Source organism: Phascolarctos cinereus, unplaced genomic scaffold (assembly GCF_003287225.1).
Source record: "Phascolarctos cinereus isolate Bilbo 61053 unplaced genomic scaffold, phaCin_HiC Scaffold_4;HRSCAF=312, whole genome shotgun sequence".
Classification (NCBI taxonomy): domain Eukaryota; kingdom Metazoa; phylum Chordata; class Mammalia; order Diprotodontia; family Phascolarctidae; genus Phascolarctos; species Phascolarctos cinereus.
The window spans coordinates 447,737,813-447,793,524 of NW_027555847.1; the positions used below are offsets into that span (position 1 = coordinate 447,737,813).

The 55,712-nt window shown below is 37.5% G+C and overlaps 1 protein-coding gene across 1 annotated transcript; it reads right to left on the bottom strand.

The window, feature by feature from the left end:
- Positions 1-9,576: 9,576 nt before the first annotated feature.
- Positions 9,577-53,926, bottom strand: CHMP4C (charged multivesicular body protein 4C). Its single transcript, XM_020995822.1, has 5 exons — positions 53,528-53,926; positions 16,377-16,554; positions 14,303-14,417; positions 10,701-10,854; positions 9,577-10,464 (listed from the first exon to the last, which is right to left on the bottom strand). The coding sequence occupies exons 1-5, from the start codon at positions 53,715-53,717 to the stop codon at positions 10,403-10,405; spliced, it is 699 nt and encodes a 232-aa protein (XP_020851481.1). The 5' UTR covers positions 53,718-53,926; the 3' UTR covers positions 9,577-10,402.
- Between the last annotated feature and the right edge of the window lie 1,786 nt (positions 53,927-55,712).

Below are 55,712 nucleotides of genomic sequence, written 5' to 3' on the forward strand. Positions count from 1 at the left end.
TGCACTGATGGCACAAGGGAGCAGTGCTCACCAAGGCTTCTGTGCTCTCAATCCTTCTGAGCTTGATTGGGTGTGTTAGTAGAAGAAACAAGAAGAGAAAATTCCCTTAAAAAGTCCTAAATATAATACAAATGCCCAAAAGAAGGTTGTTGAGGCTGCCAACAGCCCAGCCAGCCAAGAGCAATCTTTAGCTTTCCTGCTCGCCTAACCTCACTTTGATCACCTCTTTCTTTACCCTCTAACTTTCACACTATCCACATTCTAAATTAAGTTCCAGTCCATTGCAGTGGCATGGCCATACACACACACACACACACACACACACACACACACACTCACACACACTCACTCACTCCTTCGATCCCTCAAAGGTGGGTAGCCTAAGGAGAGACTCACTGTTTGGAAAGATGCTGTATCTGGGGGAGGGTTGTGGGGTGAGGCAAGGGGTTACTTTCCTCCTCTTCTTCCTGATTGGTTTTGTCAAAACCTTATTTGCTCAACCTGTCTGTATTGTATCTGTGACTCCATATCTTTGTTATTTGTAATCTCAATTATTTGGATTCCCCTCCAAGGATGCAGATTGTAACCCATCTATGCCTGGCCATCCTATGCAATTCTTGACCCAATTTCCCATAACTTTGCCACATAAAGCGCTAGATGCTTTCCTTGCTTTCTCCTGACACCAGTAAGGTAATAGTGGATCTCTTAGACTGTCCACTTTTCATCCCTTGCTCCCACCATGTGAACATTCCACCTTCTTTTCTGATCAAAATTTATTTGATGTAATCCTTTATTGTAGTTCTGTAAAGTCCCTTATTTGTTAGATGTTAGAGTCTACTCACACCCACCATGTGTTGCTCCATTGCTTTTTCTGTGATACTAATTTTTAATTCTTCAGATATTGTAGTGTTCCTTGATTTTCAACCTTCTAACAACACAAGTGGATACTGATAATTTTTTTTTTAAAAGATCCTTTTTTTTCTGGAAGAAAGTTGGGACCATTAGAGGAGCTTTGCCGTTTTCTGAAGGCAATTCTCCTCCCATTTGATTCTGGATCCAACTCATTGGCCACGTATACTGTATCTCTCTAAGATATACTGGGTATCCCAAAAGTCCTAACTAAGACTTTTAGAATACCCTATATAAACTGGTGGGCAAACTCTATAAATGGCCCATCTAATTGCCTGTCACAATCTGGACCACAGACAATCTTTATCCACTTGGTTTTTTCTGCATAGATTGCTATGCAAAATTATTTTTTATTTATTTATTTTTTGCTTTCAATGCTCACTTTTATAAGATTTTGAGTTATAAATCTCCCCCTTCCTTCCCGTCTTCCCTCCCCAAGACAGCATGTATTCTGATATAGGTCATACATGTGTGATCATATTAAACATGTTTCCACATTAGTCATGTTGTGAAAGAAGAATCGAAACAAAAGGAAAAAACGATGAGAAAGAAAAGAAAACAACAACAAAAGAAAGAGAAAATAGTATGCTTTGATCTGCATTCAGACTCAATAGTCTTTGTCTGGATGTGGACCGCATTTTCCATCATGGGTCTTTTGGACCTGTCTTAAATCATTGCATTGCTCAGAAGAGCTAAGTCTAACAGTCAGTCAGTGCACAATGTTGCTCTTACTGTGTACGGTGCTCTCCAGTTCTGTTTACTTCATTCAGCATCAGCTTATGGTATGAAAAATTCTTTTGAGAAGTTATTGATCACTGTGCAATGTTCCAGGGCTTTATTCAACCTAGATAATATCACCTACAATCAAGAGCACAGGAAGACCCTCTTGGATTCTGCAATGACTCTCCTCTATCAAAACCAATTAATGCCTTTGGCTCCAGTTTTATACCCCACCTCATATTTAAGATCATGAGGTTGGCAAACAAATTTCTCTCTGTGGTTAAATCTTTCAAGGAATCTTAAATGTTTTTGACATACAGATGGGAAGCACCACAATGTAGCATTTTCCTATCAAATAAAATACTTTAAAAAAATAATCAACAAACAATGAGTATAGTGGGATTGTGTATTCTCTACATCAGCAGTATCAAACTCCAATAGAAACAGGTACATAAGGATCCCTGTTGGCTGTACATTGACTTAGAAAATCACATATAAACATTAGCTTTGTTTTATTGTATTTTTATTTATTAGGTTAAATATTTCCCAATTACATCATAATCTAGTTTCTGAGGCCCTCAAGGGGCTGTGTTGATGGTAGCACATTTGACATCTCTCTTCTATATCTTTATTTTTTTTAATTTATTTATTTATTTATTTTTAGTTTTTTCGACATTCACTTCCATAAGATTTTGAGTTCCAAATTTTGTCCCCATGTGTTCCCTCCCCCCACCCCAAGATGGCATGCAATTTGATATAGGCTCTACATATACATTCATATTGAACCTATTTTCACATTAGTCATGTTGTAAAGAAGAATTAGAACCAATAGGAGAAACCATGAGAAAGAAGAAACAAACCAAAGAGAGAGAGAGAGAAAGAGAGAGAGAGAGAGAAGAGAGAGAGAGAGAGAGAGAGAGAGAGCAAATAATACGCTTTGATCTGCATTCATACTCCATAGTTCTTTTTCTGGATGTGGACAGCATTTTGCATTATGAGTCCTTTTGAGTTGTCTTGGATCCTTGCATTGCTAAGAAGAGATGAGTCTATCAAAGTTTAAACATTGCACATTGTGGCTGTTACTGTGTACAATGTTCTCCTGGTCCTGCTCACTTCACTCGGCATCAGTTCACATAAGTCTTTCCAAGTTTTTCTGAAGTCTGCCTGTTCATCATTTCTTATAACACGATAGTATTCCATTACATTCATATACCACAACTTGTTCAGCCATTCCTCAAGTGATATGTATCTCCTCAATTTCTAATTCTTTGCCACCACAAAAAGAGCTGCTATAAATATTTTTGTATATGTGGGTCATTTTCTCATTTATATGATCTCTTTGGGATACAGAGCTAGAAGTGGTATTGCTGAGTCAATAGGTATGCACATTTTTATAGCCCTTTGGGCATAGTTCCAAATTGCTCTCCAGAATAATTGGATCAGTTCACAATTCCACCAACAATGCATTAGTGTTCCAATTTTCCCACATCTTCTTCAGCATTCATCATTTTCCTGTTTTGTCATGTTAACCAATCTGATAGGTTTGATATGGTACCTCAGAGTTATTTTGATTTGTATTTCTCTAATCAATAGTGATTTAGATCATTTTTATATGATTATAGATAGCTTTAATTTCTTTATCTGAAAACTGTTCATATCGTTTGACCATTTATTAATTGGAGAATGACTTGTATTCTTATAAATTTGATTCAGTTCTCTATGTATTTTAGAAATGAGGTGTTCTATGTCTTTAGTTAATAGTGAAATGGTAAAGATATGGTCCACTGTTATACCACTTGCAAAAAGCCTACTGATTATATAATAATATCCTCTTCAAGTACAAGTGTGTAGATTATTCTCATTAAAATGTCACATAAATGGGAAAGTAGGCATATATTCTGTAATTGCCAATGTTCTTTACAAGAAATAAACTTTTTCAGTATGGTACAAGATTTTTTTTCTATACTTTAGGTAAGTCCCTATCCTTCAGATATCTTTCAAATTGCCCTCAATTTCACCTCCAGCACAGACTTCTTCTATATATACTTTGCCTAATTCAGCCTTTTTTCCCATCTCTATTTTCTTTTGTGGCATTTTTCCTGCTTCTATAAACACAAGTGGAACAGTGTAGTGACTCTACTGTCCTTGAAGGTGAAAAAGAGTTGTAAAAACCTTTGCAGATATCTTCGATTTTTCTTCTGTTTGCTTTCTCTTTTTTTTTTTAAGGCATTTGGGGTTAAGTGACTTGCCCAGGGTCACACAGCTAGCAATTGTCTGAGCCCAAATTTGAACCCAGGTCTTCCTAACTCCAGACTCAAAGCTCTACCCACTCCACCACCTAGCTACTTCATAAATACACATATATGTATGTATATGTGTGCAGATCTGTATATGTATGCACAAATAGCAGGAAGATTAATTGTTAGTTTAAGAGGAGAAAAGGGAGTTAGAAGAATCTATAGAGCAATGAATGGGGTAATAGCCCTCAAAATCCATGATTATTAAAAAATATATATTATTCAGTACTCCAGGCTATGAATGCACAAATAATACATGGTAGAACAGATGGCTTTCGTGTGTCACACCTTAAAAGCCTTGTCTAGTATGCTGGCAGAGATGGAGAAAATCCCCCTGCTTTTTACAAGGAATTAATATTCTCCTAGTGACACAAAACATTGCAGGGTACATACAGAGTCCTTTAGTAGGCTGTAAGTGCTTGGTTGAGAAGAGTTTGGGAAAATCACTCTATTACTCTACCAATGGATTTCCTCCCTTCACAGAATGGAAGCTGCTTGAGGGAAAAGACATTGATTTTTATCTTTATATATCTAGTACTTGGCCCATAATTGAAGCTTAATTAATGCCTGTTGATTGATTATCTGATTAGTGTGAACTCAGTCCTTTTCTCCTGAAAAGAGAGTCCCAAAGTGATTACTCTGCAGCATTAGAAAACTGTTCCCAAGCCAGAGTCAAATGATGGACAAGTGAGTGCAAAGTTGGAGGAATTGACATCATTTTCAAAAGCATTGCTCAGTAGAACAAAGTTGCTCTCTGTGCTAAATAAAGGAAGAGAGAGTGATGTCAGGAGAGAAAATACTGACACTTCATCAGACACTGAATCAATTTCTTCCCCAGGGCTATGATGTACTGAAATGATGGGAGCCTGATTAAGCACAGCTTTCTATGAGCTATTTTTTAAATGGCAGCCTTCTTGCAAGGACGGCTAGCTCTAACACATTCATCCAATTTGCTTTAATGGAGCACATACCCTTGTCCAGTCTAAAACATTTGCCACTTTAATTTCCCATAATTAAGAGCCAAACTGTCTCAGCTCCAGCTCTTATCAGGATTAAAGAACTTGTATCTGAATGTCACCCTGACTATCACTAGTCAGCATGTCACATTGGAAAGCACCTATTTTAAAATAAACTGACCGACAAACCACAGACTTCTTTTATCTAGTGTCATCTGGGAGTTTTCCATCTATGAAATGTAACTTTAAGGTAATTATACCAATACCATTTTTTAAACAAACATCAGGATCTATACCTAAAAATGAGCTTTTTTTCTCCTTCAGAATAAATACACTTATTCCAGTGGTGCTTCCTTTGCTCAAAGCATTTTCAGGATCCTTTATGAAGGCTCTGGTGCTGAATCTTAGGAAAATAGTATCATAGATTTAGAGCTCGAAGGGACCTGAAAAGCTGTCAAGTCTGAACCCACTTTACAAATGAGGAAAGTGAGGCCTAGAAGCCTAGACTTGCCCAGGGTCACACAGTCAGTATTTTGCTTGTTTGGATCAGCTTCCCAGTGCACCAGTTTCTCCTCAGGACCAGCCTAGGAACTTTGCCTTCAGCCCCAGGACTTCCACTTTTCACATTAATTTTGAAACTTTCTTTATCATTAAACTTTATTCAAGGCACCAAGCCTCTGAACATTAAGGGTCCTAAAGTCCTCTAAGCATCTTGGGCTCAGAGATCTACCCCCACTCAATTCCTAATTAGCTTTTCCATTTGCCTGCCACTGTTGCTATATCCAAAACAGGATGACCAGTCCTGATGTCTGTTCTTTTTTTACCCCTTCTATTCCCTTCCACACATTATCCAGACCACAAAAGTTTTTTTTTAATCAAGCAATAAACATTTATTAAGCACCTACTATGTTCTAGGCAATGTGCTAAGCATTGTGGATACAAATATGAAAAAAAAAGACAATCCCTGCCCTCAAGGGGCCTACAATCTAATGGGGGAAAGATGACACACAAAAGGGATGCTTGAGTCCCCCTCATGACCCCTGAGAACTTTCTAGCATTGGGGAGAGGGACAAATGTGCCAAATGTACACAACTGATTTGATGAGGATAGCAAAGATTTAGCGGGGGGGAGGGGGGTAAGAAAAGCTATAGAGCATTTACAGAGCTGCTCCTGGTCAATGCTGAAGGACTCAAGCACCTTAGGGATGATGAAACAATCCCCTTATTGGCCACTGAGCTGATTCACTGGATCTTTATTTTCTTTTTCCTCTTTCTAGTTTTTCATTTAAGTGTGTACAGAAGAGTATGTTGTGTTGTAGTACCTGAAAGAAAAATTATAAGACACAGTCGCTAGTCAACAGATTTTTTTTTTACTTTCAGTGCAAAGGAACTACATAGAGAGATGGTTTCTTTGAGTATTCAATCAACTTGATTTTCCTAGGGGACTTCTATGCAGAAAAGCAGCAAAATCAATGGAAATGCCGACTGTATTCTGATCAGCTAAACTAATAAGGTACAAGAATACATAAAAACAAATTCACAGTTAAGAAACATCTTCTTTGAAAGAAATAGGTGATATGCGGTGCTCACAATTTGAACAGGATATAGATCACATATAGCATAGGCAATCAACTATAAAAGAAAACATTTGTTCTGTAACCAGGGTTAAGCCTGGTACATTTGTCTAAGGTTCTCTTCATTGGTGAAGAGAATAATTACCCCATGCTGCATCAGTGCAGGCAGAGTTGATGAAAGCCTGAGAGAAAAAAGGTCTTTTTGCTTCTAACTTTGGGAGAGAACTTACTTGGTTCCAGGCTCTCTTCAAAAACAGTGCCCTAGAGGGAAAGAAAGCCTTTGGGAGAACGCCAACAAGCTTTCAACGCTTCAATATGTCCTGATTTCCAGCTTGCCTCCCTAGAGTCTTTGGGGAATTTCCCATTGGATGAGGTCAGGAACTCTTAATTTGAGCTGTACATCTTGCTCCAAAGGAAGACCTCATTTGCTCTGTGTGTTATCTGGTATTTTCTAATCCATATAACATTTTTGATTTCTGTTTGCTATTGCTTTGTATATATGGGCATATTCTCTATTAATTACTCTTGAAGGTCTTAGTGTAAATGGCATTTGGTGAGAAGGAAGTCAAGCCTTCAGATCTTCCCTGACAGTAACCAAGAAAGTGACTTGAACCTAAAAATCATTTCTCCTGGACTAGAAATATTTCATGGAACAGTTATATATAATTCTAGCTCTAGCTTCCTATCCCCTCTCTAAGGTACAACATTATGGCTCCAATCTCCTGCTACTCTAGTTAGGAGTCAAAGACTTCCTTGGAGTGGGATAAGTGAAAATATCTCTACACATATCCCTACAAGTCACACTTAAACAAACCTATGTGGACATATGCATAACCCATGTGGGCAAAGCACATGTACAGTTCAAAAAGTATATATAATATAGGGAAGTTTTTTGGTTTAGTTTTTTTATATACTATTATACTTTTTCTTCTGCTTTCTTATCAAACTCCAGGAATCTTGTGATTTCTTAAAACCAAAACGGAATTCCTTAGGTTACAATTTAGCTAAACTCTATTTCAGTTTCTAGAGACCATGAATGATGGAAATGAGAATATGCAAATTCAGAAATAATACATTATAAGATAATTAGAAGTATAAAAAACTACTCAGGTCCAGACAAGATTATATGGGTCTCACTTCATCCATGATCCCCGATAGTCATGGTGGGGTGTGATTTTCTTATGGCCTCAAAATAAGGTTTTGTTTCTACCTCAATGTCCCTTTAATTTCAGGTTTTCCTGTTTCATTTACTCATTCTACAAATCCAGATTCATTATCCACCAAAAAGGAATGCTCTTGATGCATGGGGTGCCACTCATATTATTGCTCAGATAACTAGAAATGTGTTTGTCCCTCCACCTCAAAGAAGAGGAGCTAAAAAAAAAATCTATCACATACACTTAGTTCTCATCCCCTCAAAAATAGAATATATCACCACTACAAAAGTGCACAAGGATGAATCTTTCAGGATATTAGAATTTCCATCAGAGCCTGTGACAATTTCTGAGTTTCCTCACTGATAGGAAACTTTCATTTTTTAAGGGAAGATTTTATTGTTGTGATTTTTCTTCTGAAACCTTTGTTATTAGACATAACTTTTTGTCACTGTCAATGTGCTTGCTTTGATCAATGGCCCCTCCTCCATAATTTCTAATATTCCGTGAACTGAAAAGACATATTACCAGACTTGTTAGAATTGTGCATCAAGTAAGAGTAAACAAATGTTGAGTAAATGCCTGAGGGATTCCTACAACTAAAGTTTAAGAACCTCACGAGCTCTATGTCAGCAGCCAAAACGTCTTCATTTCTAGGTGGCTGTATTCCAGTTCATTGAGGTTGTTTGATTCAAGTGATAGACAGAGATGGAGATATGCACGCATGTATACATATCTATTTTTTAATCAGTTACAGTTTATATCCCCATGTTTGCATTCCACAATATTACTTTTTCCTGACTTTTAAGTGAAAAATATTTGAAAGTATTTCCTTTTATTTTCAAAATATTCTCTAATGCCCCCACTCCAAATACCCACCCCTGCCATAACTACAGAGCCAGAAGAGCAGCTGGCCTGGAAGGACCTTAAAGAGACTTACTCTACCTCTTGGCTACATTTCCCAGAAATGGGAACTGAAGGTCTCAGGAACAGCAAAACACTTGAAGTAGAAAGGCAAATGGGCTTCCTTGCCTGGGCCTCTCTCTCTTGGGGTGCATTTGCCTGCTCCATGAGCAACAAGCCAGCAACAGCAACATACAGAGGTCCATTTTCTCCATGGATTTCCTTGATCTCTTTGGTCAGTCAGCAACTTTCTTCTCTTTCAGGAGTTGGACAGAACTTTGCTTTTATCCCCCTGTATGTATTTAATGCATTTACTCATGCAATATTCTGGCCTACAATTATTCCTCTCTGTGTCATCTCCACTTTGTTGTTCAGTTGTTTCAGTCATGTCCAACTCTTCATGACCCCATTTGGGGTTTTCTTGTCAGAGATACTGGAGTGGTTTGCCATTTCCTTCTCCAGCTCATTTTACAGATGAGGAAACTGAGGCAAATGGGGTTAAGTGACTCGGCCAGACACAGCTAGTGTCTGAGGCTGGATTTGAACTCAGGAAAACAAGTCTACCTAACTTCAGGCCTGGAACTCTATCCACTGTACCACCTAGCCCCCTCATCTCTACTTACTAGACTATAAATTCCATGAGATCAGGAGCCACATTTTATTTAGATTTTGTACATCCCCAGCTCCTAACACAGTATTCTGTATACAGTGTTCACTAAATATTTTTTAACTGAACTTTAGTTGAAGGTTTCTAACAAGTATGCCAAAAAGATCTTGGTGTATTGTGAATTTTTTGTGAATGAGACTATGATTTAGACTGCAGACTATCTGCTTATGTGCTAATAGGGGCAAAAGGGAGGAGAAGGGGGATGTAGCTTTCATTTTTCAATTTTTAAATATTTGTAAGTACAAATAAACTCATTAGTATTGCACAAATATGAGGGAATACTTCTAGACAAATTATATTATTGATACAACCACATCTAGAATGACATTTGTCACTTATTATGTTGTCTGTAACACACTGATAATTTTTATGAATAAAAAATATAAAGTCTAATATATTCTTTTCAAAAGTCATTTTTATTTCTATAGATTTTACCCTTCACATATTTACAAGGATTAGTCTATAAACCTGAAGTAAATTTACAAGCATGAACTAAATAGGAAAGAATGAGCATCACTAAACTGAGTACACTGAAACTTTAATGGTGCACAAATGGACTACAAGTGTTAATGCAGCTTCCCAGGTACCTAAACCACACTCATGAGAACTTGGCCCAGTAGTATTCACTATTAATGATCTCAGCCACTGCAAATGTATCTGTTGCTAATTTCAAACCTAAATGACATATTAAAAGTCAATTTAAAGAAGCTTTTAAATTTCTTAACTGAAAAAATCAAGCATAATTAGTGTGTGTACTATAATATATACTATATATATACTATATTGGAATTATATCTAGGATGTACACACTAATGCTTTTAATGATTACCATGCTCCAGACCACTTTTAATAGGCACCTCAAATACACACATATGTGTGTGTTGACAGGAGTCACACACATATGCTCATGCACATACACAAACAGAATAGTGGGAAATGTAATAATTTACCTAAACAGTCCTGATCACATTACTCTTAAGCCACTTGCAAACTGTTAAATGACTTATGACATTTCTACTCCTCGATTGAAGTATGCGGATTTTTGCATGTCAGAGATTCACAAAGAGAATTATAATCAAGTATGGACTAAAACAACGAAAAGTAATCTACCTAATTTTTTTTTCCCAAATGGGGCCTCAGCAAGTTTTTTTTATATTAATGAACTCTATTCAAAACATTTTATACATGTCCTGTAGTTTTAGGCTTATAATTGTAGTTTGGTCTTAAGAAGCCCAAGCTGCCAGGTGTTTTATGTCATCTTCATCTTCTTTCCTCCTGGAAGATGCTGTAGTTTAAAAAACAAACAAACAAAAAAAACATGTAAATCAGTGATTGAGGAACTGCTGCATGGATCAAAAATCGTATATGTTCAAAAAAATCTCATTAGATATTTAGGTACTTGTCAACATTTAGGTAATCTCTAAGTCCTTTATATTGGAATGTTTCATATAGGTTGGATATGGAAAGTTGGGTATTTCTTAGAGAACCAATTAATTCCCAAGAGTTTAGCTGGAAGCATACCTGCTCGGGATCGATGTGAGGTGGATGGTACACTTGGCAGCCTACTAGGGTGGGCTGGCAGCGAGGTAGAGGGTACATTTGGAAGTCTGATATTTCTCATCTTCTTATTTAATTCCTCCTGCTCCAATTCTTCAAGTTCTGCCATCAACTCATCCTGAGCACAAGTGAAACAAAGAATAGCAGATTTAATGTCTGAAGACGTGGGTTGGCTCATACACAATAACAGGAACATCTGCTTTCTAAATTGATATGTGAAAATTCAATGAAATGGAATTTTTATTTTAAAGCTAAACTCTTCTTACAACATTGAGCAATAATTAAAAATGAATATTTTGGGGTTTTGCAAATTTGATGTGGTTAATCTTATGATACTTCAGTAAACAGCCATTCAAATCATTCATGCTAAGGGAACACATAACCTCACTAGTTTCTGGAAAGAGTTTGCACCTGCCAGTTAATTTGTTCAACGGACCACTTCTATCCTCCTATTTAGAAGAAATAATTTTAGCAAGAACAGTCTTAGAGGCCTGCTATGGCAGAATGGAAAAGTCAAGTAAAATCCACAAGAATTTATTAAGCACCTACTATGTGCCAGGCCCTATGCTAAGTACTAGGGACATAAAGAAAGGAAAAAGACAGTGTCTGCTCTCAAGGAGATTCACAACTTAAAATCATAAGACTTGGGTTTAAATCTTGTCTCTGACACAGCAATATGACCAAGTTACCTCTCCTCTCTGAGCCTCAGTTTCTTTACCTGAAAAATGGAACTAATAATGCCTTCCCTGCCCATCTCATAAGGTTGCTGTAAGGATTACGTTCATTTGACCTGATGGAATAGTTCCTTCTGAAATATCCCTGATCTAGTCTGAAATACATTGATTTCAGCCAAAATTTCAAAAATATATCTATTTGAATGATTGTTTCCAAAGGAAAGTATTTTGTTTGAAAAGGAATAAGATTATAAAATAGTATAGACATTGGTGAAATATCATGTTGGAGCCTATGTATTTTGATGTTTAGTGTTAAGGAGGTCATGAAGCTGACTATAAATGCCATATGGATGAACAACAGACGAGACGGGTAAGAAAAAAGCAGAAGAGTCCCTATTCCTTCCACCAAAACTTATTTCAATTTCTTAATGATCTGTGATTTTGACACTGTGAACACACTATCCCTACCCAATACAGACTCTACAACTCCCTATTCCTTCATCTATGGTCTTCTCTCCCTCCTCATCTCCACTTCTCAGCTTCTCAGACTTCCTACAAGTTTCAGCTAAAGTCCTGCCTTCAGCAAGCAGCCTTTCCCAGTCCTCCTCCTTAATCCTAGAGCCTTCCCTCCAATTTATCCTGGACTTTTGGGACACTTTAATACACACACACACACACATACACACACACACACACACACACACGTACATTTATACACACATGTGGCATTGAATTATATATGTGAGCATTTGTGTACATGTGTGAGTATGTACATATATGCACACACATACATACACACTTACATACACACACTCATGCTATATACAAATAAGCAACATACAAGGAATTCATTCCATTTTGGACACCTTGAATTGCTAGGAAGTTTCTCCTTGTTCTGCTCTCTGAAGAAGTATAGAAGTCTAATCCTTCTTTCACATGACAGCCCTTCAGTGTTTTGAAGACAACAGTTCTGTCCTCCTGGGTCTTAGAATAAAAAGTAAATTTTAAAAATGTTTAAAAAAAGGTCTCTGGAATAAATATGCCTGCTTCTTTCAAGTGATTCTTGTATGATAAAACTATTAGGAATAAATAAAGCAACAAGAGAACATATTATGGTCACAGGTTATATGAGTTCCCATAGTTGCAAATAATGCTTCATTATTTATCATAGTAAACAAAAGACATTATCACGCTATTAACAAATGCTACCTTTAAAATCATATCTTGATGTCTCATCATGACATAGTGATATTGAGTTCTTAAAAATAATGCTAAAGAAACCTAAGCTTTTATGCACCCAACAAAGTTAGAAAGGCTTCGACTACGGACCCAGTGACGGACTGTATATTTGTTGTCTGAAGAGCAGCCTAGCTCCATGCAGAAGGTTAAACCTGAGATGTTAAATATAGGGGTTGGATATGGAGGTTCTTCAAGTTATAAAGACTGTCTCCTAAAATTTGGAGGATGTGCTATATACATCAATGGAGGGAGTAACCAGATCAATGAAATCACATATCTTTGAAGTACTGGAGAAGAATTAAGAAACACAATAGAAGAAAAAAATCATAGTATCTATTAGTCTAGTGCTTTGCAAATCACCTATTATAGAATTTCTGAGTTAAAAGGGAAAAATGAAATCACATAGTTCAACACTTCATTTTATAGACAAGGAAACAAGAGATCCAGAGAGGTTAAGTGATTTGTCTGAGTCACAGTTTGAGGTGACTAGTGGCAGAACTGGATCTTGAACCCAGATATCCTGACTCCCATTTCCCTTTTCTCTCCATCTAGCCATGCTGACAGACATTAGATGTCTACATAGGCTATAGAAGTCATTAGTCCCCCCTTCTTACTCTCCTGGTTTCTATGGATATTATTTCTTGGGAGCTAGATTGTTCTTTTTGGATATGAAATGTTATTTTCACTAATAATCATGTGAATGTCATGTGGTTACAGATTTTTTTTGTTGTGCTCTTACAATCAATATTTTTAAAATCTTGTACATATACTGTGATATATATGTGTACTTGGAACAGAATAGCTGAAATCTCACACTATAGCCATTTATAATTATAGTCTGTGTTATTGGACTGATTAGTTTTAATGGGACATATTTATTAATAATGCCACTCCACATGTATTTAGTTCCATACACTAAGAAATAAACACAGTCAGCTTAACCCTCTAATTCCCAATGCTCTTTAGCTACTAAGTCTCCCCCTTGCAGACTGACCCAATCTGAACTATGTTTTGCCCAGATGTGAAAGTACTCTTTTCCTTTTAATGGAGCATTTTAGATTTCAATCACAAGAAGTCCTTAACTTATTTGCATAATTACATCCTGATTTGTCCTGATTGTAAAAGCCAAAAGCTTAATTGGCAGGCTGATTGCCAAAATGTACTTGTTTTTTCTTTAAATAAAATACTCCCAGGACTCTTTCTTTTTCTTACTTGCAAAAATAAGTCTATAACAAATATGTTGAACATAGTATGGCATAAAAGACAAAGATTTCACCTCAGAGTCAATTAGATCTGGGTTCAACATCTCCCTCTGACATATACTAGCTATGTGGTAAGCCATGTCACTCAATGTCACTTAAGCAAGCCACTTAATCTCACAGTGATTTAGGAAACTCTCTAAGTTGCAAAGCAGGTACCAATTTGCATTGGTAGAGAGAGTTTTCTTATGCAGAATTCTTTATACCAATGAAATCCCAGTCCAAAATCCTAGTCCAAAATAGAAAATTAAAAGTATGTTGAATTGATAAATACTTTAAAAAGAAATCATTTGCATACTCTGAATGGTGAGAAGGTTTCAGAAGATGGATCTTCTGAAGGCATTGACATTTACAATGGACTCAGCTCTAATTTCCATTTTGTTGTGTTACTAACCTCATCAAAATCGTCACTAAATCCAACTCGCTGAGAAAATGCTTCCGAGATTTCCTGGGCGATGTCTTGCTGCTCTGTAATCTCTTGCATCAGATCATCTATTTTGTTAATGTCCCTGGGGAAATAATTTTTATTGAAATATTTTGAGTTTTCAGTTTAAAGTTATGAATTTAAACATAACTCTACGTGAAAAATGAACCCATTTACTTTAAAGTCTTTGATATTTCACCAACCTCCTGCAGTCAGAGCATATAAACAATATTAATTTTTATAAAATCAACTTTCTAAAAATACTTGCATTATAAAAGAAAAACCTTGCCTGAACAAGCATAAATACTTCCCAAATGGCCTCTGCATTTGGGGAATGAGGTCATTTAGGAATTTTAAAAAGGAAGCTTCTTGTGATAAAGATCAATTAATTTTGTAAATAACACAAGGCAATATATCCTTTCTATAGTTCAGTTGGGGAGAAAAAGAGGAGAAATTTAAATTTGAGACACTTATGACAAAACATCATTTGGGGAATTCAGCTTTTTGTTAGATTGTTGTTATAAGTTACCAGGTACCATTCCATTTAGGTGACATCATAAGTGGCAGTTCTTGCCAGTCATTACCAGGAAGCAGTCACTAATAGAAACATATGGGACAATGCAAGAATGTCCTTTACAGATACTGATTGCTCAGGGACCTTAGTTAATTGTGTAGACCTCTCAGTCATCACTAATGCCACTGGCAAGTTAATTACAGATTCCATACAGACCTGCTTTAGATCTATGATCTTGAGATCTAATGATCTCTGAATGATCTCAGCACTCGTAATACAAGCATTCAAATGTCCACTCTGCTAGGGTGTACAGTACATCAGGACACATAATATGGTAAGGGCTTTCCAGTCCCTAGGCTCCCATACAAGGGACTTGGCAACCTGAAGCCTGACATTATCTAAATGCTATGGATCCCAAATTAATTCTACATGATCCTAGATGTGAATCATGTACTTGGCAAACCTAAGCAAGTCTAAGGATTTTTTTTAATCAACTAATCATATATGCAGGGGAAGTGATTATTCTTCTCCCCCATGTGAGTACTGTTGTGTTGGGAATATGTTAACAGATGCTGCCCCAAACTACTAATGTAATGAACCAATTGCAACAGTCCTAGTTTCTAGGGTTGTTATATAAAATGTTTGGGAATAACCATGGAGAGAATATGGGAGGTAGAAACAGGAAGGGGATAATATTTGACTCAGGAGATGAGTTAAAACATAGAGGGCAATCTGGGGCAATGCTAAGTTTGGACACTGTCAGGGAAGGAGTGGAAGCTAGTTGTCATCTGTAATTGCAATATTTAGCTTCTAATTATAGTATCTATTTTAGAATACAGGATGCACCAGTGTCATTACGGCATTCTGACTTTGATAAATAAGTAGAATGTTCTCTCCATGGTTGTCAAAATGGCAAGTCAAACTGATTGTTAAGAAAGTTATAATGCCTAACTATGGGAACATCCTAGCCTTCCCTTTTCTCTGTTCTCCTACTTTGTGGTAACTGAAATAGCCTCTCTCAAGTGGCCTGTACTCCAGACTCTCTCTAACCCTCCTCTCCATCAAAATATGCTCTGAAAAAAATTAGACATATCACTCACGTCCTAGTATGAATTTAAATGTATTTGCTACTTCTTTCAATATTTAGATTTTAAAGCTTATCTGTAATTATAAAACATTTCTCAACACCACCCCCCCACATTGGTTAAAAGTCATTTCAGCAAAAAAGTGGAGGAGAGGCAAAGAGTAGAATATTCCTGGCCTCTGGAATCATACCATAGAATAGGCAACTTTCTAATCCGCCCAGGTATAATGGGCATCCTGAAAACTGAGTTTCTTTTGTTTTGTTTTTTCCCCCTTCTAATAGAGTATTCAATTCAGGATATATTGCATTGGGTTTATTGGAGAATATGCCAGATCACCTCGGCACAGATGAAACCCATTCTGCTTAAAGTTAGCCACTTGTTCCTTCCTAAGAATAACTTCCAGAGCAGTAATTACTGGCTGGGAAAGAAAACCAAAACCACTCACATATTTTCATGAACTGCTTTCATGGCTTTTGCAGCAAAGCCCATGTTCCTTAATACTTCTGTGTTGGTATGGGAATTTTCCAGGGCTTCTCTCTGGAACTCAATGGTTGAAAGTGTGCCATCAATCTGAGTTAACTGTTTCTCGAACCTCTTCTTTCTCTTTAGTGCCTGTAATGCCGCTAGGTAAAGAAGAAGTCAAGTTTAGAAAGCCAGAGGCCATTTCATCAATTCAACAACTACTTATTGAGTGTTTACCCAGCACTCAGCATGGTGGATTCAGCAACCAGAGTATGTAGATATTTGAAAATAAAATTTGTCTTTTCTACCATATCTCCCATTTCAAAGAGATAGGGAGTAGAAAAATGACCTGCCCAGGTCACTAAAAATGAAGTGACCTGCCCAGGGTCACACAGCCACTGTATCAAAGGCAGGACTTGAGTCATGTCTGGCTAGTTCTGAGACTATCTACTATGCCTCTCATAGAATTCCTCCATTTCATAGGATCATCGATTTAGAATTGGAAAGGACCTAGGAGGTCATCTAGTCCAACTCAATAATTTTACAGATGAGGAAACTGAGGCCCAGAGAAGTTAAATTACTTGCCTCAGATCATACAGGTAGTAAGTGATGTTGTTGAGGTTCAAACTTATGTCCTGTGACTTCAAATCTAGCACTCTGCACCACATCACACTTCCTCTTTCTCCCCTGCCTTCATTCATATCATTCTTGCAAAGAACTAACAAATAAAAAAGAAGACAAGGAAGCAAGTCTCTTTTACCATAAAAGACACAATGGAAAGGACACAGCATAGCCCATAGACTTTATCATGGTTCCCTCCAATAATGCATATGACAATCCTTCTTTGCCTTAGTAGACAATCTTTCTTGAGCTGCTGTAACCAAAACATGTTATCACCTGATGGCCAACATTCAGCTTCTTTGAAATTGTCTAGGCAAGTACTTAGACAACAGACATGCTTACAGACTTGGAATCTATCACCAAGCCTATAGATAAGAGCTTTCCAGCAGGGGAGACCTGCCAGAACTTGAGCTCTGTTGGCATAGCTTTTGAGAACCCAAGATCACCTCCACATTATGATGCGGCTTCTAAGGAGAGATTCCATGAAGGTTGATTTTATATTGAAATATTTCTTAGTGTTGCCATTTCTTAGATTAGTTAGACCTATTCAAAGAGAGTGGATTGTGAAGGAATATGTGTGAAAACAACTAGAAACTGAATAACAAAGACTGTTGTGAACCCCATAAAAGACTTGAAGATGTTAAATTGTTTGGTTTCACTGCCAGCCCTGTAAAATGATTTCCAGTAGAGAGACCACTGGAGAAGAATGATAAATGAATGAATGAGAATTTAAGGAACAAAAATGAAGATAAAGTGTAAACAGAGTGTGTGTGTGTGTGTGTGTGTGTGTGTGTGTGTGTGTGTGCGCGCGCATGCTGGATGACAAGAAGAATAATTCCCCTTCTATATCCAATTAATTGATTTTTTTAAAAAAACTCTTAGATCTTTTCAGGTTTTCCAAGCACATGATTCACATCTAGAGACCTACAGAGAATTTGAAGAAAATGTGGCCAGAACTGGAAATGTAATGAGATATATGTTGGGGGGGGGAGAATAAAAATGACCACAAGATTTTATTCTTCCCAGATTATTCAATCAACAAGCATTTATTGAATGCTTGCTTTGTGTAAAGCACTGGAGATAAAAAGACAGGCCAAAATATAGATCCTGCTCGCAGGGAGCTGCCATTCTACTGGGGGAAAGAGCAAGTAAACAACTGTGTACATACAAAATATATGTAGCATAAAATGGGAAGTAATTTCATAGATAAGGCTCTGGGGGAAGGAGCTGGGGAGAAGGGGTAAGCTTCTTGCAGGAGACAGAACTTCAGGTGAGTCTTGAAGGAAGTCCAGAAGAAAGATATATTACAGTTAATCAAGAAATGGGAAAAAGATGGTTATTGCAATCCATCTAAGATTTAATGAGACTTCACGGAAGAATTAGACCTGCCACAAATAATATGAACAAGTAGTTTTCAGATGAAGAAATCAAAGATATCTATAGGCATATGAAGAAGTGCTCTAAATCACTTTTGATTAGAGAAATACAAATTAAAACAACTCTGAAATACCACATCACACCAATCAGATTGGCTAATATGACAAAAAAGGAAAATGATAAATGTTGGAGAAGATACGGGAAAATTGGGACACTAATGCATTGTTGGAGTCAAAATTGCTCCAACCCTTCTGGAGGGCAATTTGGAGCTACGCGAAAAGGGTAACCAAACTGTGCATACCTTTTGATCCAGTAATACCAGTGCTAAGTCTGTACCTCAAAGAGATCATAAAAAAGAGAAAAGGACCTACATGTGCAAAAATATTTATGGCAGCCTTATTCATGGTGGCAAAATATTGGAGATGTCTGTATATTGAGATGTCCATCAATTGGAGAACAGTTGAACAAGTTGTGGTATATAAATGTAATTGAATACTGTTGTGCAATAAGAAATGATGAACAGGCATGTTTCAGAAAAACCTGGAAAGACTTGCACAAACTGATGCAAAGTGGAATGAGGAGAACCAGAAAAACATTGTACATAGTATCAGCAATATCATTTGATGATCAACTATGAGTGACTTAGCTTTTCTCAGCAACGCAATGATCTGAGACAAGTACAAAGGACTCACGAAGGAAAATGTTATCCACATTCAGATAAAGAACTGATGGACTCCGAATGCACATCAAAGCAAAATTTTTTCACTTACTTCATTCCTTCTTCTGTTTTTTTCTTTTGATCTGTTTCTTCTTCCACAACTGCGATGAATATTGAAATATGTTTTACATGATAGCATATGTATAAACTATATCAAACTGCCTACCATTTTCAGAAGAGGAAAGGAGAAGGAGAAAGGGAGAAAAATTTGGAACTCAAAATCTTGTAAAAATGAATGCTAAAAATTTTCTTGATATGTAATTGGGGGAAAAATACTTAAAACAAAAGAAAAAAGAAAAAGAAAGAATTAGACCTGCCATTCTTAGACCTGCCAAGTTCTTCCTGACTGAGATCTGTCCTCTATCCACTATACCATGTTGCCTCTCTTAGACTCCCCTTAAATATGTTGAATAAAAGCCTTATGTTTTCATCACAGAATGCTTCTGACTCATAATAGCAATTTGACCCTGTGTTGGAGTGGCAACTCTTTAAGATGAAAACTTGCTGAACAGTTATCATCTTTGTTGGGAGTCTTTTTAATGAAGGTTATATGGCTTAACTAGATATATCCAAGGCCAGAAATATGGAAAAGAATCAAAAGATTATAGATTTAGAGCCAGAAGGAAACTTAGTGATCATGAAGTCCAACCCCTTCATTTTACACATGAGGAAATTGAGGTACAGCAAAACTAAATGTCCTAGGGGGCAGCTAGGTGGCACAGTGGATAGAGCACCACCCTGGAGTTAGGAGCACCTGCGTTCAAATCCAGCCTCAGACACATAACACTTACTAGCTCTGTAACTCTGGGCAAGTCGCTTACCCCCAATTGCCTCACACATGCACAAAAAAAATAAATTTTTAAACCCTAAATGTCCTTAGCTTTGTGACTTGTCCAGGGTCCCACTGTCTTGGGCAGGATTTGAGGTATTTTGGACTTCAAATGCAATGTCCTGTCTCCTACCTCATACTATGATAATGATAGCATGTGCATTAATAAAAGTATACAACATAATAATAATAGCATTTATATAGCACTTATTTAAGGTTTACAAAGTACTTTACAAAAAGTGTCTCATTTTATCTTCACAACAACCCTGGGAGATAGGTGCTATTAACATTGCCATTTTATAAGTGAGAAAACTGAGTCAGGCAGAATTGACTTGCCCAGGATCGTACAGTTAGTAAGGATCTGAGGCTGACTTTGAATTTAGGTTTTCCTGACTCCAAATCCAGCACTCTATCCACTGTGCCACCTAGGTGCTATCACAAGAAGGACACTACGGCAGCACCTGAACCGCAAATTGAGACAGAAAATATCTACAACTAGGGCTGGTCCTACAAGGTCCTACAAGAGGTGAAGTTTATGCACCAAGTTCTTTCCATCCCTCCCAAATTATTGTCCCAGACAACAGAGCAATTAGGGAATGTGGAGGAGACCCAAGTGTTTTGTAGAGATTTGTGGGGTCTCACTCTGCCTCTGATATAAGGCACAATGCTCCAATTAAGTGAGACTGGTTGGAAAACTAAAGTTGCCAGCATGGACGGTTCCAGGAAAAGAAGTTTCTAGCAAATTGAGAAGAGGCCAGGCAGAAGAAAAGGATGTTTCTAAAGCAGAGATAGCTTGTTGCAAGAAAAATTAGGCCACCAAAATTAAAGGTTTTTAAGATTACCACATTGACCTGGGTAAGAAATATTAATATTGTACTGAAAACAAAAGTAAAAGATATACCCCTTCCCCCCAAAAAAAAAAAATCTTTCTAGGATGTATTCTGGATTCCAAACCCAGGCTCTTAGATCTTCTATGTATTTATATAATATACATGAGCCAAGATTCTAGAATAGATATTAAAAGGGACAAAATTTAAATTTCAAGGGATAAAATAAAAAATTAAATAAATAAATATTAAGCATATTTATATTAATATAAATATAAATCAGAAAATTGATACATAAAATCACAAGATCTTAGCATTATAAAGGACCTTAGAAGTCATGTATTTATCATCTAACCTTCCACCCCATGCACAAATTTCCTCTACAATATCTGACACATGATCATGTATCTTTTAATTGAAACTAACAAGAATCCACACAATATAGATGGAAGTTCATGACAAAACTTATGAAGTTGAAAAAGTTCATTTTCAAAGGTCCTCCCTCCATTTCTCTTTTCACCCTTTCTTCCTCCCACTTCCTTGAAGCCCTAAGGGGCTCCCACTGTTCCACTCTCTTGAGATCTATCCTCCCCAAAATTGAATGTCCCATGCCTGGAATCCTTTCGGACCCCCATTGTCCTGTCAAAATTTAGCTGTATTGTGCTCCATTCCCTCCAGACCTTGTTTCTGCTAGGAATTCTCTGGCCAATTAATAAAATATTAATTGTTCAAGGTGGTTTGATGCATTAAACCCCTCAAATAACCAATTAGGAAAGGCAATATTACGTGGTGGAACAAGCCCTTGGTCTGGAGTCAGAGACTTGACTTTCAATCCTACCTCTACATATTTAACTTTGGCCAAGTTATTTAACTTCTCAGTCTTAGTTTCTTCATCTGTAATAATACACTACCCACCTCACAGATTTGCTACAAGGACTAAATGAAATACTATATGTATATAATACACTATATAAATGTTAGCTATTATTTAATACATGCATTTTAACAACAAGCTACAGTGTTTCAACTATAAGTAATCAAATTAGTAATTCATAGATTTTAAGGAAAGAAAAAAAACTGATAGGAGAAATATTCTGAGACAAGTGGGCCCTTCTCAGAATTCTTCATATCAGATTACACAAGCAGCTGCCTACTTACCCATCAAGAAAGCCCTAGGCAAGCATTCCCATAAACAGGAAACTGTCTCTGATCTAACCTATAGCAAAATGTAATTTAGAAACTTTGAGACTTCCCTGTGTGGTGAAAAGAAGCTGTCAATTTAAAATGTAAAGCCAGTAACATAAAATAAACTGTAACTTCAGAAATTGTAATAATCTACAAAGGGATAATCTGTAAACAGAAGAGTGACTGATAGTCATAATGAATCTAGAAAGCAGAGAATTGGATTGTCTAAGAGCATGTCAGTTGGTATTCACCACTGTCTAGCAAAGAGAGAAAGAATGTATTTAAATGACACAAATATTCTGATTTACTGCAAAGATATACTCTATTATCAGAAACTACCAAAGCTTGAATGAGCTTAAAACCTTTTCATTTCCTTTCTTCATAAACATTTACCAAAGAACCTTTTGGTTGCTAATTAAATTTCCATATTTGCACCTGTGACATTTCATTTCATGTGACCCTTGGTGCTCAGCAGTGATGGTGCTGCAGTGTAAATACAGTAGTCCGTATGTATAAGCTTCCTTCCTTAAGCCTACAGAAAGGCAGCATGTCACTGCAGCAATTATTTAGAAAAGGATTGCAATGTCTGTGTCACCCACCAGGTGGTGCTCTCCATGAGTTTGTGACTTGGCTTGCAGTCCCAAACCTAAAGTTTCAGCAACAGGTTCTTGATGCCCCTGTCCTTCCTGACAAAGAAATCAGACATCTCAAGAGAGACAGCAGGAAACTAGGGATTCCAAGAGGCCCAGCTGAGGAAGAGAGCCTTAGAAGGATGGAACACAACCAGTGCAAAGATATGAAAGAAAAAATGGAGAGGATTCTGAGAAGATGGTGGAATAAGACAGGAAATACTGGGCTCTCCAAATTTCTCCAACAAATAAGATAAAATATGACTTCAAAGAAAACTTTAAGCAACAGAAATAATTGAAAGTTGGAGCAAAACAACTTGGGAGGACCTTAAGAAAGACCTGACCACCCAGGGCAGAGGTTTGACCCAACTGAAGTGCAAACACCTCCAGGAGACAGCTGAATCTACAAACACGGTGGGGGTGGGGGGGAGGGTCAGGAGGCAGCCCCAGCTTGAACAGCAGAGCAGAGGTAGATTGAAAGACCTATTGCTGTTGTGGGATGACAGGCCCATCTGTGCTGACCAGATGCAGTCCAGAGCTGCAGGTGAGAAGGAGTAAGCACACACCCAATGAGTGCAGTAGCAGAGGGGTGGGGACCCTGCTGGATGTAGGCACTTATGAGAGCAGAGTACCTGGTTTTGGTTCCAGGGCAAAAGAAAGAGCTTAAGTTTGTAGCCCAAGCCAGTATTTGCAGTGACAACATGGATGGGGGCCCTGGCCATGGCTCAGGGGCAGGGAGGAGTGCCTGAAGTCAAGCCCCTACACAGTGTTTAGAAAACAACAGTATAAAAAGTTGAAGCCTGAGGCATCACCCTCCACACCTCAGGCCTGGAACCTGACTATAATAATAAGCCACTAAAAAATAACTAATAATGAGTAGGCAAAGGAGAAAGAACCTAAGTTTTATTTTATCCCTTTTAATATCTATTTTTAAATATGATGGATATTTATAATATAGCTATTTAATATCTACTTATTTTAATATCTATTTTGTAACAATGTTACAAGAAATCATTAAGAAATATTGCCCTGAAGTTCTAGAATGAGAAAGTAAAATAGAAATGGAAAATAATCCCATCTATCACTACCTGAAAGAGATCCCAAGATGAAAACTTACAGGAATATCATAGCCAAATTTCATATCTCCCAGGTTAAGGAGAAAATACTATAAGCAACAAGAAAAAAAAAACAATTTAAATGCTGTGGAGCTACAGTCAGGATAACACAAGAGCTAGCAGCTTCTACATTAAAAGAGCAAAGGGCTTGGAACATTTGAAGAGCAAAGGATCTGAGTTTGCAACTAAGAATAATTTACCAAGCAAAGCCAAATATAATCCTGAATGGAAAAAAAAATGGAAATTCAATGAATTGAAAGACTTTCAAGTATTTGTGATAAAAAGACCATAACTCCAAAAAAAAAAAAGACCAGAACTCAATGGAAATTTGACGTATAAGATCCAGGAGAACTAAGGTAAACATTAAAGACCAATTATAAGAGACTTAACAAGGTCAAACTGTTTACTTTGGGTTTTTTTGTCATAAAATATTTATTTTTGTCAGAATAACTGACAGTTTTCTAAAGAGATACTTTTGGTTTACGTTTATAACAAGTATTTTCCCCTCTAAAGTCCATTCAAAATACTTCAACTCTGAGGTAAATTACAAACTTAAAAAAATACACATATATCCATCCCCGAGTTTTCATTATTCAAACTGTTTACTTCTTATATGGAAAATGTTATCTGTACTCTTAGGAATATTATCTTGAGTAGTTTGAAAAATCATACATAGATAGAAGGCTTGGAATTGAGTTGAGCATGATAGGATGATTCTAAAAACTAAAATTGGGTAGGGAGAGGTAAAATGGAGCAATTCTGTCTTACAAATGAGGGATTAATGAACTGGAAGCAGATGGGGGTTGAGGGCTGGTAGTGCTGGAACCTTATTCTCATCAGAACTGGGTTGAAGAGGAAATTATATATACATCTAGAAGGATATAAAAGTCTTCTAAATTTATAAAGATATAGACGGGTGAGGGGACAAGATAAGGGAGGGACTTTTAAGAAGGGTATATAGATCAAGAAGGGAAGGATTATTGAGGGGCTGGGTAGATTAAGGAATAGGAGGGTAAGAGAAGAGGATAAGAGAGGGATTCTTTAAAAGGGTATAGAGTAGGGAGGTAGTGGTTAGAAGTAAATCAAATGTGTGAGGAGGGATAGGGTAAAAAGAGAAGGTGAGAAGGATAATCGAGAGGAAAAAATAGGATATAGAGAAATACACAACTGGTAGTTACAGCATTGAATATGAACAGGATGAACTCTCCATAAAACAGAAACAGATTGCAGAATGGATTAAAAGTCAGAACCCAACAATATGTTGTTTACAAGAAAGAGGAAAAATGGAGTATGATGTGGAAAGAACATCACATAGGCCAGTATAGCTGGACTAGAGAGAGTATATAAAGTAGCAATAGGTAACAATACTAAAAAGGGTAGGTTGGGCCCGGGTTGCAAAGAGCTTCAACAGAATAGTTTTTACATTTGATCCTAAAAGTAATTGGGAGCCATTTGAGTAAGGTGACCTGACCAGAACTACCAATGAGGAAAATCACTTTAGTAGCTCTATAGAAGATCAACTGGAATGGGGATAGACTTAAGGCAGAGGGACCAAGCAAGAGGCTACTGTAATAGTCCAGGTGAGAAATGAGGGCCTGTTCTACAGTGAGGGATATGTGGGAGGAGGGAACATAACTTTGAAAGATATTGTGGAAACAGATGCATATGATTTAGCTAAGAAGAGCAGTATGTCTGGGAGCAAAGATAGCAAGTTTGCTTTTATCAGTCCTTCTCTAATACTGAAATAGCATTAGTGACTCCATTTTGCCTTTATCCATCATTTTGTGAAATTAAATCTCAAAGTCACCTGAGATTGGAAAAATCCCAAGATTACTCCCCCCTCCCAAAAGTCACCCAATTTAAGGTGACAAAACAACCCCTTTTTCCTTCTCTCCTGAGATGAATAAAAACCCCAAGAGATAGAGTTTCTGGATACTTAATAATCCATTTATTAATTAGGCTAGCTAGCAATCAATAAATCAATGGTGAGTGGTTTCTCTCAGTAACCAAAGATGCCAAGGGAGACCCTGAAATGCCTAAAATCCTTTCTGATAGGGAACTTCCCTGACAAGTGAAAATTAACCCTGATTGGTGGACATTAATGAGGGGTGGACTAAAAGTCTCCAACTCCTCCTGCTAAGAATATGGCTTGATTATGACACTCAGCAGCTTCAAGGCATCAGGGCAAGGGGAAGCCATCTCCACCCAGACCTCTCCAGCTAGTTTTCTCCTTTGTGAGCTGAGTTGCCCTAAACTGTAATGGAGAGGACCAAGGATCAGAGGTTTCTACTTCCAAGTAAAGGCTCACCCAGACTGGATTTTGTTTATACTCTAAACAGAAATTAGATCTCCCAATTATGTAGAGTAAAATACCCAACTACAGAGCATGTGCCTTGAGGGCTAGAAGCAAATCTCAAGATGACTGACCTTTTCATGGGGGGGTGGGGAGGGAGTCTGTGCAGATTTTGGGTAGAACTTCATTGGAGAAATGGCAATCTGCACCAATGGAGGGAGTGCCCATATAGCAGACTGCCATTTTTCCATGCCTTCTCATCTTGTGCAATTCTTGTCCATGAACTCTCATACATGTTCCATTGAAGTTCTACCCAAAATCCACTCCCCCATTAAAAATACAAACATGGGGGAGGGGGGCAGAGCCAAGATGGCGGAGTGAAAGCAGTGACTTGCTTGAGCTCTCCCCCCCATAAAAAATGGCTCTAAACAAATTCTAAAGCTGCAGAACCCACAAAAAACAGAATAAAACAAATTTCCAGCCCAAGACAGCCTGGATGGTTGATCGGAAAGGCATATCGCACTTGGCCAGTAGAGGAGCTCAGTTTGACAGGCGCGCAGGCTACAGCGAACCTGAAGCAGGCCTCAGAGGAAGGAATCACAGGCAGCTGTGGCGGTTTCCTGACTCCTCAATCCATGAAGGCCAAAGACAACTTAGAAGGTCAGTGGGAAAAGTCTGTTTTTTCGGTGAGAGAAGAGCTAGGTCAGAGCCAGTTCCAAAGCGCAGAGCGCAGGTGCCGGGGCAGTGGCTGCGTCCTGAGCTTCTGGCCCAATGTCTGAGGGGGAATCAAGTGGCTGATCAGAGGGGGACTTCGGGGATCTCTTTTCCAGTGCTGAGGCAGGAATCTCTTGCTTTGCCCATGCTTGTATCTGGGTCACAGTTCTGGGTGGCGGTCTTGGAGTGAGGAGGAGCGCTGGCGCGGTGGAGCTTATAGTGGCAGTAGAGAGGAAACCCTCCTCACAGTTCCAAGAGAGAAAAGACTGCTTGTGGCCGGTCACTCAAAGACCAGAGCACAGGCCAGGAAAAAAGTAAACACCTCGCCCCTTATCATACCACCTTGCAAGAACTGAAAATTTACAGGTCCCTACAAGTATCTCTGAAAACAGCTTTACAAACCCCCAAAGCTTGGGACAGTACATGCTCCACATTGGAAGCAGACTCTTACCTTAACAAAGAGTTTAAAACTCAAGTAGTTGGCTGGGGTCATGAGCAAACCTCGCAAAAAGAGTCAGACTATATTATCTTACTTTGGTGACAAAGAAGATCAAAACATACAACAGAAGAAGACAACAAAGTCAAAGCTCCCACCAAAGCCTCCAAGAAAAAATGAATCTGTCCAGGCCTTGGAAGACTCAAAAGGGATTTTGAGAAGCAAGTAGAAGTAGAGGAAAAACTGGGAAGAGAAATGAAAGTGATGCAAGAAAATCATGAAAAACAAGTCAACAGCTTGCTAAAGGAGACCCAAAAAAATACTGAAGAAAATAACACCTTAAAAAATAGCCTAACCCAAATGGCAAAAGAGGTCCAAAAAGCCAATGAGGAGAAGAATGCCCTAAAAAGAAAAATTGGCCAAATGGAAAAGGAAGTCCAAAAGATTACTGAAGAAAATACTTCCTTAAAAATTAGAATAGAGCAATTGGAAGACAGTGACTTTATGAGAAATCACGACAAAGTAGAACAAATCCAAAAGAATGAAAAATTAGAAAACAATGTGAAATATCTCATTGGAAAAACAACTGACCTGGAAAATAGATCCAGGAGAGAGAATTTAAAAATTATTGGACTGTCTGAAAGCCATGATCAAAAAAAGAGCCTAGACATCATCTTTCAAGAAATTATCAAGGAAAACTGCCCTGATATTTTAGAACCAGAGGGCAAAATAGAAATTGAAAGAATCCACCGATCTCCCCTGAAAGAGATCCCCAAAGGAAAACTCCTAGGAATATGTAGCCAAATTCCAGGGTTCCCAGGTCAAGGAGAAAATATTGCAAGCAGCCAGAAAGAAACAATTCAAGTATGGTAGAAACACAACCAGGATAACACAAGATTTAGCAGCTTCTACATTAAAGGACAGCAGGGCATGGAATATATTCTGGAGGGCAAAGGAGATAGGATTACAACCAAGAATCACTTACCCAGAAAAACTGAGTATAATCCTTCAGGGGAAAATGGTCATTCAGTGAAATAGAGGACTTTCAAGCATTCTTGATGAAAAGACCAGAGCTGAATAGAAAATTTGACTTTCAAATACAAGACTCAGGTAGAACATGAAGAGGTAAACAGGAAAGAGAAATCATAAGAGAATTATTAAGATTGAACTGTTTACATTCCTTCATGGAAAGATGATATTTATAACTTATGAGACCTTTGTTAGTGGGAGGTTAGTGGGAGGGAAAAAATTATATGTATGTATAGGTAGATAGACAGATAGATAGATAGATAGATAGATAGATAGATAGATAGATAGATAGATGGATAGATAGATGGATGGATGGATAGATAGATAGATAGACAGATAGACAGATAGAGGGCACAGGGTGAGTTGAAGATTAAGGGGTCATATCTGGAGAATAAAATTAAGGGGTGAGAGAGGATTATACTAGGAGAAGGAGAAAGGGAGAGGTAGAATGGGGTACATTATCTCACACAAAACAGACAAGAAAAGGTTCTTACAGTGGAGGGGAAACAGGGGAAGGTGAGAGGAAACGAGGAAATCTTATTCTTATAGGATTTGGCTTAAGGAGGGAATAACATACACACTCAATTCGGTATGGAAATCTGTCTTACCCTACAGGAAAATAGGGGAGGAAGGGGACAAGAGAGCAGGGGGGGTGATAGAGAGAAGGGCAGATTGGGAAAGGGGTAATCAGAAGGAAGTACTTCTGAGGAGGGACAGGGTCAAAAGAAAGAATAGAATAAATGGGAGGGCAGGATAGGATTAAGGGAAATAGAGTTAGTTTTTCACAGCATGTGTACTATGGAAGTGTTTTGCATAACTGCACATGTATGGCATGTATTGACTTGCTTGCCTTTTCAATGAGGGTGGGTGGGGAGGGAGGAAGGGAGAAAATTTGGAACCCAAAGTTTTAAAAACACATGTTTTAAAAAAATGTTTCCACATGTAACTGGGAAATAAGAAATACAGGAAATGAGGTACAGAAATCTGTCCTGCCCTACAGGAAAATAGAAGGGCAAAGGGATAAGAGAAGGGAGGGGAGAGATAAAAGGGAGGGCAGACTAGAGGAACAGGTATTCAGAATGGATGCCATCTTGGGGTGGGGGAGGGGCAAGATGGGGTGAAAATTTGGAATTCAAAATCTTGTGGAAGTAAATGTTGAAAACTAAAAATAAATAAATTTATATTTAAAAAAAAATAAATAAATACAAACACTTGTTTTAGGGAGCATTTGGAGGGCCATTAAAAACATTATGCAATTACTCAATGGCATGGTGGAAAGATTACTGGATTTATAGTCACAGGACTTAATTTCAAATCCATGTTCTGCAACTTATTACCAGTCTGACTTTGGGCAAGTCATTTATTGTCTCTGGGATTCAATTTCCTCATGTGTAAAATAAGAGGGTTGACAAGCTGACCTCTGAGGTCCTCTCTAGCTCTACATCTATGATCTTGTGATTCCATTCCATGTCTAGTTCATTGTCCATTTTCAGTGTTTGTCCAAATATGTGTGTGTGTGTGTGTGTGTGTGTGTGTGTGCAATAAATATGTAAATATGCATATTGACAGAGAAGTACAGAATCCACCTAAGTGAATATAATTATTTGGACAAGACACATTCTTAGCCCATTTAATTTTTTCTGAATAGATGTCATTATTCAGTCATTTTTCAGTCTTGTCCAATTCTTCATGACCCCATTTAGAGATTTCTTGGCAAAGATACTGGAGTGTCTTGTCATTTCCTTCTCCAGCTCATTTTACAGATGAAGAAACTGAGGCAAACAGGGTTAAGTGAAGTGCCCAGGGTCACACAACTAGTGTTTTAGGCCAGATTTGAACTCCGGAAGATGAGTCTTCTTGACTCCAGGCCCATCACTCTATCTACTGTGCCACCTAGCTGCCCCTTCTATGTACATAATTAGACTACTTTGAAATGAATTGAATTTGAATTCAGTAGACTCCACAGCATCCCTGGACTTGATGTCATTAATACAGTGTTGTCCACAAACAGAAGCATTGGAGGATGCTTTTCTACTTGGATTGTGATTGGCCAGCCTCCATGACAGTGGGAAAAACCTTTGATGAGTTCCATCTCTTTGCTTTATGCTTCCTCTGATATCAATAACTTTCTGTTGTTACATACATACATTTTCCAATGAATCTTGTATGATTTGTATGGGAGACACCTTACTGAAGAAGATCATCTAATATGACATTATGTTCCAATGAATAATTTTTAATAAACAAAAAACAATAAAATTAGTAGACTAACAACAAACAATAGAAACTGTAGAATCCTCCATTTTTTGTAGCTTTCAGTCCGAGTGACTATAAAGACATAGTCTGCTGTAGAACATAATTTGTGAAAGCTAATCTGTTCTCTTCATAAAAAGTCTCTCAATACATGTTTAGATATTTCTCATAAAGATTTTATAGGAATAGGAAAGTAGGCAGATGGGTCAGTAGTTACAAATGCTTTCTCAGTCAGCTTTTTTGGTAATAATAACATCCATGACTTTTTCTGAACGTTTAGTAATTTCCCCCCTTTCAGAGACTTTGAAAACTGATACTTCAATTCCCTTAAAACTGTGTTACCTTCAGCAAGGACCTATTCCATGCACATTTCCATGTACAGCTGTTCTTGTCTTTTTCTTTTGCATTCTGGCTTCATTTATAACAAAAATGTCAAGATTGATATGATTTTAATTTCTCCAGTAGAGAAATGCCCACTCTGTCACTAGACAAGGACCTCAATTTAAAGTACAATTAGAGTACAAGTTAATGTTTCTAGATAGCCAAAAAAATGATTCTTAGCACCTTCCCTCCTCCCTGACTTCCTTTCCATTAATTTACAACCTGCTACAGAATTGGAAGATGGCCAAATAGGACTGAGGGCTATTTTGTATTTCTTTGTTTCATAGATTGCCAAAGCCAAAGAATTCATCACCAAGACAACCTGCTGGCAAGGAACCTCTCAGTACTTCGCTAGGCTGTCTCTCAGAAAGTAAACATAGCCTATTACTGGTACTATATTCCAATCTTTCCAGCATAGTAGGGCTTCTAGGGTTTCAACTCTGCAGTCATAGCTTTCAAGAATCCAGGGTAACCCATACATTATGATGAGTCATCAAAGTATGACTTGAGAAGGAACAGGAATTTAACATTATAATGTATCTATTATAATGTAAACATAATAGTATAAAAACAGGAATTAAATAATCTAAAATTTTTCTTAAGATTTGAGTTCTCCAGTTGAATATCATTCTTAAATGGAGTATAAGACAATTATAAGTACTGTCACCACCCAAAAATATAATCAAGCAGAATGTCCAAATCCTAGCTCCTCCCAGTCTTGTCAAGCTGGTTAAGTGACTACAGAAGTTCTGAGCCCAATTTCCTTAACAAAAGTCATTACAGTTTTTTTCTAAATTTTATTCAACACTGTTCTCAAAAGCATGAGGTATTTCCTAGGAAGGAAACTAAAACTACTTTCTGAACCTTAATTCTAAGTACTTCTCAAACTATGTCCCATTTAAATATATATATATATATATATATATATATATAGAGAGAGAGAGAGAGAGAGAGAGAGAGAGAGAGAGAGAGAGACAATGTACATCCTAAAATTTAAACCATGAGAGAAAAAGATGAAAAAATATTATTTAAGTATAGTTCCAACTTATATCATGATTACTGCGAAAACAAACTATGTACACATCATTTAAAACAACTGAAAATCCAAGGCTGCTACTTAACAAACACTGAGATACAGGTAGACTATGCTACATGCATGTGTGGTTTCATAGAGTTTTGGTCTGAGGACAATGTAGTTAATACCAGGATAAGCAGAGCTGCTTTTCTGAGATTTAACCCTAAGCTGACACTCATGCTGCATACATTATGAACACTTAATAAATCACTGAATCAATAAATGACACTGTCATTAAAAGGGAAAAAGAATAAAATGTGTACCAAAAATGAGGTAAGAAATATAATGCCAAGAGGTGAAGGGCAGGATGATGAGAATGGAAGATTGGGAAGTTATTTATGTGGGCAATAGCAATTAATGACATTTATAGACTATATATATTTATACATACTCTATATAGACACTATATATGTATATGTATATATATATATATACATATGTATATGTATATACATATGTATATATATATACATATGTATATGTATATATATGTATATATATATATATATATATATATATATATATATATATATATATATATATATATATATATATATATAGGCAGGCTTGGGAAAATGAAAGTACAGTTGCTTAGAAGTTAAATGTAGAATATCAACATTTCTCTTTATCTGAACCCATCCTAGTTTAAATGTTATAATAAATTCAATCAGCCAACCAACAATCATTAAGTTTCCACTATGTGTCAGGCTCTGTGCTAAGTGCCAAGGTTACAAAGACAAAAGGGAAGTAGTCTCTGCCCTCAAGACACTTACTTTTGTGAAGACAACCTACGCATATAAAGAAATATATATGACACTTAAAAAAAGCAGATAGTAATCTTGGAGAGGAAGGCACTAGCGGCTGGGTGGACTAGAAAGTGGAATAAGGTGGAATTCTAGCTAAGGCTTGAAGGAAATCAGGGTTATGAGGAACAGTTGAGGAAAGAAAGAGTATTACAAATATGGGGCACGACCAGTACAAAGTCATGAAGAGAAATGGAGCAATATGTGTGAGGGATACCAAGTAGGCCTGTATAGCTAGAGGCCCAGATGGTAAAGAGCTTCAAATTTCAAAAAGAGTAGTTTACATTTGATCCCAGAAGTAATAGGCAGCCACCAAATTTTATTGAGTAACAATGATTAGGGTAATTATGGTTAGAGTAGGAAAATGACTTTGGAGTTTCTGGGAAGGTTAGATTGAAATAGTCATAGACTTGAGGCAAGAAGAACCAACAGGAGATTATTATAATAGTGCAAGGTGAGAAATGATGAGGGCCTGACCTAATAACAATGCTGTTTGGGTGGCAAGAAGAAATATTGTGGAAATAGATACAATAGATATGGCAATTAATTGTCTTTGTGTGGTGAGTGAGAATGAGTAGTAGAGGATGACACTAAGGTCACAAGCTGAGTGACTGGGAGTATGCCCTCTACAGCAATAAGGAAGTTTGAGAAAGACAGGTAGGTTTTAGGGCAAAGATTGTTATTATTGTTTAGTTGTTTCAGTTGTGTCCAACTCTTTAGGATCCCATTTTGGGGTTTTCTTAGCAAAGATACTGGAGTGGGCTGCCATTTCCTTCTCCAGCTCATTTTATAGATGAGGAAACTGAAACAAACAGAGTTAAGTGACTTTCCCAGGGTCTCATAGCTAGTTAAATGTCTGAGGCCAGATTTGAGCTCGTGAAGGTAAGTCTTCCTGATTCTAAGCCCAGTGCTCTGTCTACCTCACCACCTAACTGCCCCAAAGGGAAAAGATCCTAAGTTCTATTTTGGACGGGTTGAGTTTGAGATGACTATAGTACTTCCAGTTTGAAATGTTTATGGACCAATCCCTCTCTGAGGAGAAAGTCATGGAATTAGGGCAGCGAATATCACTGTCTATGCATTACTGAATGTTCATGCACAGAACAGACTCTACATAGGGCCAGTGTCCTGCTGGCCACTCTAGTAGGTGGTAGGTAGAAGACACTACAAAGGACAGGTCTGCAACATTATCTAAGCACAATGTACTCCTTGGTCTGGAAAGAGCCATTTGTTCCTCAACAGCTAAGTTTCCTTGGAAAGAGAAGTCAGGGATGTATTGGAATAATTGCTGCTAGGCTACAACTTACCTAGCTTTTGGAAACATTTGCTGCATCTGTTCAGACCTGGAGGGGGATTTCAGCCCTTAGGACCTAGTTCCCTGCTGAGACAATGACCAGCAATGGGGATTCTGGCTTATCTATCTTTTAATTTTCCCCAGTATCTAGATTGGACAGTGTCCTGAACATACAATTCAATTCATCCAACAAACATTCACAAAGTGCTTGCTATTGTATATGTAGACCCCTATGCATGATGCTATGAATACAAAGATAAAAAAAACACAGTACCTGCTCTCAATGTGTTTATGTTACAATGCAGTGGGTGCAGCATATAAACAGATAAATACAGCACAAGGTGGGGTCATGAAGAGAACAAAGAAGAGATCCAGACCCAGTCCTCCAGAAAAATTTGAGTAATTTAAGGAATCAAGGAAGATTTTTAGGCAAGAAGTTCCACCTGAGCTTTGCCAAGAAGGAAGAGAAAAATGTCAACAGGTGGAAATGTAGAGGGTGTGAGACTAGGCGGGAAGCCTGTGTGAATGCACAAATGTGACGAAGGCAGGAGGCCTCTAGTAGTAGTTGAAGGAACTACTTTAAGGGAGCACATACTAGTCCAATTTGGCTGGACTATGAAATGAAGGCGAATCATATCAGATTGGAAAGGTAGGTTTAAGTTAAATTGCATAAAATTTGCAAAGATCGGCTTTTGGAATTTGTATTTTATCTTTTAGGAAACAGAACTGTTGAAGTTTGTCGTTTTGTGTTTTTATTTTGTTTTTTTTAAGACAGGAATGAAATTCTCAAATATGTGCAATATATTGGGCTTATTTTGGAAGCTGTATGAAGGATAAACTGGAGACTAGACAGAGGAAGACCAGTTAGGAAACTACTACCAAAATAAATAAATAAATAAATGAAGCGGGTGATAAATGATAAGGACTTGACTGAAGATAGTAAAAGTATAAGTGGACAGGAGAGGAAAGACATGAGCAATATTGTGGAGGTCAAATTTTAAAGGACTAGGCAACTGATTTGGACATAGCAGTTTGGCAAATGTCAAAGATGACTATCAAACTTTTGTGCCTGGGTGACTGGGAGTTCAACAGTATCATCAACAGAAAAAGGAAAGATGGGAGAAGCAAGGTTAGGAAGTGAGATGGTGGAATCAGTTTTGGACATGTTAAGTTTGAGGTGCTGGTGGGACATGTAGGTAGAGAAGTCTATCAGATCATTGGAAATATTCAATAGGTGGACTGGAGCTATTGAGACTGAATGTATTAATTAGGGATTTGTCTATCTAAAGGTCATATGGAATCCATGGGAGTGGATGAAGTGATCTGGTGAGGGAGTATAAAGGGAAAAGGGCATAGAAAATCCAGACTTGAAGAGTGGGAAGGTGACAATGAATCAGTGAACATGATTGAGGGGCAGTCAAACAGACAGAAGGACTAGAAGGGAATGGTGTCACAGAAGTCAAGGCAAGAGAGAGTATGAAATAGAAGTGGATAATTAACAGTGTTAAACTGCTATTTTAAAAATGGGAGACCTAGGTTCAAATCCTTCTATTTACTTACTACCTATGAAACCTTAGGCAAGTCACTTAATCTCTCAGGGTCTTGGGTTTTCTCATCTATAAAATTAGGACATTAAACAAGTGATCTCTAAGATTCCTTCAAGCTCTAAATCCAATCATCTGGTTACTCTATTATTTAATAATTAATTGGTGAGCCTGTTATTTAGGATCATTGGTGACCTTTAAGAGAAAAGTTTCAGTAGAGCAATGGAGTTGAAATAAGACTGGAGGGGTAAATAAATGGCTATTGAGGAAGTGTATTTTTTTTAACATAGACTACTCTTTTTAGGAGTTAAGCTGTAAAAATTAATTAGATTGCAAACTCTTTGAAGGCAAGCAAGGACTATTTTTTGCCTCCTTTTGTATCTCCAGTACACAGACACAATGTCTGACACATAGTAGGTAGGCACCAATTAAAAAGGAAAAGAGATATAGGATTAAAAACTTGAGGAGGATGCAAGATCAGTGGAAGGTTTGTTTTGTTTTGTTTTGTTTTTTTATGATTTGGGAGATCTGACCATGTTTATAAGCAGCAGGTAGTGAGCCAGATGAGAGAATAAAGATAATATATATAGAAAGAGAATGTCTGGTGGAGCAAGTTTTTGGAGGAAATGGGTGAAGATGGTATCAAGTGCGCAAATTAAAGTGTTTCCAACCCAAGGTGGAAGACCAGTTCATTTTCTGAAATTGTAGCAAAGGATGTGAGAGTAAGTGAGAATTTAGAGACTTTGAAGTATGGAGTGTGGGAGATGAGGGAACTCATGATAGATGGCCTTATTCTTCTCAGCAAAAAAAAAAAGAAAGAAAAGGAATTATCTACTGAGGGGGTGTTGGTAGTGGGAATGAAGGCTTAATAAAAAAGAAGACTGTCAAAGATGAAGGAAAGATCAATGGGTAGCAGTGAGAGTCCAGTTGAGTTTAGACAGCATGAATGTATAGCACACATAAGCTGGAGATTTTATGGTCTCCCCCATATTTGAAGGCTCAGTACTAGAAGCACATGGATAATGATTAGAGTGCCCTGAGACTGCCAATTCACAAGATGATAAGAGTAAAAGGATGAGGGGACATGGAATTCAAAAATGGAGAAGACAGCCCAATAGAAGGTAAGATTATTTAAGGCAAGAACTATTTCATTTTTGTCTTTGTATCCCAAAGACCTCAGTAATTTTTTTTTTGCAAGACACATGATTTGTTAGTGTGGGGAGTCCTCTAAAGAGCTTCTTCTCCCAATGCAGATTGGTACCTTCTCTGCAACTGATAATCTAAGAGAGTTGTCTGGTGCAGAGGTGTAAAACACACAACCCACAACAGTCCCAGGTGCCTCTGGAGCCATATTAAAATGTAATTGGGAAATATTTAACAAAATAAATAAATCACAATAAAACCTAATGTTAATCCTGAGGGCCTAGTGGATAGAGTGCTGGGCCTAGAGTCAGTTACACCTTAGTTCAAATCTGACCTCAGACACTTACTAGCTATATGAATCTAGACAAATCACTTAATCTTGTTTGCTTCAGTTTCTTCATCTGTAAAATGAGCTGGAGAAGGAAGTGACAAACCCTTCAGCATCTTTGCCAAAGAAAACCCCAAATGGGGACACAAAGATTTGAACACAATTTAAAAACAACTGAACAACAACAAAATGTTAGTATATGGTTTTCTAAGTAAATACGCAGCCCACAGGGACTCTTACGTATAGTTTTATGGCCCCCATTTCTATTTGAGTTTGACACTACTGGCCTGGTGGACTGAGTGGATTAGGGACTTCAGCATGTGCTAAAAGCAGGACTTCAACCCAGCCTTGACTGACTCCAAAGCCAGATCTCTCTCCCTCATGCCATGCTGCCTCTCACCTGGTACAAAATAGAGGTTTGGGGTTTTTTTGCTTTGTTCTTTTTTGACAATTGGAGTTAAGTGACTTGCTCAGGGTTACACAGCTAGTAAGTGTCAAATGTTTGGTCTGAGGTTGGATTTGAACTCAGGTCCTCTTGACTTCAGGGCCGGTGCTCTATCCACTGCACTACCTAGCTGCCCCCATAATAGAGGTTCAAGAAATTTTTGTTGATTGATTAAATTTTTTTGTGGAAGTAGCTATTTATAGAGTCAAGAGAGGGAAGTAAAGCTGGAAAATGGGAGATAGGTTGAGATAAGTGAGATAAAGGGAATGATGTTTACAATGAGGGGCATGGAAAGATTCAGGAGGAGTGAGGTAGAAAGACAAATAGAAGAACAGAAGATTTTGAATGGAGAAGTAAATTTCAGAGTTATTTCAAAGTTCAGGCAATGGTTATGTCTATGGATGGTTAAGAAAGAGTGATGCTGACACTGGCGGAGTTGAGGAAATTGATGAACTAGGAGTTCATAGTATCAAAAGAGTTATTGATGAAAGGACTGAAAGCATCGAAGATAAGGACAAGGGCAGGAGGAAAGCAGGACTGTGAGCCGCATGCTGAAATCATTAATAAAGATGGAAATATCAGCAGATGTCAGAGATATGGATCTAGACAGAATAATATAATTGGATGACATGAACTTGAAAAGAGTAAAAGCTGCTAAGTCATGGTGGCAGAGCAAGGATCTGGAAGGGAAACAAGAAAAATACTAACTCCTTGGCTCCTGTAAGTTGAGGTGGGGAGATGAGATAAAGTGTAGCCAGCATTTTGAGCCAGTGGCAAGGAATGTTCATTTAATTGAATTGTCAAAGTGAATGTGATATCTTCAGGGGACAGCCACATTTCAGTTAATAACTGCTTGTGAATGAATAAAAATGAATGACTGAGTGAGCACACAAGGATGGTATGCTGTCTTTCATATATGAAGCTGATATTACTGACCCATCAGCAGTATGACACATACTTTGAATTGTTTTTCCAGCAGTAATGAGAAATCAACTTTAAAAGCCTTCCTGGAGCTGTATTCATCAGAGACATCCAACCACCTAATTATGCACCTCTCTTGACATGACGAAGAAGGAAATTTCAAAAGAGGATGTAATTCAAGCTGTCTGCTTGGTATACTGCAATCTTCCAGTCTCCCATCCAAGATATTTTCTAGAGTGTTACTGGTCAGAGACACAGGATTACTTGTTTAAACAAAAGGCCTACTGTCTTAGCAAGAGTACAGGGAAGTCTAGACTCCTTGTCTCACTATGTAACAGCAGAGGTGTGTGAGTGATATTTTTTAACTTCTGACAATAGCAGAGAGAACAATGTCCTTTATGTACTGGTGCCACAAGAAACAAATGACTCTTTATAGTGATTCACTGCAGACCATTGCTGTAACTTAAGCTACAAAACAACATTTTAGTAACAATTAAAAGAGTGCTATATAAATGTACTGTATGTTCACTAAGAGCTGTTAGAGTGATGAGGCTTAAAATGCTTTTAGTACGATGCTGTTCTATCATCATAGTGGGGCTACAATAAACACAAACTGAGATCTGTAGCAAAGAGCTTATTTAAAAAGCCTGACATTGGTTCCGTTTCCTTTGCTCACATAACAAGATTTGCTTCTCCTGGAACTCAAAGGCATTGCTGTCAGTTTATTTTGCATTTGTGATATTATGAATGTGATAAATATCAAATCCATTAGTTTTCTCATAGACAGAATATACTGGCAACCATCATATAGCATAAGTATAGAAAAAGCTGCTTTTGAATTGTAAAATGCAACATATCATTACTTATCGATGATAACTGAATCATCTATAAAGGAAGAGGCACTTAGTCTCAGATGTGCCACAAATTAGCTGTGTGATCTTGGATTCTCTATGAGTTTTAGTATCATTAACTGTAAAATGGTCCTTCTAAGCTCCCTCTGAGGCCGCTTAGTGGCAAAATGCATAATTAGAATTGAAGTCAGGAAGTCCTGAGTTCAAATCCTGAAAGAGATTAGCTGTATGATGTTATACAAGTCAGTTTCCCTCTTTGTAAAATGAAGATCAATTATTGTGAGGATCAAATGAGATAATATTTATAAAGCACCATGTAGACTTCAAAGTGCTATATAAATACTTATCATTATTACTACTATCTAAACTCTGTGATTGGATGAAATGCCAAAAAATGAAGATACCATGTAGAATCTATATAATAGGATGATTACAATCATTATCTATATCTCTTTATTTCTCAAAAAGATCTTAACATGGCTATGATATTTCATTTGAAGATCTCTAATGTAAAGCTTTACAGAATTTCAGAGTTGGAAGGGACTTTAATGTCCATTTAGTCCAACTCATCCCTGAAAAGGAATCCCTATTATAACATGACCAACAAGTTGTCCTCCAGCATTGGGTTAGTCCTTCAGTGAGGGAGAACCCACTTCTTCCCACGTTAACTTATTCAATTTTTGGACAGTCTAATTACTGAGTTTTTCTTGACATCAAGTCTAAATTTGCCTCTTGTAACTTCAACTTATTGTCCTGGTCCCACCCTTTCAAGGCCAAAGAGAATATGTCCAATTGTTCCTCAACATGACAACCCTTCAAATACCTGAATATGGCTATAGTTATCATGTTACTCCTAAGACTTCTCCTTTCTAATATCTCTATTTCCTTCAACTAATCTTCAAATGATAGAGACTCATGTCATCCTGTTTTCTATCCTTTGTTCTTATCAAGCATCATGTTTGCCATCATTTTTTTTCTTACCCAGATTCATACTTCTATCTCTTTCCTATCACATGAATTAAATGACAACAAGGTATAGTGAATATAAGGGGCCATATAGAAGGTAGGGTTTTTAACCTGTCAAAATTGGATTAAAGTCTTGTTTTATGACAAATACTAGTTGTAAGACCATAGGAAAATCACTTAATCTCTCAGTGCCCTCAGCTAACTCTAAAATAATAACTGCAAAGGCTTTGCCAATTTCATCTCATCAGTACAGAGAGTTTCCATACTGGGAGTTCTTCACACTGATCAACTCACAAGTATGGACCAAAAAAAGAAAATTAACCAGTTTATAGTAGAAGTTCATTATAGTTAACTTAATCTCAGTTAACTTCCTAAATAAACATTGTTTTCATTTCATAAATTATGAAAAATACATTTGTCCCCATGATTGTATATATTATTTCAGTGATGTTGAATGCTATAGCATTCTTAACAATGGCATCCCTTTGCCAATCTACATTTCCATGACGTTCTTGAGTTTTAAAAAAGTTTTTCTATTTGTTCAAGTCATTCAACAAGGGTATAATGAACTCCTATTATAGAAGTGGCTTAACATGGTGCCTCATATACTGAAAATATAATGAAGTACAGAAAGCAGCTGGTGGCACAATGGACCTGGAATCAGGAAGACCTGAGTTCAAATCCAGCCTCAGGTACTTACTGGCTGTGTGACCTTGGGCAAGCCACTTAAACCTCGGTCTCAGTTTCCTCAACTGTAATATGAGAACAGCAATAGTATCTACCTCCCAAGGCTGTTTTGAGGGCAAAAGGAGATAAATTTTATAAAATGCCTCACAAATCTTAAAGTGCTATATAAATACTAGCTATTATTCAGGATCCTTGACATCAAAGAATTTACAAGATCATTGGAAGACAAGAGATGACATAATTAAATCATGATTCAAAGCACTTGACTTTTCTTCCATTCTTCCATCACCCAAATTCACTAAGAGGTGATTAATGGTCTTGGTTTTATTGAGTAAACATAGTGAATTTTCCTTCTAAAGTGTTTGTACTCATTCAATAGAGAGCAAATTCCTCAAGGTGCTGAAGGGTCTAGTAAGAAGTGTTAGTATTAATTTCAATCAGTTCCATTTTTTTAAAAAGTGAAACCAGTTATTTGGTATCACATAAAATGATCAATAGTTTGTTGAATTTTTCACTATTCAACAAGCTAATCCACTGGCTCCCTCGCACAGTTAGCCCTTTTATAAAGTTACATAAACTCCAGTGGCTATCACCTCCACGATTAAATACCAAATTCTCCATTTAGCATTCAAAGCCCTTTGTTACATGTCCTCACTCCCCTTCAAGTCTTCTTACACCTACACCCTTACTCACAATCACACTTAGATCCAGTGACAGTGGTTTCCTGGCTGTTCCATGAACCACACACTTCATCTCTCAGCTCCAGGCATTTTCTCTGGCTGTCTTTCTTGCGCGTAATGCTCTTGTTCCTTATTGACTCCTGATTGCCAAAGCTCCCTTCTAGTCCCAACTAAAATTCCACCTTCTATAGGAAGCTTTTCCCAATCCCTCTTAATTCTGCTGCTTCTCCATTAGTTATTTCCTATTTATCCTGTATATAGTATTTTTATATATCTTTGTTTGCTTGTTGTCTCTCCCATTAAAATGTGAGCTCCTCTACCACAGGGACCATCTCCTGCCTGTATTTGTATCCCCAGTGCTTAGCACAGTGACTGGTACATAGCATAGTGACTGGTATGTAATGGGAACTTAATAAACGCTTATAGATTGACTGACTGATTACCATGGCCTACAAGAAAGCAACAAAAGAATCAGTTTCTCTTCCATGAGGAGGAAATAAACACCTAACTTTTCTAGACCTCAAGTTCTTTACCTGTAAATCAAGAGATATACTAAATCAGAGATATGAAATACATCACACAAAGCCCACAACATTTCCTAGCACAACCTGAAACAGATTAAAATGTAATTGGGAAATATTTAACAAAATAAATAAAAATACAATAAAACATAGATAATGAAAATATGTGTTTTTCTAATATGTGCCTTCAGGGATCCTTATGAATGGTTTAATGGCCCCCATTTCTACTTGTTTGACACCACTGTACTAAATGATTTCTAAGGTCTCCTAAAAATTCTAAAATTCAATGATTATAACCAATCAAGCAAAGCACTATGGTCAGATGACCATTACAATATGGAGTCCCTTCCTCCATCCAATTTTAAAAGGATCTGCAATTCTTAAAAAAATAATTTTAACTGAAAAAGCCTGGGGAATTACACTTAATCTGGGATTCAGAATGTGAACTAAAAAATCAAAAAGGAAAAGTCTGGATGGCCTACACGTTAAAAAAATTTTTATGATACATAAAAGTTGGAAACTTTGCATGGACGAGTATGGCAAAACCTACTTGTTGTAGCTAACACAAGAGCAAGCTTTGTGTTAAATCAATGTCCTTTGTCAGAACTCAAAGGTATGTTGACTTATACTGCTCGTGTATAAATTTATAGGAAGAGTTAAACGATAGTGCAAATATCCCAGCCCTCTGAAAAAGGCCTGTGGAAGAACTCTGCCATACTAAAAATGAAACACCCACTTGGATTGGTCAGGACAAAGTACACATTTGAAGACAATTAAAATGATTTTAACGGTCCATTTGGAAATTTGAAAAAAAAACAACAACAACAAGGTTAGCTGAGTTTTCATAGTAATTCAAGTTTTACTGGGCTATACATTTTCCAAAGTGCCTGCCAATGGTTTAATTGTATCATTTCACAGTTCCACTTTTATATTGAAAACCTAACTGGAAGTATAAATCTTACTTCAGTTGAAATGGGAAGGTGATGCTAAACTTTGTATTTTATATTAAGCCATGAACTTTAAAAGCCAAGGTCTCCATTATTCTCCAGAACTGCTGCTGCTGCTTCTTTCCTTCCTTCCTTTCTTGTTTCCTTCCTTCTCTTCTTCCCTCCTTTCCTCCTTCTTTCCCCCTTCCTTCTTCCCCTTCTCCCTCTCCTTCCCCTTCCTCCTTTCCTTTTTCTTTCCTCTCTTCCCCTTTCCTTCTCTTTCCTTCCTTCTTGGTTTTTCTCCTTCCTTTTTGCCTTCCTTCCTCTTCCTCCTTTTTCTTCTCTTTTATTCCATGAGTATTACATACTTCCATTATCCCCAGACCAACAACATATTTCAAGCCCAAAGTGTTCTACGGCTAAATTCATATGGGAAACACTATTCTAAACCTAAGTTGAGATCCTAAAATTTGTACCAGGTATTTTTGCCACACATTTGAAATGAAAGTTCTATACTCTTAGATGGAATTTATTCAAGAGAACTTTAGTCAGTAAATATTTTATGACTGAATCAACCTTGTTTTATCTCCTCTACTTCTGCTTTCTTTTGGCAGGGCAGTAACTCAGGTGAAGTCTTTTCCTCAGAATACTAATACGTCCATTTCCACCCACTAACCCTTTACCTTGCATCCCTCCACTGTCCACACTCCATATGGAGATGACCATCTCTACATTCCTCACCTCAGCCCTAGACTGCATTCCCAGGATCCCATCACTTCTTCCAGGGCCTGCCTTACCTCACCTCATTGTCACTTCCTTCTTCTTGCTGGTTCCCTCCCCTCAGCCTCCTCCCAAGGTTTTTAAAGGGGTAGGAGGGGAGTCCATTGGTAATCAGGTATGAATTTTGCCATGGGTTTTTAAGGATGACTTTCAAGGGGATAGGCTTCCCCTTAGTTCAACATGATTATACCTGATTAAGTTTAGCTGAAATCAATCAATCAATCAATTAATTAATTAATTAATCAACAAGCATTTAAAGCACCTACCATGTGGCAGGCATTGTGATAAGCACTGGGAATACAAAGACAAAAACAAATCAGTCTCTTCGAAATATATAAACCATTCCATTGAATTTGTCTAGGTGCTGCTGGGAAAAGCTGATAAAATTTAAATCACTGCTATTTGCTAAAAAGATTTGCTGAGGCAGCCGTCTGAAACAGCCTATGATTGAGGGCCATTTTAGATTTGTCTGCTTACTTCAATTATCCATGATAATTCATCCTCCCACTGCTGTGGTTAATCAAGCTCGGGCTCATGCATGTCATAGGCACAGATATAGATACTGATCATGAGAAGGTTGGCCATAGTGTGATTAATTTTTCAGTCACAGAAACTGATTGAGATTATAGGCATAGAGAGAAGATTTATATCAGTAGAGGATGTATTCACATTAATGAAAACAACTATCCTTGAAATACTTACGCACAAATATGAATGAGACATAATTCAGAATGCAGTTTCTGCCCCTGCCAAAGAAGTGTGATAACTAAGAAACAACAACTCTCTTTGCTCCCTTGTCAGTCTTTTCATGGCTAGTCAAATAAATATTTTTCTTCATTTTTGTTACTATACATCTTGCAAATGATCTGTGAAAGTGCAAGGTGGTCCTTTACAAATAATTAAGCATAAAGCCATAAAGTTTTGTTTGTTTGTTTTTGGAAAAGCACTAGCAATATTAAATCAGTCAATCAATTGATTAACAAGCATTTATTAAGCATTTACTACATGGCTAATAAATAAGCTAAGCACTAGAGATAAAAAGAAAAATCAAAAACAGCCCCAAGCTTAAAAGAGTTTATATTCAAATGGGGGAGGGGAAAATGACACATACACAAATATACAAATATACATATACATACATGTATATATGTATACCATTGGGGACATATCTACATTGCTCTCCTATCTGAAGAAAGGACATTTAATTTGAAAGGCAAAGCATGTCAGCTATTCAGTTCACCTGAAATGAAATTAACACTTACATATAGATACTCAACAGAAAAATCATATAAACTTTCTACAACTATGAAGATGTATAGAAAAGTATGAGGAAACACAATCTGTTGCATACTACTCTCATTTAAATAACAACAATAATGATGATGATGATAGCTGACATCTAAAGCGCTTATGTGCCAGGTATTGTGCTGAAAGCTTTATAAATATTATCTCATTTGATTCTCACAATAATCCTGAGAGATAGGTGCTATTATGATCCACACTTTACAGAAGAGGAAACTGAGGTAAACAAAGGTTAAGTGACTTGCCCAGGGCCACATAGCTAGTAAGTACCTGCAGCCAGATTTGTTCTCAGGTCTTCCTGACTCCCAGCCCAGCACTCTAGCCAATGTGACACTTAACTGCCTCCATAGTATTAATCCTGATTACTTTAAAATATATAACACTAACCCAAATCTGTGAAGGAATACTTACCACTATTCAAAATCAGAAAGAATATTAAGGGAAGGAAGCCACACAAATTCTGTTTCTAAAAACAGACTAACACATTGACCTATCCAAAATAACACTTAAAAAGAGGGCAAGAAAGAAGAAAATTCCAGAATATTACTGTGAGCTCAATTTTACAAACAGTTAAAAAATAAATAGGTGATCACTAAGAGCCAGCATGAATTCAATAAGTTAAACCAAACTAACTTCATTTCCTTTTCTGATAATAGCCTAGTAGGTTGGAAGAATATCATAGATATACTATAGCATCATTTTAAGAAGGCATTTAAAGGGCAGCTAGGTGGTGCAGTGGATAGAGCTCGGGCCTTAGAGTCAGGAGGACCTGGCCTCAGATACTTGACACTGATCAGCTGTGTGACCTTGGGCAAGTCACTTAACCCGGGTTGCGAGGGGGGGGGAAGCATTGAATAAATCTTCAGATAAAGTTATGTATTCAGACGATTCATCTTAGTCTGGAGATGATCCTGGATTGCTGAAAGCTATGTTAGTTTAATTTAATACAAGCTCTGGCAGCTCCTACCAACCTGGAAAGGCTTTGAATATGTCTCTATATTTATCATTTGAGTCCCAGCCTAATTCAGAGAAGCTTGTAACTGAAAGGTTTGTTACTAAGTAATGATTTTTTTCAGTTACAGCAATTCAAAAGAACTATCACTTTAAACAAAGAAAGCTTGCAAACTATATTGCTAGAAGAAATGTCCACACCTACAAAATCATGGATCCTTCGAATAGCTATCTCTTCTAAGTTGCATGAGAAAGGGGTAAAAACACTGCCCGTCATTTTTACAATTCCTTTGAATCTCTCCATTGAGAATTCTTTCCTACCCTTAAAAGTGTCATCTCGTTGTGTCATTTTTATTATGGCAACTATTTTGTGTAGTTTTAATATCTCTAAGAAATGGTGATGACTGAATTACCATTTACAAAATATCTATCTTCCATTTTTCAGAGTTTATACTTGTTTAAACAAATACAGTATATTCTCAGCTTTATACTTTCTTCTAAACTGATATTTAATGTGTCCTTTGCTCTAACTAGTCAAAGATCTGTATTTACACAGATTTTTTTTCTGTAAATATTTATTTGGATTATTGTTAAGCATTAATAGTTTTAAATAGTACTAAGACTTTTGGGACATCCTAATATAACACATCAGATTCTGATGTAAGAGTGCCAAAATGGTGGTTCCACAATAGTTACCAACAAAAATAGGTCACTATAAAAATGCTGGCAGATCTGTTCCATTTTGCAAACTGCTGCCCACATATGGGACCTTCATTTGTGAATATTCTTGTTATGATCTGACTTTGCTGCATCTTGTGCGAAGTTCTCTGTAGACTGATTTTCTCAACTAATTTCCTGTTTTGTGAGGAAATGCTATTTGCATTCTTCAACCATTCACCAATCGATTTTTTACAAATGGGCCTGTACTCTAAACAGGTGTTGCCCTTGTCTGTTATCCCATTGCCTAAAGATAAAATTCCTTTGCCTGACATCTGGCAAGAATCTTCCATTGCAGTTTAACCTTGTATTGTTTCTTCCACATCCTCTTTTTACCAAGCACAATGGACTACTCTCTGCTGCCTCCCAAATTCACTCTGCTTTCCCACTTCTGGGCCTTTGTTCATTCCCTACTTCCTTCTCGAAAAACTCACCTTTCCTCTTTATTTTGCTGAATTCCTACCATCCTTTAAAGCCTAATTCAAATGCCAATTACTCCATGATCCCCACAGTCTTAACAACCTTTCCTCTTAGACATCACATAACATTTTATTTCAGAACTCTCTAATGAATTTATCATGTAATTCTATATATCTATCTTATCACCACCACTACCACTCCCTTCCCCAAAGAAGGCAAAGATTCCATTTTATCTAAATTTAATACTTTTTCCAGTGTCCAGTACTGGATTCTCCTCATAGCAAGTGCCTTATAAAAGTTTGCTGAATGAATTAATAATTTAGATTAAGTGCTTGCTAGCTGAGGCACTTTCCGTGCTCTTTCAGGCCTCCTTGTAGCAACTATTTTGCATAGCCTTATTATCTCCAAAAAATGGCCATTTTCCATTTCTTAGGATTGACAGTTTGTTTAAACAAATGTAGTGTCTTCTCATCTTTATCCTTTTTTTCTAATCTGTATTTAATTTGTCTTTTGTTCTCACTAGTTAATGACCTGAATGTATGGACAACTGATTCAGAAATAACCGTTTCCTCTCTATAACCAGCCATATCCTCTCTGTTAAAATTACCTGATTTTCCTGTTATTGTGTCCAGAACCTTTTGTCTCTCTTCTAGCAGAAAGTATTCATGATGGAAGGATATGAGGTTTCTGAGTAGTTTTTACCTTTATCCTTTTTCACTTGTTGTTTCCAAATGGTATTTCTCAAAGCAGATTTCACTACTCTTCCTTGGGCCAATTTGCATTGGAATCACTGAGTATCTAGGTCTTTGTTAAATTAGTCTGGAGATTTTGTCAGTTTTCTCATAGAATTCCCCTACATCTTGATACCATCCAGGAGATGTTTGTACATAAGATACTATTATTTTCACATTGATCTTACAGTTGTGAGCAGTGAAATGGCAAAGTGTTCCCCATGAAATAGAATAGTATAGTATAATAGAACTCTAAGATTTGGAAACAGAAGAGCTGGTCTGACTTTTGGCTACCTGTGTAACTTTTGACAAATCTCTTAACTTCCCTGAATCTCAATTTTCTCATCTATAAAATGATGAGGTTGAACTAGATCATCCTTAAATGCCTTTCTGTTCTAATAGTCTATGAATCTATTTCTTGTTGCTTTTGTACATATGATGAAAACAAGCAAACTTTTTATGTCCTACTGTCACATTTACAGTGAGAAAGTTAAGACGTTTGGTTCCTCCAGTTATGAAGCAACTCATTGATCATTGCACAAAGATGGTATGTTAAGATTATCAATAGTTAAATTAATGTTCACAGATGATCTAAAAATTATTTGGTCTTAGCAATCTTGATCCCCTTTTCTGATGTCACACCAGCTTCACTATGGAAACGAAATAAAGTTGCATAGGATTGAAGACAATTTTATGCTTTTCTGTCAATTTTTTGGGTTGTTGTGCTAAAAAATCATCAGCTTCTGTCTACCTACCAGCTTTTGGTGATAAACCTCTCTGTGCTTATCTAGACTCATATATCACTAGACTTGGATTCAAAACCTTACAGCTTTGGAAGAATTTGTGAGAGCATGTGCTCTTCTGGCACAACTTTGAAGAAGCCAGGGTCATCTTAATGCCTGATGATGCATTATAGTGGGATTTTCATAGAGGAATTATTATTACATAGTAGCCAAAAAAATTAATTTGAGGATACATAAATATAAATATCATGTCCATATCAGGAGAAACAATCCATTGTACTTTGTACTTTTCAGACCACCTGCAGAATATTCTGGCCAGTTCTGGGATTCATGCTTTAAGAAGGAGAATGACAACACAAAAAATGGCTAGGATAGAGAAAGTTATGGGGCTTATGTCCTATAGAGACCAGTTGAAAAAACTTTTTTCAGGAGGAGGGGTATTTGGAAAAGAGATTTAGGCAGATCATGAGGAACTACTCACCATGTGGTGGAAGGCATACCAGACTTTGACTCAAGAGATAACTGAGTTCAAATTAATCTTTAAAATGGGGAATATCATACTTATAGTACCTACTTTACAAGTGTGATAAGGAAAGCACTATACAGTTACTATAATAATAATAGTAATAATAATAATAATAATAGCTAACATTTACATAGCACTTATGTGTAGGCACTGTGCTAAGTGTTTTACAATTATTATCTCATTTGATCTTCACAACAATCCTAAGACATGGGCGCTATTATTATCCCCACTTTACAGATGAGGAAATTGAGGTAAACAAAGGTTAAGTAACTTGCTCAGGGTCATATAGTTAGTAAGTGTCCAGTTTAGAACTCAGGTCTTACTGACTACAGGTTCCATGCTCTATACACTGCATCACCCAGCTGCCTGCTTTCAAATATTATTATTACTATTAATATTATTATTGACACAAACAGCTGTCTCTCTGAAATTAGGGGAACTGGGTACAGATCCCCCCTCTCAACTTGCCTTTTTTACCTTTCTTTATCTTCCCAGTACTTACCAGAGTGCCTGGCACATAGTAAGCCCTTAATAAATGCCTTTTGACTGACTGAATTACAACCTGTGTGCCCATGGGCAAGTCATTTAACATCACTGGGTTTCAGTTTGCTCATCTATGAAATGAGGTGGTTAGTCAGCCTCTGAAATTCCCTCCAGCTCCAGCTCTATGATTCTAGGAATACTAAATACTTGAAAAGCTATTACGTCTAGAGGAGTTAGTCTGCTCAGTTCCAGAAAGCAAAACTAGATTCACTCATGGGTAGATACTAGAGAGAGGTAAATTTTAGCTATTCATCATAAAGAACTGCCTGACAGAGATGTCCAATAATGGAATGCTCCCTGTTACTAGAGGAAGGCATTGTGTGGTCAAGCGGATTGCTGTTTTCGGAAGTCAGACATTGCTGTGTGACTTTGAAGAGTCTACCTTCCCAAGTCTATTTCTAAGTACTCAAAGATATGCCTTATAAGGTAGCATGTTCATACGCACTGTACAAAAGATAACAGAGCACATGCTGCTGCCATTGACATTTCAAATGACAATACCCAGAAGAAGTAGAAGATTATTTAATACCAGAAGCTTGCCACTGCCACAAAATAGCTGTCCTAGATGAAAGGCACTACATGAAAATAACCCTTTTTTTCAGTATCATCTCAGGAAGCAACCACCTGATATTCTTGAAAAGATTAATAAATCTTATTCCAACTTACCTTTTTCAAAAATGGCAATCTTTTGAATGCAACAGTATAGCACAGGCCAGCTAGTTGATTAAATGAAAATCACACATATTCTCAGAGTCTTTTTTACTTATCCCCAGTGTATACTAATGTTCTATATTCACCTTTATCACAAAGCATTTATTAAGCCCCTACTCTGTGCCAGAGTAATGAGGCTGATGATCACAACTGTTGCTTTATATGTGAGTATTTATTGCTGACATATAAATTAGTCATGATCAACAGTCATTTTCATGTTTTGGCCTGGCAATAAGCTCACTCCAAGCCAGATCTTTCTTTATTCCAACAGATACTGAATTCAAGTGTATCCTTGGGTTTCAGCTTCTATAATAAAGGATGCATTTTAGCTATTCCCAGTGATCCATTTCTTCCCTTATCATCTCATTCTAGTAGACTGTCTTGCAAAGTCAATCCCTTGCTATTCATAGTAACACATGCAGTTAAATGTTCTTTGATTTGAGGATGTTGCTGTGAAGATCCTTTGCAGATGTATTGTTAGCATGGATATGGGGCACTGGAGGCAGGGTGGTACAATGAAAAGAGTGCTGGGTTAGAGGACATGGATTCAAATTCTACTTCTGATGCTTATTTTCTGTGTGACCTTACTCAAATCACTTAATCCCCCAGACCCTGTTTTCTCCTCCATAAAATGAGGGATGAACTAGATGGCCTCTGAGGTCTTTTTCAGCTCTAGAGCTATGATCCTATGACAACTGGAGAAGACTAGGACGAGTTTTCTCTAAATTTTGTCTTTAAAGAGTAAGCCTACAACTTACTTGAAGAAGCAAAAGAAAATTTGGGTAAGTATCAAATAAAGAATAATAATTTTAGGAATATGAATATATACATATATGTATATAAATACATATAAGTATCTCACCATACTTCACATTTGTCATATCACATGTGAATATTCTGCCTACTTCTAAGAGTAATACTTTAAGAGAGAAAATGTCCGGGAAAAATGGACAGGATGGTGATAATTCTGGAATTTATGTCATATGAAGACTATTTGACAGAATTTGGGGTATTTGAAAAAGAGAAGAGCACCCATTATGCAGTAAGCACTAGAAAGGGTCTCAAAAGCCATAGTCTTTGCTTTTGAAGACCTTAAAATCCAAGAGATTGCTTTTTAATAATTTAGGTGGTCAGAGACCTGTAAAGAGACAGACAAATGTGTGTATAATATAGGATAGGGGAGATGGGGATTTTAGGAACACATGAAAGCAATATTTGTATTAATACAGGGCAGCTAGGTGGCACAGTGCCAGACCTGGAGTCAGGAAGATTCATCTTCATGAGTTCAAATCTGGCCTTCAGACACTTTCTAGCTATGTGACCCTGGGCAAGTCACTCAACCCTGTTTGCCTCAGTTTCCTCATCTGTGAAATGAACCTGAGAAGGAAATGGCAAACCACTCCAGTATCTTTGCCAAGAAAACACCAAATGGGGTGACAAAAAATAAGACATGACTGAACAACATATTAATACAGCTATTAATTATTAATATTAAGATAGTAACACATACAAACCACATGTAAGCACCAAGAGAATGCAGAGTAAAGCAATAATCCTTGAGATAGTCATCATCAGTTAATACTGATGTATTGTGTTTTTTTCCCCAGTAAGCTAAGACGGAACTTTTCCTTTTGAATTTTCTGCCTTAATGTCTTTCAGTAAATATTTTCATACACAAAAATAAAATAGAAGTCAACATTACAAGTGCCAAATATGTACCATAATATTGTGACAGTATGGGAGAGTGAAAATAGCATATCATAGAAAAAATGAAGTTTGACCTTAGGGCATATTCCAGTCCTTATTGCTGTACAGTACTGGGTAATAGTTACACAGAAACTTTTTGTGTGATTAACAAATTCCAATGAGAAGGTACAGTGTTTCCAGGTCTGGTTCTGTGGGGAAAAACTTGTTTCGACCTCCCCCCACCACCTCCAACAATAATAACACTTGTATATGACTAAGGGATATAAGCATGGGGATGCAAACATTAATAGTTTGATGGTAAAAAAAAAAAAGAATTATATATCACCATCTCTGTTTCCAGCTCTGCCAATGCCAAAGAACAGGAATCTAGTAGTTCTAGCTGTATATAAAGTTCTAGCTATATATAAAGTTATGTTAGTATATGGGTCAAATAATTTATTTTTATATGCTAGTTTGCCACATCTTAAGAAGCATAAAAAATTAAAGAAGTTTTAAAAACCAGTATTTACATAAAGAATCATAAAAGCTACTGCTCCTGCCCTTTATAAATAGTTTAGTGTATGTGCTTTGCTACAGTGTTGGATACAAAATTATATTAAAAAAAGAAAATACATTTTTTGTAAAAGTCATAGTATAATTATGAGTCAAACAGTCACATAAAATTCTGCATTTTCAAAAATGTTCAATCAGAACAGAAAACATCTTTGTGTAGATGCAATCATGAACATTACCACTTGCAGAAAAAAGGCAAAAGGAAAAATCACTTGCACCTCTCTGTGAGTCTTTTTTACTTGTCCCTAGTGTATACTAATGTTCTATATTTGCCTTTATCACAAAGCATTTATTAAGCCCCTGCTCTGTGCCAGGGACTTGCTAGGTACTTGGGATACCAGGCAAGAAATAAAACAGTCCAATGGAGGTTTGCAAAACACAAAGAACTCCGAATGTGATAGGCATACTAGGACATTATTGATTCAGAATTCCCTATAAATTATAAAGGTCAAGCAGGCATAGGCATTTGAAATCCACTGCTTCTTGATAAGATCTTAACTACAGAAAAGTTGGCTGAAGTGTTCAAAAATGAAAGGTGGATGGAAGGGGCACATACAAGGTCTCACTAAAATATATGCAACATAGGTTGCATGTTTGTATACAATTCTATCTATGGTGCAACACATATACAAGCATGTACACAATTGTATATATTATACATACACTCAGCTCCTTGGCAGAAAATTGTTTTTACTATTAGGGTACTCCTAGAGAGAGGGTTTAAATGAAGTTGTGGCTTGCTCTGACCCTGGGTCCTGAGCTCTGGCCGCTGACTCTGGGGACTTTGAAGTCCAGAAGTAAAGAGCTGGTCAGAAATGAGGCCAGATAGCTGCCACGGAGGGACCCGACCCGAGCCCTACCTCTTTTATTGTGCGTCCCGTGCTTCTTGGCCAGAGCGAGCTCCCTCTGGATCCTGCTTTCCAAGTACTCTTGTTTCTTGCCCAGCATCTCCTCCGTCTCCCGGAGCCGGGCCAAGGCCTCCTGGGGGCTGGGAGCGGCCTTGCCCTTGGAGGAGTTTCCCCCTTTGAAAAACTTGCCCAACTTGCTCATGGTGGCTTCTTTGAGGACCCCACGGCACCGAAGGAGGCGGGGAGACCCGGCAGCCCCCTAGGGCCACACCTGAAGGACAGGTGACTAAGATATGTCCTCTTCCTGCCAGGCAGTGCAGTCAAAGCTCCTAGAAATCAACAAAGTGTCAGGGCAAGGAGTAACACACACTCTCGGGCACTTCCTGACCATCGGGTCCTGAGCCCCGCCCCGGCAGTCCGGCGGTACAGGCTACCTGTGCTGGGCTGAGGAGTGGGAAGGGCGAGGGAGGAGAGTTTGGGAAGCCAGCTCTGACTCTTTGGTTTGCTCCTCCGGAGGAAAACAGATGGTGAAAAGCCCCGAAAGAGGCGGGATGGGAAGCGCACATTGGGGACCCTGAGGCGCATCCCAGAAACTGGGAATGAATTATGGAGAAGGCACCAAAAGAGCAGCTCAGGTATACGTGCTAGTATACACCATCGATGTTTGGGCGTGTATGTGTAGCTGCGCCTTTCTTCTGAGATGACTTCTTATTTACACTGCGGCTGACTTGTACCCGTTTGTATGTTGTCTCCCTCATTAGACTGTGAGCTCTTTAAGAGCAGAGAACTGGTCTCCCCCTCCCCCTTTCTTTGCATCCCCAGTGCTTAGCATACTGTAAACATCGAGGCTTGTTGATTGACTGACTGACTGTCACCCCTGCCGGACTGCATATAGCAAAGATCACTGGATTAGAAATCAGAGAACCTGGTTTCAAAAAATATCTTTGACAGTTGTGGTGTGACCTGGGGCAAGTCACTTAACCTTTCTGGGCCTCAGTTCCTTTAACTACAAAATGAGAGAGTTTGACTAGATGGCTTCTGAGGTGCTTCTAACTCCTTATCTATGATCCCACCTATGTAAACAGAGGCAGGTGTTTCTGTGTATTTATGAAAGCTCAGGGTGTGTGTGTGTGTGTGTGTGTGTGTGTGTGTGTGTGTGTGTGTGTGTGTGTGTGTGTGAAAGTGGCTTACTCTGTGTGTATAGAGTGAAGCTCTGTCTTGCCTCAGAAGGATGAATAGGTTCTGTAAATCAACATGGATTTAGAATGGAATAGCAATCTGTTTTCCTAGTGGTAGCACGCTGGGAGATGTTTAGTTGGATTTGTAAGGATTCTCAAACTTTTTATGTAATCCTATCTAAAAAAGGCTGCAATTCTTTTGCTAGCTGAAGTTGGGTCTATTTTCCATCTATTATATACATACAAGTATTAAGAAGGGATAGAAAATCCTAGTAAAAGCTGTTATTTTGCTGTTACTATTTGATTCCTATCAGCAGAGCCACAAGCAATGTTTGGTAACATGAAAGGCAAATTGACATTATTAGCAAGGAAATGACATCAAATGACAAGAAAGTGGTCTTACAAAAGTTAAGTGACTTGTCCATTGTCACGGAACGAAACAGTATATGATCTGAGATTCACAGACTCATACATGTAACACAGAAATGAGCCTTTCCATTTACTGTAACTTCTTCATTTTTAAGATAAGGAAACTGAGGCCCTGGAAGGTTAAGTGATTTGCCTAAGGTCACATATCAGATATGGGATTTAAACCCAAAGCCTGTGACTCTCAAATAAGTGCTCTGTCCACTGCATTTTTCTTCCTGCAGCCTCCTCAAACCTAGGTCTTCTCTCTGATGCTTTATCCAGTATACTATGTTGACTATGAAATAATTACAACTATCAGGAATGAATGTCCTGCCAGAACTTCAAAAGCAACATTTCCAAAACTGAACTCATTACTTCCTCACTGCTCATCCCCCACCATTTCTCCAACCAACATCTCCATTTCTTTCAAGAACACTCAAGTTCCCAGTCACCCAGACTCATATTCTCAGAACCATTTTTGACTCTTCACTATACTTCAGTATATGTAGAAGAGTGGGGTCAAAACCACTCTTCACATTTTAGCCTTCATACCTTAAAAAGGAGAAAACATCAGTGACAGAGGCTTTAAACTACATGCTAAAAACAAACAA

Bases quoted from the DNA above. Each gene is read 5' to 3' on its own strand.
- CHMP4C (XM_020995822.1), bottom strand. From the start codon at position 53,717: ATGAGCAAGTTGGGCAAGTTTTTCAAAGGGGGAAACTCCTCCAAGGGC. The intron at 14,418-16,376 runs GTGAGTGGTTTT...TTATTTCCCCAG, and splicing joins AAAGCAGTTCATGAAAATAT to GGACATTAACAAAATAGATG. The intron at 10,855-14,302 runs GTTAGTAACACA...ACTTGTGCTCAG, and splicing joins TTAGTGACGATTTTGATGAG to GATGAGTTGATGGCAGAACT.